Source organism: Gouania willdenowi, chromosome 22 (assembly GCF_900634775.1).
Source record: "Gouania willdenowi chromosome 22, fGouWil2.1, whole genome shotgun sequence".
NCBI classification, from domain to species: Eukaryota; Metazoa; Chordata; class Actinopteri; order Blenniiformes; family Gobiesocidae; genus Gouania; species Gouania willdenowi.
In genome coordinates, this window is record NC_041065.1 from 20761063 (window position 1) to 20831915 (window position 70853).

Here is a 70853-nt window from a genome sequence, read left to right on the forward strand (position 1 = left end):
CCACTTAAATACTGATGCAAAATTATATATATATATATATATATATAGTCCTATTTATTATGTATAATCATATTAATCCAGTGGTTCCCAAACTGGGACACAAGAACAGCCTTGATGAACATTAAGCATAACATATTAGAAAAATAATTTTCTCTTTGCATTCAAATAACTATTATTGCTTTTCTAAAATACGTAATTGAATATTTTGTTTGAAAACAGAAAATGTTTGAGAACCATGGTATTAATTTATAGTATTAATCACTGCGAGGATAAGATCATTTGTAGGAATTTACCAGTGTCTGTAATTATTGTAAATGGCAAAAAATCTGTTCTTAATACCTTAAGAAGACTGATAGAAACATTGAGGTTAAACAAGATAAAGTTGCTCGAAGGCTTATACTGCTTAAATGGAAAGACTAATACTCTCCAATCGTTTTGAATGTGGTTTGTTGATCTTTTGTCTCATCTAACATTGGAGAAGATACGATATTCTTTAGGAGGTAGTGTCAGTAAGTTTTTTATTCTCTGGCAACCCATCTTGGATCAAATTAAACAGGTGGTTCCCTCACTTCTTCTATCAGAATGATGTCGTATTCATATTTTTATTTTATTGGTAAATTTTTATTTTTTTTAATTTATTTATTTATTTTAAGGTGCAACAGGGTGGGAGTGTTCTGTGGGAGGGGGGAGGGGGTTATTAGCAACAAAAAAAAGAAGACCGTTATATTTTCTTCTCTTCTGTTTTGTATCATGTCTACAATAAAAACACTTAACAAAAAAACAAAACAAAAAAGAAAACAAGATAAAGTTAATTAAGATGGTCCACTTATAAATTGTATCTAATGAGTTAAGAAAAAGACTTATGTAATGTTTGGATTTGGCTAATGTTAGTTATCAGTGGAAGTCAAATATGCAGATGTAATCATTTATGTCCAATGGCTCCTGGAAATTAAAAGTAACAGTTAAAGTCAAAGTTTGAATCCATTATCAAGTTGGTGGAGGTTTACCTCTAAAATCAAAATAAGGCAATATGTCTGCAAGATTTTTTTTTTTAACTCCTTGTTTATTCCTCACAGAGCATGAGCGCAGCTAAGGTCAGACCCGGGGGAACATAACAGTGACTGTGGGCATAGAAAACAAAAAAACAAACCAAACACTGAGTGATTCCAACAATCAATCAAGTCGACAGATTGACTCAACTGTGACTTTCACAACATTGTCAAGAAGCCCATGGCAGCGATCTGAGCCAAGAAGGAAACCACAAGAGCTTCCTCTCCAAGAGTGAGTGAAGACCACATGTACATTGATCACTTCATACGGAGGTGAAACCAAATCTTTTATGTGTCTTGTTTTTCAGAAGCAGAACATCAAAGCACCAGGGGCGGGTGCACCAAGAACTGCTTAAAATACTGCAACATTCTCCAAAATAGGTTGGATTTCCTACTCCTTCACTTTGAAACTACGCTCTACTACAGACAGGTTCTCCAGCTGCTCAACAGAGGTGATTGACCGCACAATATCTGAGGAAACGTGGTGGCTGATGCGTCTGTGGTACATTCTTGAAATGCCAAAGAAACAGGTGCACGCAAGGAAAATCTGATTTCCACAGGAACGTAGTGGCGAGCAACTTTTGCATTTACTTTTAATTTAAACTGAGTTTTACCTTTTGAATCAGAAACAAAAGATTGGTGGGCAGTGGCTAAACCAATGGCTTTGTTCAGCTTCTCTTTGTACATGTAACGCTCCAGCGCGCCAACATACAGAAAGGAAATAAAAGTTCATTTTCTTGCTGTCTGACAAGAAGGTGATTGAAAGGATAACAAATGAAGCTGCCCTTGTGTTTTACACCACGATTAAGTTTAGATCCTGATCCCTTCAGGGTTAACCAGATCTTTTGATTCTGCAAGTGCCCTCCTGTCATAAAACAACTTAAGTCACATGTCATCGACTCAAGGCACTGTGCTTGTGACGACTGACAGAATCTGGATGGATGCATGCAGAATGTAAACTTTCCCAATTTGTGTTTTCCAAACAAACTAACAGAATCACACAAAACTGTTTGAAACCATGTTTCTGCACAATTTAACCAAACTCGAGTGATGAGTCTGTGCTATCTTACATTCTTCTGATTGTGCAGATTTTGCCACTTGTTGGGAATCTCAAGAAGAAGAGCATGGATTTTCTTGGATGTAATAATCAAACTCAAATAAACAGGAGCAGGTGATGCCTGTTGGTAGCATTCAATAGAAAAAAACAGCCACCATCAAAGTGAAGATTCAAACCTTCGATCCTGTGAGAATTCACAAGACGCAAAAGAGAAAAATTAAAAGAAAAGAAAATTCAGTGGCTTCCTTGTCAACGCAAGATGTCTGCATTAGGTTTTTTTTTTTGTCTTTTGTTTTAACTACAGCAAATACAGTCACACGATACAACATCCTTCTGACCTGGCAGGGAGAGAACCCAGAGTGAAACCAAATTTAAAATGAAACCACCATTCTCAGCCTGTAGGGGAGATAAAAATGAAGGGAACGGGTTTTTTCACTTTTTTAAGGGCTGGTAAACTGAGGCGTTGGGGTCCAGGCCAGAGGGATTGGTGTCCATGAACTTAGAGGAGTAATGGGGGGCCACGGGGGTCATGCTGCTGGTGTCTGCTGTGTATGAGATGCTGGGCATGACGGCCATCACTTCGGCAATCTTCTGCTTCAGGTCTTTGATCTCCTGGTCCTTCTGCAGGATCTGACCTGAGAACAAAGAGCGACACGTTACCTCATCAGTGACGTGGTGAAATCAGATCAAATCTTTCACTACAGGAATATTCTGCGAACCTTGTGCAATTTCCAGCTGCCTCTTGGCGTCTCCCAGTGCAGAGAAGAGGTCTAGTTTGATCCTGGTCTCTGCGCTCAGGCTGTTCTCCAGGTGCTGGGTTTTATCCTGCATGGCTGACAGCGCTGACATCAGCACCTCTGTGTCTTTTTCATTTTCCTTATATTTATGAAGCTCCTGGAAAACACACCATAACGTCAGACTGCATAATGACTACCAGGTGTTGACTGTTTTACTTGATAGATACAGCTGAAAGAATTCGTACAAACCTGCACTTTTAATTCCAGCTCTCGGATCTGCTCCTCCTTTAGTTTGATGTCCATTGATAATTTCTTGCACTCTGTTTCTAACTCAGTGATACGTCGCCGCAGCGTTTCTGTACACTCCCCTCTAACAGAGAGAAACATTTCCATGTTAGGATAGAGCAGAGAGCGCTAATCAAGGTTGGGATCAATTACAATTACATCTTCAATTATCGATGTTCAATTACAATTACAATCACAAATACTAAGCCTTTAATAAATACACCCATAAAACGTAACCTTTTTATTAGCATCTCTTATGATAATGGACCAGTTTTGACCCGTGTCTTAAATCAGCTGTAAAATACTAAAAAATCTTATCTATCATCTAATTTCTTTCTCATCTCTTGGTTACCTTGTTACGCTTCATTATCCATAGAAACATATTGGTATTAATGTTTTTAGTTTGGGCGTCAGTCTTTTTTCTGTCAGTATACCCATACATTTATATATTTTTGAAATGGTAAAATTAACCTGAAGAGAAGTGAAAGGTAGTGGGAAAAGTTGAACTGAAACACATGTAGTTAATAATTATTAAAATATGTGTAGGTCATAGATCTGTAACATTGTTCACCATGTTTGTGTTTAATTCAATGGTAATTTACAGTTTTTATAGAATTCCATCCCAATTACATCAATTATCTGAACTCAATTACGATTACAAGAGCAACTGATTTTTTCTCATTTCAATTACAATTATAATCACATCATAATTGTAATTCACTATCAATTATGCGTTTAACATGACAATTGACCCCAACCGTGGTGCTAACGTACCTGGACGCGGCCGCTAATGCTACTGCTCGTGCTGCTGTGGCTTCTTCCAGCTTCTTCCTCTTCTTCTCCTCCGACAGCTGCTTCTCGGCAGTGACTCGAGCCTCCTGTTCTGCTTTGAGCTTTTTCTCCAGCTGCCCCACTGCCTGTTTGTCTTTCTGTTTTGCTTGCACAGCATTATGAAGCCTGGAGCAGACGGACACAATCAATCACAGACATTCAGCATCAGAGAGCACATGTGCAACAAAATAAAAAAAAACACATTCTCTCTGCACAAAGTAATAATTCTGCACTGGGATCTGTGTGATATGCTAACATGCTAACAAGGCAGCATAGCTCACTTGTTCTGCAGAAGCTCGTTCTCCTGGCGCAGTTGGCCCAGCTCCGTGCGTATAGAGCGCTCAGCGGTGCCCAGAGAGCCGATCTGACTGCGTAAGTCCTGCTCCACCTGCCGGCTGGCCTGCAGGTCCGCTTTCAGCTTCTTTACGTCCTGTTCCAGTCTGTCCGAGTGGGGGTGCAAACATTACACACACTTCAGCAAATGGTGTCAACATCAAAAGAAACTAGAAAATAGAAAATAAGTGGTACACCAACCAATGGAGCTGACGTACGATGGTGTACAGTCCATTTCAAAAGTATCTTTCTCATCTTTATCAAACATTTTTTGCAAATTATCTTAACTTAATTCAGAATAAAATATAACTTTTTGTTTTCAAGTAAAATGGGTAAATTCAGGCTCAAGCAGAAATTTTATTAGCATTGTGTGAGTTGGTTAAACAGCATGCATGAATAAGAACACATTATAACTATGGCTCAGTAAATAAAACCTCAATTTAGTTTAAAAAAAAAAAATGAAGAAAATCTGACTTTTCTTGAAAACAATTGTAGGAATTGCAAAAGGGATCAAATAAAGTGAACAAAAAGAAAAAAATTAATAAATACTTGTTCGATATGTGTTAAGATAATATTTCATATTCTGTATTTATACTTTATACTGACCCTGTTTGCTGCTTTTTTAATGCTGCTGGAAACCCTAATTTACCTGAGGAAGCCTTCCCAAGGAACCAATATAGTGCTATCTATCCATCTATCTATTGTAAGTAATAACATTTTGTTTTTCTGATATTTTGTTTCACAATCTATGGACGCTGTTCTGTGCACTTTAGTTACCATTTGTATAATCCATTTCTTTAATATGACATCAGTGCTACTGTACCAACATCCAAAAAGGATTACAATGGCTCTTCTTCTGATTATTTTCAACAGCTCACTCGAGTCAACCTTTGTGGTGAGTGTCTAAAATAACAGACAGGAGGGTTCTTTCTTTTGCTTTCTTTGTTTCACGTTTACACCATATGCTCACATGGACATTAAACAGAACATAATATTTAGGAGTCCATGCTGACAGTTGTCCTCAGCATTCTTATGATTCTTTCATTTGAGTTCATGTTAGTTTCATCAGTTTTTATTACTATTAATTGTATTATTATTAAATTGTAAAAGCAGAACCTAATTTTCATGGGTCAAAATTAGGATATTACCAATCAATTTTTACTTTCATTTAGTGTGAGTTTTTGTAGTTTCCATGGTGTGTACACACATGGAAACCTTTGAGTCCACTCCAGCATGGAAATATATAAATAGGTATAAGGAGATTAATTAGGCTGCGGCCTTGGATGTGAGCGTGTGCTTCTTACCTAACAAGTGCTTCTGGCTTGCTCAGCTGATTGTTGGGGATGCAGTTGTCAGTGGGGTCCCTGTGGGATCCCCCAGACGTTCCCTTTCCCACCGGCAACTTGTGCTTCTTCTCATTCTTCCCCGTAGAGGACGGCTGCGCTGAGGAGAGCACGCTGCCGTTGGTGGCGCTGTGTCCTCGGGGTGAGGAGTTGAGCGTGGCGGCGTTGCTGCCGGCGTTTTTGTAATTTTTGGAGGATGAAGAAGACGAGGAGGAAGAGCAGGAGGAATTGTTGTCCTCTTTGGGCAACAGGTTGTCCGTGCTGTCCAGCTCTGTAGTCAGTCTCTTGTTGTTTATATGGTTCTCCATGTATTCTATCTCCTGAAGTTTAGAGTCCACTGATGATGGCATAATGCTGTTGTGTTGTTTTTTACCCTCCCCACCGCCCCTCCCCTCTTTCCCTTTTTCTCTATACTCTAACTCCGGCAGAGGTGCCGACGTCTTTTTATTGGCTGGGGCGCCGTTCTGTGACACCTGGGGTGTTTCGACTTCTGATATTCCTTTAGCTGCTGCTGCTGAAACAAACAGGAGAAGTGTAAACTATGAACTACTGTACATCACATTATACATAAAATGGGAGCAAATGATGGAAGAACAAAAGCTGTACACATGCAAGGCTTTGGGACAAACTTACGCAGTTAAAATTGAATAAGACCACTTTCATCGTCATTTGGAAGGATCACATGTGAGTTAGGACACACAACATGTAGCTATAACAGCTTGATACTGCTCTTTTATTTATATTGTACACTCAACTTTCTAAAACTTTAGATTTGTCACCATGGCCGATCAAAAGCTGCAGCTATATTTACATATAATGGTCCGTAGTAATCATTGTGTGTATTGTTTGCTTAGACTGCTGAGCAGGTGCACCTGTTACCGCAGGCTTTGTTTAGAAAAGCATAAAGCAGCACATGGAATCACAAAGGCTTGTTTTGACAAAGAATCATTATAAACAAACATGAAGTCCACTGAGAGGAAAAAGAAATCGACGCAGCTATATAACTCTTGTTTCAAAGAGTGATTAAGGATTTATCTAAATGTGCCCAAAAGCTAAAAAAAAAAAACCCGCACCGACTTAAAAACTCAGAATTAACAGAGATGAAGAAAAAAAACCCCATGAAAATACATCATCATTAAAAGTATTTACTTGGAAAACAAAGCCACACTCTATCCAAATAATAAACCACACTATTCATATCATGTGATCATGCTGATTCTCAACCAAAAGATCAGGGTTGAAATTTCCCTCACTAGGTCCAAATATATTAATGTTTATTCATCAGTTCTCTAGCTAAAATCAGGCCCTGGCTTCGCTCTCTTTCTGTCCTGTAATAGTCACACATTAACCCCCGCCTGCACCAAGTTCATTTTCTTATGGAACATGTTTTAAATCCAGACTCTACCAGGTAAGCTGTGCAACGCAAACCACATCCTCTGGAAGCTTCTTACCTTCTTCTGCTTCTCGCTCTTGCCTCTGAAGCATCTGTTGCTCTAGAGGCAGAGCCTGCTGTAGGAGCTGCATGTAAAACTCATTCTCCTTCTGCACCTCCTTCTGCTTTCGCAGGCGCATCTTATAGCTCACATAGCTTTTGAAACCGAAGCCCAGCGTGACCACAGGGTAGCCAATGCTGCAGAGAAATGATCCAATGAAAGCATTTCTTTAGGCTCAGCAATAAAAAAAGGCTTAAAAAAAATGGATATCAAATCCTGTATACCACTAGTGTAGCCTAATTAAAACATAATGCCATTTTTACATTTTCAGTCAGCCAAAAGTCAGAGGCATTGATCTAACATGAACAGGAGGATTAGGAAGCTTACCAGTGCGCAGCAAAAGGACGACACAAGTCCACATGGAAGTTCTTCAGGTCTTTGAATCTGATGGCTGCCTCTATGTACACAAAAAGTATCCACAGAGACACAGTGGGTAGACAAACCCCTCGTTCTGAAAGAGAAGTGCACAGGTCGAGGGTGTTAGAATGAGGCAGGCAAACTGGAATAGTTTTCATGAGATGGACGAATGCCAACGTAGGTTCAAATTTAATAAATAAAGAAAGAAATGTTTGTGACATTGTGATAATAATGAGAAACACCATACCTATCAAAAAATAGAAATATGTGACAGTTGAAATGAAATTGGGTAAATTTTTAGATGTTCTAAATCATCGACCAACAGATGAGCAACCATAATGATGAAGGTACTGTAGATATCAACCTATCAGAGTGATTCCATCCAGTTAACAGTTACCTTAATTTAATAACAGAGAATCATTAAATATGGGTTGACCTTTAACAAAGATATTACGCGTGTAAGAAAAAAATCGATTCGGCAATATATTATTGTATCAATCCAAAAAATGTCCAAATTGATTTTTATTTAATCACGTTTTTTAAAGAAAAAAAAAACATTTATTTGAAGGAACATATGCATAGCTCGTAAATGCCCAGTCACTAGGTGTCAGTGAACCACATCTGACCTTGTTAAACTACATCACTCCTCAATGCATTTTAGCTTGGAAGTTGATTGCACTTTATTTTTATAAAACACACCGAGTGAGCACTTATATGTATGTGGAACTTAACAGAATCCGAATCTGTTGTAGAAGCAAAAGTTAAACTTTTTTTTAATTATTATTATACCACTTGTTTTGATATTAGTCGTTGAATTGCAGTTAGTTACCATTTACTTGTTCTCATAAGTTGAATTTTTTTTTTTTGTACTTGTAAAGGTGAAATTTGTAATTATTGATAGTGTGATATATTGCGATGTATATCATATTGTTTAGTATCTGGATATATATGATATCGTGAAATGCAAACTGTGAATTGTATCATTAGATTTGTGGCAATGCACAGCCCTAGTTGACAGTTAATAATAATAATAATAATGCATAGGATTTTATATAGCGCTTTATCATAGGTTACACATGCTACTCTGGTTTGTGACTTGACTCATTGTCTCTGTGCTTATAAAGCGCTCAGACATTTAGCCATGGCCTGCTGACATGCAGGAGGTATTAATAATCTCTGACATCTATGGTTCTCAATGTGACTGGTGAGAAAAGTTTGGAGAGCTCGAGGACAGGGTAGTGGAAAACACTGGGGACCACCATGAGTGTCCCTCCCCCAACCTTACCTCTAGGATTTCAATCTGACATGAGGCCTGTGGCAAACACTGAGGGATACCCTAAATCAGACAATGCAAAGTGCATTGATCACACCTGTTCTTTCCTGAACTATTAATAGTAAACGTTTTATGAAAGAACGCCAACCAGGGCATTAAAAAGATCTGTTCTATCACTGATTTGCATAAAAGATAGACAATTTCAACCTGATGGCACCATTAGGCTTCCTGTATATACATAACAGACAGTTTATTGATATAAGGTGAAAATTATTAGCTCTATGTGCTTTTATTGTTGGTATGTTGAAGGAAGCATTTAGGCCCACTTTGATGACACTTTGAAATCTACTATTAACATGTTTTGAATTGTTTTTTAAATAACATTTTTTTAAATAATAAAAACCATAAAATGAGGGGACTCTAAAGAAACTGTAGAAAGTGCAAATTCTTTGGAAGCAAATGCCAAAAGTTTACACCAGTAAACTTTAAGTTATAATTATCTGCAACCTAATCTTATGAGATAGAATATAAGATATAGATCAATGTGAGTAGAAACAATAGAAGAAACCAATGAGTAATGGCCAAATTTAGACTTTTGCTCATGCAATAAGCGATGATGTATTTTTTTGATACTATTCCAAAGACTTAGATTTAGACTTGGACTTTCTTTATTATCATTCAAATTTGAACTTTACAGTACAGATAAGAAGGAAATGTCTATGTATTGGCTCGTATTGCAGGATTAAAAAAACAGCAAGTATTTACATGAGGTAAGTAGTATTTAAAAAATAAGGTGCAGATATAAATAGATATCAAGAGGAAAAGCCATGTGTAGGATTCCGATACAGATACGTTTATTGCACTTTTTTATATGCATGTTAGATTGTCTATTTTATCAGTCGGGTGAGGTTATATTGTCTTTTTTACAGTTCAATGAGGTAATCCAATATAATCAAATATAATTCATTTAAATCCATGTTGACAGCGAAGAGCAACAGTGTTAGTGCAGCACACATCACTTAGTCCTGACCAGGTTAGGTGTTCAGCTTAAGTTTAAAATATGAATAATTAAAATCCATAATTCAGACCAAAAACAACACTGTTGTTACAGAGAAGTTAGGAATGAAAGAACACAGGCAGGAAGCTGCTGACACTGTTAATGTGTAAAAGCGTGAGATTATTTATGATCTTAATCCATTGGATGATAAACGGACAGCGCTGAGTTTCACTTTATCACAGCACACACGTGTTTCTATTCAAGTAGACCTATTTATAACACACACTGGAATGACAGCACATTGTTTCACAATCTGTAGTAATGTTCCTGCTAATGCTGTCAGCCTCACTATAGCATATGAAGAAATGAATTAATTAATTAATTACTTCACCCGTCCACACATACGAAGCTACAGATCAGTCCATCAAATGTAAATCTATATCTTTCCTAAATTATGTCTTCGGTAAATGAAAGGATTGAATCGATGTCTAAATATTCTCTCTCCTGTCAGATCAGATCCACACAGTGATGTGTTCACACATCACCTTTTATTGGACAGCTCGCATTCTAAGAGAACTGATTGGTCAGGAGGCGCGACTTTAGCACTCGCTCAGATCTTATCCAGAACAAAACCTGGTCCCGACCAGGTTAGTCGTTCAGCCTAAGTTACCATGGTGATTTAGCTCCGTAAGACGTTAGCCAGCTTCGTAGGACCGCACACACTGATTAAATCCCAGAAGTTAGTGCTATAAGAGGCAATCTGGCTTCGTAGCATAGGCCCAAAGAGTCTTACCTGTGTGCCAAACATACTGCACCCATACATAGGTACTGGCAGCAAAGAATAGCCATTGCACTGGGATGAAGAGGAGGCAAATGATGTCCGACGTAAACGCCACACACACAAAAAATACTGAGAAGGCCTGTGGGGTAGAAGAGGGCAAGATTAGATGAGAAGCAAATATAGATCTTATTACGGTGTTGTGAAACATGACACCACTTAAACCTCAACAATATTCTGAAAGCTACAGGTTGACTGATGAGTTGATAATGAAACCTTTAAGTTAGAGACACAAAACAAACAGCATGTTTTAAAGACAAGATTTAACAATATCTCATCCTTTTTTGCCACGCACACTCCTACACAACATGCTTCAACAAAAGCATTCATGATATGCAAATGTAAAAGAGCAACAATAGACCAAGAATAAAGTGATGACACATAGTTGTGAGGCGGAGTGATGAGCAGTAAGCCAGGTCAGAACTATAGTCAGTGCATCAAAGGAGTGCTTTGATGATTAAATTACTTCAACATGACGTTTGGCTTGTAGTGTCACTCAAATAAACCTGGCTAGTAAAATGTTTCACCATCTGAACACTATGAATGATTGTCCAACTCTCACAAGTTATTCCATTCTGTGATTACTTCTCATTTTATGGATGATTTTAAAACTTGTTTATGAACATTTTAATAATTCATTAAAACTTCTTAGCACAGTCCTAAAAATTGGATTTATTTCCAACCTTTAGAAAACAACCACATCTGTTCTACACACACAATATTTTACAAAGTAACTGATTGCAGCTAGATTGTTCTACCTACTCCAGTTTATAGACATTGGGGATTAATCAATTACTTTTCTTAGGGATATTGATTGCATTAGTGCTAATGTACATACTGAATATAACTGGACAATTCACAGGCAAACTATACGTTTATGGTTACAAAAACATCCTCTCTTCAGGCATTAACTTGGCTTGTATGGAATATTTTGGTAATCGAGTATTCTATCAACATTTCTTTTGATTAATCAAGTAATCACAATCAGTTTTGTTTTTTTTTAATCATCCCCGTAGGGCAATTAGTAATTGGATGAAATATACTCTTTGCTTAGTTAAAGCTCAATTTTAAGTATACAACAGGAAAAAATGACTGATCACTAATAACAAATGTGTTTACTTTTTTTTTTAAAGAACAAAATTATATATTATATTATGTAAAGTAGAATTTAAAAAAATTCCAATATATGTGGAGTCAACCCAATACCACAAAAAATAATTATGGTAAACATTTTAACAGTTTTTTAAAAAAAAATATCCGCATACATTTTTTTACTAAAGGAGCCTTCAAGGCAGTGAAAAAAAATCTGTCAATCATTTTTAGTAATGAAGGTGTTTGAGGAACTCGAGGAATCGTTGCAGCCCTATTTGCTTGACTTCTAAATTTGGGCTTTGGAATCTGGCAGAGGGGCCTGAGCTTGTCTTTAGCAACATTGGCTACTGGCTAGCCATTACCACAAGCGTTAATGAGATTTCACAAGTTGAACATGTTCAGACTTTCTTTCCTGGGCTAAATCTTACAGATGATAGATATGTTTTAGTCTTTTATATTCCAACAGGACAAGTAGCACATACAGTCAACAGTTGCTGATTTGGCATCATTTAATTACTTTAAACAACAGTTGATCTGATGCTCTTTCAAAAGAAAAATCTAATTATAGAGATTAAGAGAAATGATATTGGACCACTTCACAATACATATTCTCTCAAAGTTAAAATAATTTTTGTCCCGATCCCCATGACACATGAACAAGTTAAGAACTAGTACTCAGAGTACCTGTGTGTCTCTGCAGGTAATCATAAAATAACAGCAACAGTAATAACACCATTTGTAATTTCTTACCAGCCCCTGGTATCTGAAGGAGTCGTACACACTCCGGATGAAGAGCCAGAACGGCCAAAGGTACTCAAATCTGAACTCAAGCACAAAGTCTGCCAGTAGCACCAGCGCCCAAACCACCAGGAACTTCAGGTAGAGAAAAGTACTGGAAACAGGAAAAAAAAAAAAAAAAAAAAAGGTGTTAGTAGTTCCATTTGCTCGCCAAACCTCATAACATTTCTGTTACAGAATCAGGCAGCTTTAAAAATAAAACACCATAATATTTACTCTAATCTTATTATTGCTGGAGGGCATGAGTCAAGAAAGTAATATATCTCTATTTGGAGATGAATTAATATAGAGTGCTGGTGAACAATTGGACTGCTTGGAGGTAGCTGTATGTTGCATATTTATTTAAAGTAAGCAGTACAACCATTTCTTTTACACATGTAATAATAGGACACAATGACAGCACTAATAGTTTCAGCTTTTACATGAAACTTTCAAGCTTTCTACTTGTTTTACTTCTTTTTACCTAAAAGAAGCTACTAATGCCAAATTCAACTAATTTTCTGGCAAAGATGCTTTGCATTTTTTGGAAAGTCAAAATATGAATAATCTGAAAACCTGTTTACCGTAGTCAAAACTTGCTTTCCATTAGAGGTGTCACGGTCCAATAGTGATATCGGATATGGGTCTGATAACAGCCAGAAAACGAATATCGGATTTTATTGGACTGCATTTAAAATCACCGATATAAGCGCTCCAATAAAATTTTGCGCTCCAGCACTTCTATCAATAGGTGACTCTGGTTCACACTCCAATAAAGTAACCTACTGTTGCTGACTATTGTTCTCTGTTTGAGTAACATCACTTGATCAAGCCTTTTCTAACATTCCACACTACAAAAAACCTAATAAAAGTATGTATGATTCGTGTTGATATCATATCAGATCAATATCGGTAAAGGCTGATATGCACGGCTGCAATATCGGTATCATATCGGAAGTGAAAAAGTTGTATCAGGACATCCCTACTTTAGATAATCTATTACGTGTATTTTATCAATGAGCTCAGCAGCAGTATCTTACCAATGCTGGTCTTGTTTTGGTATTAAACAATATTTTTTTTAATATATTTTTTAAATTAAAGTCTCGGTATTACATGTGTAAATGTACATGTGTGCTATTGCATTGTCAATGGGACAGCTTTAATACTTGCCTTAAACTGCTGTTATTCTGTAGGATTTTACACTTTAAACACGTTCATTACAGACGGCTACAGTAATCACACAGGCCAACAAATGTCAAAGTTTTAGACATTAAAAATGTAAAATAATCATTTCATCTATCATTTGAAAAATGTTTATTGCAGGAACGTTCCTTCAGCAATGTTTTTGCACATTATTAAAGCACTGAGTAGATGAGATGTTTGCGTTAATAAGGAGCCCAGGTCTGTGACACTGACAGAGAACAATGTGTGGACAGTAATGAGTTGAATTTGCTACAACGTGCTTCGAACACTACTGTCTGTGTGTCACAGACCTGGTGACAGCTAACCTGACAGGCTGATATGGGGCCTAGTGCTACAGTTAGCTTCACAGCTAGCCTTTACGGCGCACAACAAAGCTAAGCTATGCCTTGGTTGGCCAGTGGCAGCTTGTTAGCATCAGCAGCTAAGTTTAGGAAGCTGTTGAAGCGTTGAACGTCAATGCCTGCTGCCCCAACACAGGTCGCCTCTGTCCGGTTACCTGCCGTATATGCCCTCGGTGATTCGGTTCCGTTTTAACGGCCGTCGGAGTTTGCTGCAGTCCGCATTGCGCCGCTTCATCCTCCTCCGCTTGGCTTTGGCCTTCGAGTAACCGCTGTTTTCTTATCCAGTTTTCTCGTGTATTCAGACAAATGATGACAAAGTGAAGTGCGTGCGTTTTACGTTGCTGTTATTATTTTCCTCCCGCTAGAAACAAAGAAATAAATAAAGGACTGTGTTCGGGAACCTCCTCTTTTTCAGTCAGCGCAGGCTCAATGAAAGCACACCGCGCTGTGTTTCTCCTACGTTTGTTTGTGAGACGGACACGGCGTCCAATCAGATTGAAGGATGGGCCTCTCGTATTGATAGACACACAAACCAGCCAATCACTGTGAGCTAAGCCCCCATAATTCAGCTCTCCTACACCAATCACAACAGATGTTCTTTGTGGACAAATCGGGCATCACATATTGACCAATTACCTGATTTATGAGGCGGGGCTTCTTCTAATAAGGGTTTTTTCCGCTTTTGGTTTTATTATGAGAGTTGAACATGCGGTATGTGGGAATACTTTCCATTTGTGTCGCATACAAACTGTGGTTATTTATCTATAAGTGTTTGTGTATGTTGGTTATTGACAGGATTGATTCATATTATGGTTTTATCCATTGCTACTTATTGGGTGTTGTGTACATATTTTCTACTGTTTTTACTTCTCATTTGTTTTATTGTTTTGCCCAGTTTATTTTATTGTAAATCACTACTTTGGTCAGCCTTGGCTGGTTAAACTTGATATGGAAATAAAGCTGTCATTGACATTTGCAATGACAGACTTAATAATAATGTGTGTTTTAAAACCTGATTTATGATGAATGCACAGTGTGCACACATCCTGATAGGATAACTTTGTCTATGATTTAAGGTTTGTTCTTCTCACTTACTATTTGCCAAAATAAAAGTTTGCTTTTATAACATGTATTCGTCTTTCATAGGTCTGTATCAATCACATAACAAACACATGCTATTAAATACCAGAAACACAAAATCACCATGCAGCCATTTAGGAAACCAAACACAACTTGTTTTGAGGTGTTGTAGTAAAATTGGAGGATTGAACAAACAAGCTTTGTTTTCCTTATTTTGAGGCAGTAACACCAAGTGGATTCTGGCCTGTAAACTGTAAATACCAGTAAAATTAATCAACCATATTATGCTGTCACTGGGTGTAAAGGTATTTGTGGTTTCCTTTGATATAAAGTATGGTTAACCATTGGCTCATAAGTCTTCTGTTAGGTGTCAAGTGAGTTAAAATTGCTTATTCTTCACAATAAGTCTTCTCTTAAAAGAAATGCCATAAAAAAGTACAAAAAAACCAATGAGATATACAGTGACTCACATAGAACCTTCAAATTAAAATCCAGCATTGGTGCCAGTTACTCTCTAATGGGACAAAACCTCCTCCTCTTTTGGACGGACGTTTGCACACCAAGCAGCTGATAACAAAACAGCACATGTGTCTGGGGTTACACCCATTTCCAAAGCACCAGTGGCAGCAGTGACAGTTGGAGGAGGCTCCAATGGCTCCCCAGTACGCACCAAGTCTTCGCTCCCGCCTGGGGCCTCTGCTGTTTGTCCTGCAAACAGGGTTTATTCTCATTTTTGCTTTCTGTGCAGAAGTCGATAGCAATGTGAACGTGAATGGCAGCACCTTCAAGGACTCCTACACAGGTGAGGTAGTTTGGGTTGTTGGAATGAAACTGAAAATCCAAATGTTGTCTTTTAGGTATATTATCTATTACATCAAATATCTAATGTCTTATAACAGTATTATAAAGGCAGTTAGAACTTCTGAGTATTGATAAGGTTTTTCATCAAACTCAGCCAATATCCATCCATCCATCAGTAAAATGCCTGTATCTGACCAATCTCTGCTCCATTCCTCTGCTTACAGACTTCCAGGACGTGAATGTGATGGTGATGTTTGGGTTTGGCTTCATGTGCACCTTTCTAGTCAGGCATGGCTTCAGTGCTGTAGGCTTCAACCTCCTTGTGGCTACCATGACCACTCAATGGGCCATTATACTGAACAATGTGGAGTCCTGGTACTACAGCGGAAAGATTAGACTTAATATGAGGAGGTGGGTCACATCATTTTAATCTGGGTCTGTTTATCTGTTTGTGAGTGCATATTAAACCATTTGGAGCATATGCACCTTCTATCTGGCACCACTACTTCCTGACTATGGGTATGACTTCCTGTTTAATAAAAAAAAAATAAATGCACTCAAGTCCTTTTTATGAAACTACACATATCTGGATGTGGTACACAAAGAAACCCAACTTCCTTTCCATTCTATCACAATAAAAGCCCTTAATACAGTGGTTCCCAAACTTTTTTATATTACAAATTTCTGGCGACCCCAAATTTTTATTTTTTTTTCTCTAAAATTAATTATTTGATCATGCTTGTTACACTGTTACAAATATAGAGTAGCCATTATTAGTGCACAAAGTGACAATATGTGCCAGTTCAGATATTTTTATACAAAACCTTTTTGGAACGAAATTTATATTTGAGAAAGTAGTATAGCATACAGTTGTTTGACATTGTGGTGTTTTAATTTGAAAAAGAATAATAAATATTTAAGCTCTTTGAATTTTCTGCCTCTTCCTGCACTGTATATCTATTTCTGTGATACTATGTATTTGTGTATATATATATACGTGCAAAATAGATATAGATAAATAAATAAACAAGATAAAACAAACTAAAAATTATAATTTTATGCTGCAATTTGTTTTGTTTCTAAACATTTCAGGCAACCCCATATAATTTCCAGGCAACCCCACATAGGGTTATGACCCCAAGGTTGAAAAACACTTGCTTAATAGATCTATACACTATGCAATTGTTAAAAACTTTAACTTTGGTTAATGTCAAATACTGGATTCAGGTTTTCATTGTGCAGAACTGATTTGTTTCCAACAGTTTGGTTGTTGCTGAAATATGCACAGTTTCTGCCCTCGTCTCCATCGGAGCCGTGCTGGGAAAGACCAACCCTGTGCAGCTCGTCTTCATCGCCCTGCTGGAGGTGTCAGGCTTTGTTTTGAATGAATGGCTCCTCCTGAATCTCCTCAAAGTGAGCAAACATCTTCTTTCATGTTGTCCACAGATTTGTGAGTAGGGCTGAACGATTTTGGAAAATAATCTAATTATTGAGGATTTTTTTTCCTCAATATTGCGATTGCGATTTTTATATGCGAAATATTTTTTTCAAGGGCCTCTTGTCATGTATTTTTCAATGAACACAAGCAATACATCAATCTGTTTCATATTAAACAATTTCAGATTCATTTAAACTTTAAATAAATATAGAATATACGTTTTAAAGCACAGATCACAACAATAAAGCAAACAAATTTGTGGCTTTACCTCTTCAACATATCACTTCACATTTCATGAAACATGTAAACATGTGGACTGCACTTCTTAAACACTCTCTGAACTTAACAGGACAGTACAAGACAGGACAAGAAAAAAAAAACAAAAAACATAAATAATAAATAAATTATAAATAAATAAAATAAAATAAATAATAATAATAATTGCAGCTTTTGCGATTACAAAATCGTGTGATAATATCGCAAATACAGTTAATCGTTCAGCCCTATTTGTAAGTTAAGTTAAGAATTGTTTGTTGACACTCATTTTTCCTCGCTCTAGGTCCGGCCTGGAAACAGTATGATGCTGCTTCACATATTTGGTGCTTTCTTCGGACTCACGGTGACCTGGATCCTTTACAGGAAAGACTCAGAGCAAAGATTTGAAAAGGAAAAAGCTGACCACAAATCAGGACTATTCTCCATGTTAGGTAAACAACTAGACCTATTAGTTCATGTAGTTTTATTGGGATAATACAAAAAAAATTGTATATTTGATAAGTTAGGCTGAGAATTATCGTACATTTCAAGTAAATTTGTATCCTCAAACCTGATATATCCTACTCAAGTAGAAGTACTGTTCCTTGATTTAAATTGTACTCAAGTACAAGTAAGGAATACATAAAATAATCAAGTACAAAAAGTAAAAAGTAGTTAAATTACATAGTACTCAAAGTAAAAGTTACTAGTTACTTTCACCACTCGTGTTTCATTTAGTTAAATGTACATTTTTATTTATTTTTTTAAACAAAATAACAAAAAAAAAATTACATTCAAAATAAAATGCTATGGCTTTGAGTATAGATACATTTATAAACTCTAAAACTGAGAAAATAACCTCATTCAATGCTATTTTGGCGCCGTGTGTTACGTTTAATCTGGTTGGTTGACTATGTAGTAATGGTTGGGTGTAGAAATGTAACAAATTACTTCTTTTAAACATACTTAAGTACATGTAAAAGTACTGATTTAGAAAGTATCCATAAAAGCAACTCAATTACAGTAATGTGAGTGCTCGTAATCTGTTACCTGCACCTCTGTCTTCCATAGCTTGGTAAATCCACAGCCCTTTATGTGTTACTGGTTTTTTCCTCTATGTTTACCAGGGACTGTGTTTCTCTGGGTGTTTTGGCCCAGTTTTAACTCTGCTCTCCTGAGTGGGCGATCTCCTGTGAGGAAGCTGGAGTGTGTGTGCAGCTCCTACCTGGCCCTGGCTGTCAGTGCAGTGACAGCAGCTGCTGTGTCAGTGATCTTCAATCCAAAAGGGAGGTTCAACCTGGTACGATCTGACACATGATATGTGAAAAAAAAAAAACAAGATCCACCATGAGTTAATGTGAAAAGTTTGGACTCATAATGTTAGAAGCCATTACTGATTGTTTTAAACTGTGTGACCAGCTTCACTTGCAGTCATGCATTCTATCTGGTGGTGTGGCTATTGGAGTTTCTATGCCAGTGGTTCTTCAGCCTTGGGAGGCCATGCTTATTGGGTTTGCTGCTGCCATCTTATCAACCTTTGGATTCCACTTGCTTCAGGTTGGAACCACCATAAAACATGGAAATTGTGTACTTTTGTTAATTCATCCAAAAAGGGCTTTGAACTCAAGATCATTTCTGTTTTTCCAGATCCACATGCTGCTTGCATTTCAGTGCCACGACACCAGAGCTATTTTAAGCACACATGGACTCCCTGGTCTGCTGGGATGGCTCGCACACTTCATCCTGCTGATCAGACAGTGTGATGATCACACAACGTAAGAACGCAATGAATGCGCATATGACAGGTGTCAGATATAAAGAAAAGGTGATATGTGGAATTGGCTGCTTATCCCACAGGGCCGTCCGGTTTGCTGTGTTTCACATTTGCACCCTGCTGATCACCATCACTACCAGTTTGTCTATGGGAATCCTGACAGGTACCACTGCACTATGCTGGGACAGTTTAAAATGTGTCACATTCAGGGTTTCAGTTACAATTACCCATGCAAAATTACGATAACAGTTACCAGAATTTTTTCCAATTACAATAGTTTTTTTTTTAACATCAAAAAGTCAATTACAAACACATTCTCAATTAAAATTAATGACCCTGAAATAAATAACCTAATAAAAGTTAAACGGCTCCTAAATCAGCTGTAAATTACACTAAAAACTAATATCTATTATCTAACTTATTTCTTATCTATTAGTTGACTTGTTAGGCTTCCTAATCAATGAAAATATAGGTTTTAATATTACGATTACAACGGCAACAGATTTTTCAAATTATAATTACAATTACACCATCATTTTAATTAATTATCAATTACACAATTACAATATAATATATCTAATATGAACATTTAAACTCAAAGTGTAATTGTTTTTCATTTGCGTACAAAGGGGTTACATAACATACTGTGTATTAATGCTTATGTTACATTTCTAAAGGGTTTCTACTCAAGCTAAAGATCTGGAGGACTCCCCAAAACAAGAAGTGCTTTGATGATCAAGCTTTCTGGGAGGTAAGCAATTCATAGCACCTGCATAAAGCTCAGGTACCAAAGCAGCCCATTACAGGGATTGTTTAGACCCGTAAAATTCATTTTTTGCACATAAAACCCCATAAAATAAATGTCTTCAAATAATATGAAGCATATCTAGACTTGCTCTTCAGTTAAACTACAGCCTATGACAAACATGGAAAATGGCCGCCCCAGAGGACACATGCCACCATGGGTCCCAAAGCAAATGCACAAAAATACTGAAATTTACTTTAAACACTTACAAATAACCACAAAGTAAATTTTGTTTTGCTATTATTTTTGAAAGCCAACTCTTAAATATTGATTAAAGAATTTTTTTTTTCTTCTCTTTTTCAGTTCCCACACCTGGCTGTGCACAAATAACGTATGGAACCCATATGATTCTGGAAGTGCTGATTGTACAATGATGCCGATGTCTGACTTTGTATTGATTTAGTTAAAAAAATAGAACATTTTAAATATCAATAATGCAAAAACAATAAATGTCCACACTTATTTACTGCTTAATATTTTTTTTATTTTGCTAAAATTGTTGGAAACTGTTTGGCTGAATGGAAGCTAAATGGAAAAACATTACCTTAAAACTCAACTTTCAGTTCAATAGTGAAGAACTCGAAGACATCTGGGGTGGAAAAAAAAAGAACAGTACAACAGAAATCTGCATTTCTGTACATACTTTAATAATTTAGGTTATCTTTTTTTAACAGGCAGTTCAAATTGATAGGTTTTATATAAGTAAACCTCCCCAAGGGTTAAACAAACAGTTAAAGTTAGCAAAGCTTATGAAATACACATTTGGATATACACAGTGACCGTTGTAACAACATGGCTATGCAGTATGTGTGCAAACAGGGCCGTTTAAAGATGGGCCGCACTTGAAAACATCCAACCTCCCCTGCGATCTATGAAAACTTGTGCTTCGTTATGATTTAGCTACTTAACAGCAAACTATATAAATTAGAGATGTTATTTTTAAAGCTAAAAAAGTAGACATATATTCATAGAAAGTGAATAATGACTGAAGCACGTTGTCTTTTACAGTAGAAAGAGCCGAGTGTAAACAAGTCTGTCACTGCCAGAGATCCTCTGTGCGTCCAAACTTGAAGACCAAACCCCTGAAATGACAAAAACACACATTTATATTCACAAACTAATCAGAATAGGATAAAGCAACAAGCTAACTGTGGATGGACGTCAGGATTACCCGAAGAAAATGAAAGCATTCTGGAAGAAAATGGCGATACCGGGGTACACAGGCTTTTCTGCAAGGAAGAAAATGTCACATATTTACTCCGTGTTCACTGACGTAATTAAGATCACGTGAGTAATGCTGTTATCTTATTATCATGGCACCAGTTAGTGGGTGGGATGTGCTGGGGTGCGTGTGCCCTCTTCGACACACGTCAATAAGGCAAAAAAATAAATAAAAATGGACCACACCAAAAATGTGTTTTTTAACAAACTATAGGCCTCATCACTGAAGAAATGCATCCACAGTCAATGCATTTGATAAAGTGAAATCAGGCGGCTGGTCATAATATTATGACTAATATTCAACTATTGCATCATGCTGTTCTTGTGCTAGCAGCCGTGCCTCAGTGAAGATGAGCAGGACTTACTGGGCACGACGAACCCTCCAAACAGAATCCACATGGAGGCAATGAGGGAGCCGAAAGCCAGCATGAAGCCAATGAAGAGCCACACTCGAGCGCCTGCAACAGCAGATAAGAAAGTATTCGTTATTGGGCTCTGCCACAGACGCTGTTTGGGTAGCTTTAATGTCACTGCACGTTTACACATAGATACATCTAAATTATGGCTATAAGAAGTGTATGAAACATACAAAACCGTAATTATAATATAAATGTTATTTTAAAAAGTTTTTCAATGGCTTTATAATTGATAAAGTGGGGTTAAAAAAAAAAATTCATAAGAAGTGAATTAGTCAACCTCACCTGTCTGTCCGAGGCAGCCCTCGCTGTAGCTGTCTCCTCTCACTTGGCCATTTGAAACTGCATTTATCCTGGATGGACCGAAAAAATAAATAAAAAACACATCAGCAATGACTAAGCAGGATTTGTTCAAGTCTGTATTTGTCCAAAAACACAAAAATACTGTAAAATGCAGCTGCTCACAGCTTTAAAAATGGAAAAAACTGAAAAGTGTGGCATGCAAAAGTACTCAGACACCCACATCTATAATTTGTTGAGTCATTTTTCGCTGCAATCACAGCAGCAAAGCTTTTAGGATCTATGTCTACAAGCCTAGCACTACTTTGTTCAATAGCTCCAGCTCAGTCAGAATCCCGGTGACATACAATTACATTTATAACGGGACAAAACGTGGAAAACTTCAGTGGGTGTGAGTACTTTGGCAAGCCACTGTAAAAAAAAACATCATAATAATCTTTCAAAACTGTCAGAAAATGATTGCATGCCATCTTAGCATTGGGAATGGAAAACTGTCTCACAGTGAGACACAAGCCTATTGATTTATATATAACGCCCCGTTTTGTTACTATTATTGTTCCAACACTAACACAGTGTGAACATGAAAATAAAAATGTAGGTGATCTTACATGAGAAACGCCAGAGTAGCAATGACGCCGCATGTATGATAGGCATGATGAAACTGTCCCTCATCAGGATACTTCACTGCTGCATCGATGATGATCCACCAACCAGTGAAGAACTGAAAACAAAACATAACTTGTTAAACAACTTCACCACTGGAGTGTTCATGGTCGACTCTACGCAAAGAGATGAAGTCAAGCGAATGTTACCAGAACTCCAGCAGCGACTGAGGCGATGGTGTTTCTTCTCTCGCCCCAGTCCACGTTACACTCACAGTCTCCACACCTGATTCCATCCAGAAACCCCGACATGGCTCTGAAATAAAACGCACCACAATAAAAATGTGTTTTGCCACATGTAATTTTTTATTCAAAAAAGCACAAAAAAAGGTTGTTTTTTTTCACATTTAATAACATTGACAAGGACAACTCATTCTCCACAAAGGCAGAGTGAAATTACTTTTACAGTCACCTCAGTGTAGCTTTAGTCTATTTAATACATTGTACATATAAGTGTATAACTATATATACTACTCAGCCATTGCATGTTGACCACGTCTCCTTCTTTGGAGATGCTTCAAAAGCAATAGAATGAGGAGAAAATTATGCCAGTGTCTAAAAAAGAACTAATTATGCAAAAGAATAGTGAACTGCTGAAGAAGAAGTGAAGGTCAACTTAATTAGTTACCTCCAGGAAAATGAATGAATGAAACCATTTACATATTCAAACAATATTTACACATGTGAACAATCTAAAGTCCATTTTGTAATCTACAGACATATTTTTTTTCCATAATTAAGAAGACATGGATGAGCAAATGACTTAGATAATACATTTTAAATAATATCCCGTTATTATTAACTATCAAATTAAGTCTCTGCAACACTCAGATTCCTATACGTGGCCATTTTTATACCTCAATCATCAACTGACAAAGAAACGTACATATTGCCTGACATCTACAATAATTCAACATGTGGAAACTAAGAGAAAGGATTTCATTGAAGTTATTAGTGGTAATAGTTTTTAGTAAATCCACAACACAATCCCCAAGTCTAATAAATGTTTGTTGTGTGTTTTTTTTAATTGGAAGTGTCCCATAGTGTATATCTATACACCAGCAGTCTATCCGTACAATAGATGAAGTAGCCTGACTCAAGGATTCTTCCTTCCACTGCCGTGTGTTTGAATCCCACTTTCAATTTTTGACATACTGTATATATTTTTTCATTTTAACATATTTAACACGGCAAATTACGCCTTTATAAATACATATACGAAAAGAAAAAAAAGCCCCAAAACATTTTAGGGTATTTCCTGGGTTAGGGCTAAAATAAAAGGGTTAGCGGGGTAGCTAAAAATAAATATGAGTTTAAATAAAACTGACGGAACTTTAAGTCACGTGGTGCACCTAACACGTGACCTAATCTGGCCAATGAGAGGATAGACTGCCGTTCTATTGACACGTATTTCGTACGGATAGCCACTGCGTCATAATTGTATATACAAAACTTGGAAATTGTCCAATTGTATAATAAAAACAATCTAACATATCTAGTATGCAAAATTTAGTATACAAGCACAACCTATGCATGTCCTATTTTTAAGATAGTTTTACTGTCTTTTCCACTGTATGTGTATGACTTTTACAGTTTATTGACTTAGTTAAAAGGCCGGTTACTAACTTCCTTATGTCCTAGCAATAGTTGGATTATTGTCATATATACACACAGATATTTTAAACTTCTAATCATGGGATGAATCCCAATAACCGTGTTCCTTTGCAGTAGCTTTAGCTTGCATTGCGAATGATGCTGAATCCCCTGCCTTGTAAACACACATTCCCAGGACCAAACAACCAATCCGCTAAAAACAACTGAATATTTATAGTCTATTTACCAAATTATTAGATTGTGTATGAGGCTAAAGAGGGCATTGAGAATGTTAAAGGAATAAAAGCAGCGTGTCGTCGTCTTCTTTTGTTCATCCCTTTGGTGCTAGCAAACATTTCCTTGTACGTTTTTCTTCTTGCAACGAAGTACTTCAATATGAAACAAGAACTGAACCATTTAACCCAGTAACTAAAAGAAAGGAGCAGAGAGTCGGTAATATGTGTCTATGGTGACATTTTATGTGTAATTCCTACCTTTTGTTAATGTTTTTGATGTGGCTCCGTTTGATAAAAACGAGTTCACTTCCGACACCGCTGTCACACGCATGCGCAGTGTCCCCGAACTCTTGACGCGAGAATCTCACGTTCCATGATGCGTTCAAGTATCTTTATTTAAAATTGTATTTTTTTTAAGCGTATATCATCCTACAACTGACAACCATGGTGGGCCATTCAGTGTTTTAGCATGTTAACATAAGCATTAATTAAATACTTGAATCAAAGAAATAATAAATAGTATTAATCTTTGTTTATCAAGTCTATCTTGAATTTATGCAGTCACCATTTGCTGTGTTTTTGTCTGTACTGACACCTACATATCCAGTGTATAGTTTGTGAAACATTGCAAATTTAATTGGTATTTCATAATCACTGTTTTGTGTGTTATTTAAATAATAATCAGGACAGTGGGTTAAAAATATGAGATCTTTTCCTTTATTGCCCAACAGATGAAGGATTTTTCTTCCAGCCTTGTGAGTGTCACATGAGTGCCTCAGGGCATTCGTCTTCAAACAGAGGATCATGAGAAACATTTGGTTCTGTAGCATCAGTATCATTAGCTTTATTGATTTTTTTTTTTGGGAAACGACATTCAACGTGTTAGCGTAAAGCATACATTTAGAAAAAACATTGGAAAATTATCTTAGTGGTCCATGAAAATATGTAGAAGTACATATCTGTGTATTAGTCAGTGCAGGCTGTGGAAAGATTTGCTGATTCCTGGACTACAAAGAAGGATTCAACGTGTGTGGTACAGAATGTCATGTTAGCTATCACATTTTAGGCTTTTATTGCAAACAGAGCCATTCTTCTTAGAAGATCCCAAGCAACTGCAGGGCGATGGCTATGGACAGGCCAATGACTCCCAAATATCCAATGTAGCCATAGGCACCATTCATCCTCTTTGCAGGATCTAAAAAAATAATAATAAAAAACAAGAGCGAGCAAACAGTTAGTGTAACAAATAGATTTTTATGAATAAATATAACCTGTAAACTAAAATACACTTAATAAACGATCATCGACTTATATTTCATATATTAGAGGGCACTTACACATTAAGAAAACGTTACGTTAATACGCAAATCAGTAACGTAGAATGTATATATGATAATTATGAACATTGGTTATTTAATATTGGTGCACACGTACACACAATACTGCGATAGCCTCTTATTATACCTGAAGACAAGTTTTATTAATCCTCCCTGTCGCCTAGTCATCTAGCTTTATCAGCTTTTATATTTGCTGAGATGTTGCACACTTTGGCCTTGTGTTCTAAGTCCAGCTTCCTGGCTTTATTGAGTTTGCAAGCTTGTGGTTGAGAAATGTATTTAATGGGCATTGGTCTGAAAGCAGGAATATGGGCACATCTAATCTTTAATTATTAACAACAACAAAAAAAATCACTCAGATCATAAATATTCATAAATGTCGTGTAGAGAGACACTGGCAAAAAAAAAAAAATGTAGGCCTAAAAGTCTCATTTCAGGCACGGTTTATGCAGTTAATGAACAAACGTGAGTAAATGATTGTCTGTGAAACCCCACTCAAGCTAATCTCTGTATTGTGATGTAATGATTAGAAGTGCTAAAAACTTACAGATGTCAAAATCCCAGTAGAAAGAGAGACTAACTAAAGTTATAATATCTTTATAGTGGAACTATTATCGCAAACTTAAAAGGTTTCAAGTTAATGTTTCAATTGAAAGTTAAGTCAATGAAATTACACTTATCACAAATGTTGATAACAGTGCAGCAATATCTGAATGTTACTACTCCTTTATTTTGAAAGGAGGACTAGAGGTTAATAAATAGCCCAATTATCTGTCTACTTTCAAAAGCCTCTATTTGAGCTTAAATGTTTATCTTATTACAAAATCACCATGTCTATTTCAATTTACAGCTTGTTTTGGATCGGTGTGGTCCTGGCATAAGCTGTTAATAATTTCACGGTAATATAGTGTTGACATAATGTTTTAACTATTATTTGCATTACAGCCAGTGATAATTTTGGATTCCAAGTGTCATATTAAATACAAATGACAATATAAAACTTACTTCCAGTGTAGTAGCCCCAAGCATAGGAAAACCTGCTGGTTACCCAAATAAATCCCAGTACGGAGGCAGCAACCTGGGTAAAAAAACACACCATCAAGACCAGTTGAGTTAAACATTAATGGCTTTTTTTTTTTTTTTTTTAATGAAAATATGCTTAATCATTATTACTGTGGTTTTTATCTCGACAGATAAAATAAAATACAGGTCCCTGTGAAGTTAACCAAAACTAAAAAACGAATGCAGCCATTAACCAAAAAAGATTAACCAATGCTAGGAATAATTTTGCCTGTAAAATGTTGTGTACCGGGTAAACAAGAGCTGCAATGGTCTGGAAAACAAGCCACTGAGGATAGACTTCAAGTGTGTTCTGATGAGCCCTCTGAATACAGTTGAAAACGTTTTCCTTGTCGCTGTACATTGTTGGGTACTGAAAGAAAGAAGTGTAACAAACACCAGAAATTAGCAGGAAATCCAACGGTTAAATGCAAATAATGTAAAAGTAATATTTTAATGGTTTTTCTACCTTCACATCGTATTTTTTCCTGGCAGCTCCAACCTTGACGCCTAAGTACGACAGCATTATCCAGCTGTAGACGTAAATCAGGATAACATAGCCGAAGTTAGCTGGCACAAAGGTGAGAAGCTCCATTTTCAGAAGGTTTTTACACAACTGTGCAGTGTGCAACTGGCGCAACAAACGAAGGCGGACTCGCGTGACAAGAAAATCCAGAGAAAAACAGGAAGTTTACGTAAGTATCGCGAGATCTCAGGATTCATTCCGTCCTCTTTTGCCGAGTCACCACACCTCTCTTTTTTTCCCCTTTTTTTTTATACATATCATATCGCAACATTATATACAATAAATAAATAATAAGAATAATAACTTTTAAAAAAAACAAATAATACAGTGACAATTCACATAATCAGATATCACAACAAAAAGGTGCAAATTGTGCTACATCATTGCCTGAGAGGCAAAATGCATGGCCGTAAAATATCCTAAACTTAAAAATACAAGAATTAGCAAGAACAAAAAAAAAAAGGATTCCAGTACATAAGAATAGGAGTTTATATAATATCTAACCACAAGTGGACAAAGAAGTGTTAATAATAAATAAACAAATTAAAAATAAAATAAAAAAACAAGCAAGAAAATGACAAAAATATAATATCGGTAAAAAATAGAGTTCTGAGTTTTTAAACCACAGAAAAAAAATGTAATTCAATTCATGATGAAAAACAATGTTAAGTTTTTTGTTTTTTTTAATATAGGTTAACCATTATAAGTAAAACGTTCGCTTTTATTTAAAAAAATAAAAATAAAAAATTGGATAGAAATCTTTTAAACGCTATAAAAGTTGCAATATATCGAAAACGACAAACGTTTGAATGTTCGGTCGTGTTACGTCACAGGAAGTGCTCAGAACGTTCATAAAAGCCGCTGCTGGGACTTTTGTCTCATTACGAACATAACAGCAGAAGCTTCAGCTCAGTGGAAAGCGCAACAGAACAAACGCCGACAGAACCACTCTTTGATTTATTATTCTGAATGTTTTTCTGATTTGTATTTAGATAGAATTGTCTTGTGGTATATTTTAGGTGACTTTTCGACACATTTGCTTGTTTTCCGTCGACGTTTTCCCATCGAGGTCCTCAAGCTACAGACTGCCTGGTAAGTTTTATTTTACTATTAGTTGTATTGAGTTGTTGGTAATATATTAAAATATTTTTAAATTTATACAATAAATGTTTTTACGGGCTAACTATCGAAGCAATGTAGGGCGTATCGTGTTTTCTATCGAAGCGTTGTTTGATCAATGCTAGCTAGTAGCTTAGCCACGGTCTGCGTGCGTCATGGAAATTTCCAGTAAACTCTGGTTTACAGTATGTAACGTGCGGCTGCTCGCCAGGGGGCAGCACTGAGAAAACGGGTTATGCAACAAAGCAAATAACAATGTTATAAACGTTTATTATTCATTTACACGCGGTTTTTTTTCCAAACAAAGCCACTGTGGCTTATTTAGTTTATTGATTGCTGTTAAAATGTAATAAGCTTGTTTATCGCTTTTAACACCGAGTTGATTTAATCTGGCCTCAGCACACATTTTTAAGATGACCAATTTCATTTATTGTGGATTTAAATTTTCAATATATGTATTAAAAGCATTCTTAACACACATTTGAGCAGTGACAGAATATGGCCAGAACCCGTTGTGTTAAATAGAAATTAAGTTCAAACCTTAGACAAAGTTTTACAGCTCAAGTGAATGTTCTTTACTGGTCTGTCAGTACATGTAATCCCTATTTCTTTTTCATTTTCAGATTTTGGCTTAATCTGAACAATGGCCAAAGAAGCTCAGCTGCATGTGGACATGGCCCATACTCGTCAAAATGAAGGAATCAATGTGATTTTTGACCACAACACCCCTGCCTCTGCCCGCTCTCGCTCCAGAAGCATTGTCAGTTCATCTTACTCAAGTGCTGACAAAAAACGAGTGCGTAAGCAAAGACATTATAGGTCCTCTTCGTCTTCAAGCAGCTCCTCTTGTTCTCGTCCCAGGTCCCGCTCGTATCCTCGCTGCAGGAGACGATCCTCACGCTGCAGATGTGCTGACCACCACAGATATGGCCGCAGTTATTATCGCAGATCCCCATCACGCTACCACTCTCGCTCCTCTAGCCGTTCCCCCTCATCTGATAGGTCATCCTATCGTAGACACCACAGGTCTCACCGCAGATCCACCTCCAGGTCCCAGTCTAGATCTCTCACTCAATGGCGTAGGTACAGGAGATCTGGAAACCAATACAGACATAAAGATTATTCATCGAGATCCCATAGGAGCAGGTCGAGATCCAGGTCTGCTGGGCGTTCCACCAGTCTAACTGTGCAAGGTTAGTTAATATCTATTGTATGGAAAAATATTTAAATCTGGAAATGTGAAGGATAAGGACAATGATTTGTTTTTCTTAATTTTAATCCAGATGAACACATCAGGGTGTTGAATTTGGAACTTCGAGAGAGTGTGAAACCAATTCTGTCCGAGTCCAACGAGTCTTCACCAGAGCCATATACATGGGTGAGGGTGACGCCGAGTCCAGAAAAAGAAGCACTACAGGTGAGCGAGAAAACGTCATTGTTGTGAAAGGAAGTGTATATACACTGCTTTACAACTTAATTCAGAGTAATCACATTACTTATTATGCTAAAGCCTCGATGCTAAGACTAAAGAATCATTCGAACAAATGTGGAATCTCCTCGCACTCGTAATCCATCTTTGCTATTTATTCTTTGATTTGGCCTTTCATCCTAGTTTTTAACATAATTTAATTGACAACTTGAATTATGTGCTCATCATTGTGTTGAATCTGCTTGTTTTGTGTTGATCTTTGGACCTGTGAGGGAACGCACATACTGTCTGTATTTGTTCCTGTCTTCATAGATAACATGACAGTGGTCTCCTTTCTTCGACACCTGGGAATAAAGGGCTGTCATGTGACTTGGTGACGACAATATGTGTTTGCGTGAAAGGTTAAGAGCGCTATCTTGTAATGTTCACAATGTGACATTTACCATATATTGAGTCAAGACATCATTCAGACATGAACAAGTTCCATTAAGATGCTAATAACAAACACACACATACCTATTGATAATCAATAATTCTTTGAATAACTAACATTCACATGGTTAAGAAGTAGGATTTTGACCTCTGGAATGTATTCATGCTTTGCAGTTGAAATGGGTCGTTGTTATTTAGCAGACTCTTCCACTCGCTGATGGAGCACAGGCGTGTGGGCTGCATTATAGTGACTTTTCCTGACAAGAGATCAAAAAAGATGAAGAACTCCTCTGCGTATGCCAAAGATAAGTTGGTACACAAAGCGTGTGCTAAGGTCTGGGAAACCTGCGTTATTTTGAAAATGTACATGGAAGACATCCTGTTTTCTTTTTATTTATTTTTTTTTGGTTGGGATTTTCTTGAAAACTTTTAAGTGGTTGGGAGGGAACGCATGTCATTTCTAGAGCAGTAATATTTTAGCCTCTCCTTATAGTTTGGGGAAAAGTGAGGTCTCACTCTAACATTAGATTCTCACTGGAGGCTAATTATTGTGGTGTTTTGTCTTCGCAGAGCAACGTCGAAGAGTCGGATGATGATTCTTGTCTTAAATTGTCTCCCAAAAGAGGGATAATTTCTTTCAGCATTAATGTAAGTGGAAAATAACTCATTCTCAAATAATGTTTCTGAACTTAAAATGATTCTCCTCTTAATGTCAAAATGTTTTTTCAGAATTCTGTGGCCAAACCAACACTGACCGCACCAACCGGTGCTAAGGTAACTTCTCGCGTGGACACCTATGAAGCCAGGAAGCCCTATGGTCACTGGATTCCAGTTAAATCAGGCCGCAAACGCACTTCAGCCAAGCGCTAGTGCTGCTTGTGTACATGGACTGTTTGTTTTGTACACAAGAGTGATTTAAGTGGAAGAGTTGAACATTTTTCTGAGGTGGGAACATTTCTTTCCTTTACTTTGTATTGTGTGCGCATAAGTTTAATAAATAAATTTTACCTGAAAGCTGACTGTTGTTTATTTGCATTGTTGGTTTGTTATTCAGACATGATGTAATGTTGTTAAAGTAAGTTTTAACTCAGAACGCAAGAGTAAAATGAGTTACTGATACTTATGGTAAATCCATACCAGTGTACATTTTTATTTAGTTTAGTCAATCTTTAACTAAAATGCAGCTTAATTTGTTTTTTTTTTTTAAATTTGTTTTTTTATCAGGTTTTTTTCTGTACATTTAGTTTGAGTTAAGAAATCTGTTGCGCACAGTCGACTAGAATTTAATGCATTTTTAAAGATTCAATTACCATTTATCAACCTGATAAGGGATGGTATTAAGGCTGGTCCCGCCTTCAAGACAAAAGTAGTTTTGATTGGACACCTTCCCAAAAAATGTGGTCATGATTGTATTTTGTCCAAAGTGAACATTATAATTTAATTAGTCGACAAAAATAACCATGTTGTCGCTATGACAAAACATTTGTTACATACATGGGATTGTAGTAACCAGAAAAATGGATGAGAATCAAGGATTTGAAGCCCCAGTGCACCATTAACCTTATGTAAACCTTTATTTTTATTGGAAAATTAGGTCAATGAGTGAATAAATCCTTAATGATGGAACTAAAATGTGATTTTATTTTTTATTTTTTATTTTTTTAAGAATAAATCAAAACAAATGTGAGGAAAGGCCATTCAGGAAGTGAAATCAGCAAATCTATGTGAGTTTGGTTTATATACAGCATTTAATGTAATGTTCACATGCGAAGCCACAGACATGAATAGTATAACTATGATGAAAGCTGCCAACATCTTCACTAAAGACTTTTTTCAGAAAATTTGATCTGCCATGTTTCGACTGCCAACTGTCAGTCTTCCTCAGAGGCATCAAGTAATTGCTTTGATGTGTCCTTATGGGTTTGTTCTAGGCGTGGCCAATCTAACAATATGTTAACCTTAACATATTAAGATCACCTAAGGGTTCAGCTAATTGTCAAAAAACATTGCAGGGTCTTACACATTAGATTCATACACATTCATGTTCGTCTTTCACATAATTACATTTATTTACCAAACTTGTTATAAATGTTAAAGCATAAATCTTATTTTATCCTCATAACTCTTTGGTTAAATATGAATAGTACACTTACTGGACTGGAATTAGTGTCATGAACTTTAAGGCTACATAACTGTATAAAAAGGGCATTGGTATGTATTTTAAACTGCCTTTTAACAGGTGTGAGTGACTCATTTGTTACAGTAAAATGGTCCTTGCTTGGCCTACATCAGATCAAGCTTTTAACAGTTTAACACCACTGCTAAAGTAGAATTATTGTTAGAGTGAAATTTTCCCAAATATCTGAAGTTCTCTGGTGAACCACAGGATGGCAGCATCTCCATTCAACATTGCACAAAGTGACTTAATAGTACTATTTAATATTTGTTTGGTCATTTATGTAATACGTAGAAATAAAACAGTGGCTAATTTAAACACATTTAATTTATATGCTATCAGTGATAATTTATCACATTTAAGCATTTGTGATATGTTGAGGTTTGATTTATTCACAAAACTGTTCTCAGGAAAATTTACTTTGATCTCTTGACATGTTTCAACTGTCAATCTTCAAAAGGCTTCTGCTGATTGTTTTGATGTTTGCTTGACTTAAGTTCTGCATAATAATTCCAGCAAGTTGTTTTTTTCTTCTTTTTTTATATTGTAAAGACTGAAAAAGACTGTTGGCAGTTGTCATTCTAAACATGTCAGGAGATCAAAGTAAATTACATTTCCAGAAAAAACAGTTGTCTGAAAAAATGAAACCATAAACACATTATTTAAAAAAAAAGAAAGAACTTGCTTGGATTGAGCATGTGTGGATTATTTTAATGCATTCAGCTATTATTAAGCTGAATGGTGCTTCAGACTTCAGATTTATTATGTACCTCCATGTAATTAATTCTGGGCTAATATCTATTTTTGTGCTGTACTAAAAAGTCAAACCTTTATGGTGAATGTATTCTTGCCAGACTGCATGTCTCCTGATGTAAAATCAACTATAATTCTGATTCATTACCTTGATGGAGATCTCACATGAACAAATCTCCACAAAGCAGGTATTTTCCTAATTATTATCCACATTAGCTGCTCCTAATGCACACACACACACACACAGAGCAAGTCTTCATGTTTACTAAGATCCAAATCAAAGGTTTACACGGAAGGCTTTAACCGGTAGTTGGCTGGACAAGAATCAAAGATGTCAAACTATCTTTATGCAGTGTTATTTTCTACAGGTCTGTGCCAACATCCTCAGGCCCATCAGATAAGAATAGAAAAAACATCACACAATCACTAACCTGAGGTGCTGGTCCAAGCCAAGACCTCCCAAACCCTCAGCCAACATAAACATCACATTGTCTGCACTTTAAACCATGTTTCTCAAATGGGGGTACGCGATGGCAGTGGAAAATGAACAAACGAAAGCATTAAAAACATGGGGTTTATAATAATGATGGAAATGATCTTGATTATAACATTAATTAAAAATACAAGGAATGTGGCAGGAGTTGACTGTAAATGATACAAAACTATAGAAATAATTAGTGATGCACCAAAAATAGCCCAAAAGGGTATTTTTTGGTTCTTGGCCAAAACACTTTATTTCACAGAAAACAACCAACTGGAACAGGATATTTCAAACACCGCGGTCAGCCTGGATGATTGTCATAGGGACAGACAGAACTAAGGTGCATTAGGAATTGAGTGTTTACAAGTTTCAAGAGGATTTGTCTTTTATTCTGAATGAAAGCTCCCATGTAAACCATCCATGAAAAAGCTTCTAAACCTCCCATTTTGCTATAACTAAACATACTTCCTACGGGCACTGCACTATTTAATATTAATAGATACAATTGCAATGCTTTGGTTTTAGTGAGGTTAGTACACGCATAGACGCCATAAATGCAATGGTACTAATTTATTTCAGTGCATACCTAGAAATAATTCTATTTAAGAGGCACTAAATACGATCCCTCCACTTATTTACAAAATAAAATTCTTTAAAATGAGTGTTTTCACTCATTCATTCCACCATGCACAGTTTGTAGTTGGTTTTTTTTATAGAATTCTAAGCAAAATGTTGTAGGACAAAGGAGGTACTCGAGTCAAAAAAGTTTGACAACTATTAAACCTCTGAGTCTGGACGCTGGAAAAGATCTAGAAATCCACGTCGTGCTCCTCTCTGGCCTCTAGGGGGCACACTGAGACCCCCACACACAGCGTATTAAAGAACTTTCATGGGAACCTGTTTGCATGTCTGCTCCAGTCACAAGGCCTTCCTAGCAGTTTCTCAGCCTGGGGCCAGTCAGTGCTGAGATGAAGACGATAGATAAACGAATAAATTGAATCAGTGAAATGTTGGCGCTTATCGCTGCGTGCACACTAAACACATTCTTTCAGCTGATATCTCCTGCTCAAACACGCCAACAGGCTTCTCATGCTCGTTAATTAGCCGTTTGTCCTTATGCTTAAAAAGGACGCCGTCATGAGACCACACGCATCCAAGGCCACAGGAAAAACCCAACAAGTGTGCAAGATGAGCATAGAATTGGAAGTGGTTTATTAAAAAAAAAAAAATGAAGATTAAGTTCTTTTTAAAGATGCAGCAAAAAGAAAAGAAAACGGTTTAAAAGATGGTGAACTGAGACACAAATCTACACAGCATATGAACGTGTTGGACACTACACAGCTGTGCCTCTCTCCAGGTTCTGTTTGATCTCCGCTGTGTATTTGCCATAGAAACGCTCCGCCTTCTGGTTGAACTTGGCGTTCCTCTCGTTGATGTAGTCGATGTCGGCGTCGTCGTTGTAGGCCCTTCTCCGGCTGTACTTGGACCGCTTCTCGATTCTGACCGTAGCAAAGAGAAGCAGTTTAGTGAGCATTTCGTCAACCAGTATGGCAACCAGTATGGCCACCTTCCACACTAATTGACCACAGGGAATAATTCAGCATGAATGGTGGCAATGGAAAATCTAACACACACTGAGGAAAATATAGTCAATTTGTGAGTCCTGCGTCTTCAAGGCATTGCATCATCCTTTGGCTACTGAGTCCCTGCCTAATGCCACACAGTTGCATTTTCAAGCACAAACACGAGCATCAGGCTCTGAAACACTTAAGGTTAATGAAAAAAAGTGAATAAATAAAAGGACCATGTCTGAATAAACAAAACCTCAACTTAACAAGTGGATTTATTATTATATTTATATTCACAATTATGTTATCTATAGGGATCGGAGGTGGAACCTGGAATGTGAGAGGAATGAACTGATATGTTTGAGTGAGAGTGAAGGAGACAAAAGCAGTTAAAGATGGATGTCTTTAAATTTCCTAAAAAAAAAATATCGACGAGCAAAACAAGCGTCAAAGAGGAGAAAAAAGCTGTTATCATAATTAAGCAGATTAAACTAGAACTAAATATCACTTGGTTTCTTTTCTAAATTAAAAAACAAAAGTCTGTGCATCTTAGGAGCATTAGCTAATACAACCACTTTTCTTTCCATTATTAGGATTTAAATGTTTTTAGGCATTTCTTGTTTGTATATGCGTATTTATGGTGTCTATTACGTTTGTATTTTACTTGTAAACCTTTAACACAAATGCCTAAACAGACACAGGGATCGCAAATTAGCCTCGGCAACAAACCCAGATGCCTAACATCTGTTTCATATGAAATAAATACTGTTTAATGTGTTTGTCCCTGTTCAATAAACATCTAAATTAAATGAATAAATAAAAGCGCCTCCGTGCAGAAATATGAAGTTGAAAAATACAACTGCTGAAATAAAAAAAAAAAAAAAAAATCAGTGTCAGGTTCAGAAGTCAGGATTAACTAAACCATAAGGCAATTTTAAAAAAAAAAATGTGTAAAAAAAAAAAAAAATACAAATAAAATATTTTGTTTTGCTCCATCAGTTAACATTGAAACAACTTTGCTTAACGGAAAATGAAGTGCTTCATGTCAAGCGTGATAGTACAAAACAAATCCCCTTTCAAAGTAAAAGCACCATTTTTGCCCAGGAAAAATATATGAATCATTGAAAACTAGTTAATGTTGTACAAGATTCAAAAACATGCTTTTAGATATTTTTAGGATGTGTTATTTTTAACTTCTTGAGGAAAACTGCAACATTAAATGAACAAAAATTATATAAACATGTGACCTCAAATAACTCAATCTGCACCAATTTAAAGCTGTTTCATGTGCACTGAGACTTACTGCTTCTCTACATCCTCCACCATGCGGTCAATGCCTTCTTTTGTGGGGACGTGGGTGCCATGGATCAGAGTGTTGGACGTGGGGTAGAAGTCCTCACCGCTGTGAAACGCCCAGCAAACAATTAGAAATAGATAACAACAAATGATCAGCATTCTACCATCCTTTAAATCCACTCTCTATTCCCTCACTGTGATGATGGTGATCATGGCTGCGGGGCTAATGGTGACGGCGCATCCTTTACGGTTCAGCATGTTCAGACACTGAATTAGTCTTTGGGGCTGCCATGTGTTTACGTTTGAAACCTTCCCAACTATTTTTGGTCTGTGCATTGACTGGACCTGAGGGCATGTTGGGGGGTACATGACTTTACTTATAAAAAAATGCTTTGTGCACATGTGATCTGGGAGTTCTTGGCTCATAATGCCCAGTTATTAGTCACAATTCACTTTACTTGACTGGGAATTTCACAGTTACGGTGTGAAAAGCAGAGCCGTCTAAATGCAGAGGGAGAATGATTCACTAAACTTTAGCAAAACCAAAATGTTGTTTTTAAATGATGCAAAACAGGGGAAAAAAACAGGAATTCTTGAATAAATGTTACCTCTCTTCTCTCTGCTTATCGTAGGCCTCCATGTTTGGTTTGATTTGCTTGGTGAGTCTCTGGTACTGTCGTAACTGGGCCTCAGCATAACCTGTAGTTCAACGAGAGAGTAAAACAGTCTCAGTCAAAAAATAATCACTAAACAATTCACAAAACTCCTCCTCTCCTCACTTTTTAAAAAAAAGAAAAATTTTTGTTGTGTTTTTAGAAGAAAGAAAAAGGAAAATGGATGTTTTTCATAGCGTGCAATTTGACAGAGGTCCATCAGACTTATTCAATTTGTCTTTTTATTAGTTTTCACAGAAAACCACGAAACTAAATTAAGATTAAGATATTGATTTCTCCATCCCATGTTTTACAAATATAATAAAGTATTTCATGTTTTAGTTTGGAGAACAAAGTCATTTCTGTTTAGGCCACAACTCTAAAATATCCTCCAACCACTTTCCACAATGACACAGGCTTGTCAAAGTTTGAAAGAAGGCTTCGTAGGGCTGCTCGATTATAGAAAAAAAATGAATTACCATTATTTTAGTCATAATTGAAATCACGATTATTTGCAAACCAAAAAGTTATTTATTTTTGGTACAAAACAATGTAAAATATATTCTTTAAACATAAATAAAAACCTTCACTAAAATTAAGTATGTTCACTTTTCAAAAAGCAAAACACTTCCTGCACGTGATGCTCTAGGTCTTCATCATCAAACATTAACCTTAGCAGGGCCCTATAAAATTCACGTTAACGAAATCGTGGACAGAATCACAGAATCGACCAATGAAAACTGTTGAACGGGGAAAAGGACAGGATGTGGATGAAACGTTGTCACCGTGAGGCAAGGAACGTTTTTTTTTTAATGGGGAAATGTTTTTGGGAACTGCTCATTAGGTGCACCGCCAGTCCTGGCTGCTTCAAACATTGCCTAAACCGCACTAAACACTGTCTAAACTGCAAAAAAAACTATGCAACTCATCATTCACTAAAATACGGAGCCACCAGTGCCCGCTTAACTTTAATGTGTCTGTGAAACTCCACCTGTTTCTCATGAAGCGCTGAGCGGCGTTCCGTGAAAACATGATCAGTTTCACCTGCTCAGAGAGTTTGAAAAACACAGGTTGTTCTGGATGAGACCATTGATGTCAGGGATCATAGAGTCTGAAACAACGTAGGTAAATGATGACCTCTAATACTGGCCCCTAGTGGTGAAATAACGGCTGCATCCTTGCCTCCATTTATTTTTGTTTAATCATTACAGTCTGGCTTGATGCCATCAGGATCATTTTCATTAGGTTAATTTAAATTAAGCTGATCACAATTTTATAAATAAACCTGCTCAGATTCAGTCAACCATTGATCCCTGAGGGTAAATTAGGTGACATTAATGCTGTTCTGATACATATTTAGGAGACATATAAATAATTAAAAACCAGTCAGAATACTCCATGTCAGTACAACTTATCTTATCTTCTAATTGTACTTTACTCATTATTGTATTTGACAATTGAAAATTGGCAAATACATTGTTCTTGTAGAGTTCTTATTAATATTTTTTTTCTTCCACAACTCCTACTAGGCTATTAATGCAGCACTAATGACATGTATGTCATCTCATAGGGGCAATGTCAAGGATGTGCAGTCGACCTTTTTTGGAGCCAAAAAGTCAAGACCAAGGTCACATCAAGTGCCAAACTAAATTGTGGAAATTTGTTTTATTTAGCAAATACAACCTGTATATTTGACAAAACCCCAAAAACATTTCCCTCAAAGTAACAATTTTTTTCTCGATTGTTATTTTTGTAATCGTTGAGTGTAATAATTCAAAATCATAACCAAATTTCGATTAATTGCACAGTCTTAGGGCTTCGTATATAAATCACCAACCTGCAAAGCCGGTGTCTGGATTCTTCTTCTTCTTCTTCCTCTGCCATCGTTCGGCGTCACTAGCAGTGACTTCCAGCAGCTTCACTCGGTCATAATCTTCCCCTCGGGCAGCACATTCCTGAGGGCCACATAGAGATCTTTATTAGCCACACAGCCGAGGAAAAAAGGGACAAAGCTGCACTGAAACATCACAACCTGTTTTATTATGAAGTGTGACTCTAAAACACAGTCATAAAACGCTTTTTAGGCATGTATAGAGTACAGGAACAAAATGCTCTGATATCTTAGAAACATGAATAAGACGTGATGCATTTGAAGATAATCATTCATCCATATATGAACTAGGATGAATTAAGGATGCTCTGTAGAGTGAAGATAATGACAGTTCTTATGTGTGAGTGCATTTAGTGACCGTTTCTGTTTATTTGCTGAGCGAAACAAGGTGAATTTGGATCAAGAGCCATGGTTTGAGTAAATACTTAAACTCAGACCTTTTTCTTTTCATTTTCTTCAAGCTCCCACTGGAGTCGAGCTTTCTTTGCCTCCCAGTTCGACGGCAGTTTCAGTTTTTTGTCCTCCTCCGCGACCTCCTGGTGATTCAGTCTATGAGCTTCATTCTACAAAGGCAAAAACACAAAAGATGACACGAGAGCAGTTGGATAAAAATTAGCCCGTTTTCCAAGTGTCTAGTGCAGACGTGCAACTGGCGGCCCCCAAAGTAAACACAAAATGACAGTAAAATACACAAAAAAAACCCCAGACTAAAATAATCAAAACCACTCCAAAAAATACCACACAAGATGACGACAAAAATAGAAAGAAACCTATAAAACAACAAAAATACAAAAAATAAAAACTGTGTTGAAAAACCATTAAGAGAAATCGTTGTTGGACAGGCAATTTTCGAGTACCGCTGCAACCACATCACTGTTTTGTAGTAAAAAAATAAAATAATGTTCCCATTTATTTTGAAATGTGAGACAAATCATAATCATACAATCATACTTATGTTAAAATTTAAGACTTTTTAAACATTGATTTAAGACATTTTAATGACAATTAAGGCCTTACATTTCTGTATCTTTTTTGACCTAGAGACTGTAACATCTGTTCTCCCTACTTCGGTGTGTTTAAAGAAAAGGTACATAAATGACAACACAAGTGCACAGTTTATGGAAGCCATAGCGATGACACCAACATTGAGTGGTGAGACAGTTGATGATCTTTTGGATGAGTTTAATACAAAAGTCTGTAATGTCATAGATGTGGTGGCTCCAATCAAAACTAAGAGAAAACCAAACACACAGAAAACACCTTGGAGGAGGACTGAGATAATGCAGAATTTAAAATCTGACTGTAGAAGAGCTGAGCGTAAATGGAGAACAACAGAACTCCAAATTCATCTAGAACTATACAAAATAAGTCTGTGAAAATTCAATGATGGCTTGTTCAAAGCAAGACAGCAATATTTTTCTGAAATTATTGCCAAAAATGTCAACAACTCTCGCACGTTGTTTTCTGTAATTGAAAATCTCACAACCCCCCCAGATCAGATAGCCCCTGAATTACTGTCAGCTTGAAAATGCAATGAATTTGCTGTATATTTCAATGAAAAAATACAATCAATAAGGTCAAACATCAGAACAAACCAGCAAAATAACAAAAAGCTTGAACAGCTTCAACCACTGAGGGATGAGTCAACTACAATGTTAGAGTTTATTACAGTGAACCCAAAAACAATAGAGGAAACTGTTCAGCAGCTGAATCCATCAATGTGTTGCCTTGACACAATACCCTCAAACTTGTTTAAAACTGTTGTAAAGTCAATTATCACTAATTTGTGTCAGATAATTAACTGCTCATTCCAATCAGGCACCGTACCAAAATCCCTGTAAGTAGCTACTGTGAAACCTCTGTTAAAAGGCTAACTATAGATCAATCAGCAACCTTCCATTCATGGTCAAGATCATTGAGAAGGTGGTCTTCAACCAACTGAGTCAATTCTTAACATTCAACAAAATATTTGATAAATTTCCGTCAGGTTTTCGTTCTCATCACAGCACTGAAACTGCTCTTATCAAAGTGATCAATGACATAAGGTTGAACACTGATTCCGGAAAAGTATCTGTTCTCATTCTATTGGATCTCAGTGCTGCATTTGACACTGTAGATCATACAATTTTGTTGCACAGATTGCAAACATGGGTTGGACTAAATGGAAAAGTAATGCAATGGTTTAAGTCGTACTTGGACGAGCGAAGTTATTTTGTAAGCATTGGAAACTTTGAATCTGACAGATTACCAATGTTCTGTGGGGTTCCTCAGGGCTCTGTTCTTGGACCCCTTCTGTTTAGCCTTTATATGCTTCCTTTAGGACAAATTTTACAGAACTGTAAAGTTGATTATCAGAGCTACGCAGATGACACAACTATATCTATCACTGAACCCAGATGACTATGGTCCCATTGAGGTGTTTTGTGACTGCTTAGAAAAAGTAAACTGCTGGATGAGTGAAAACTTCCTTCAACTAAACCATGACAAGATGGAGGTGATTGTCTTTGGTAACAAGGAAAAGAGGACTGCTGTCAGCAATTATCTTGAGTCTCGATCTTTAAAAGCTAAAGGCCAAGTCAAAAACCTTGGTGTTCTGATTGACTCAGATCTTACATTCAGCAGTCAGATCAAATCTATCACAAAAACAGCCTTCTACCACCTAAAGAACATCTCCAGAGTGAAAGGTTTAATGACTCAGAAAGATCAGGAGAAACTGGTCCATGCTTTTATCTCCAGCAGACTGGACTATTGTAATGGTCTTCTGACAGGAATCCTCCATAAAAGCATCAAACAGCTACAGCTGGTTCAGAACGCTGCAGCTCGGGTCTTAACCGGAACAAAGAGGTTAGAGCACATTACTCCAGTTTTAAAGTCTTTACACTGGCTCCCAGTCAGCTTCAGAATAGACTTTAAAGTTCTGCTGCTGGTGTATAAATTTGTGAATGGGTTTGGTCCAGAATACGTCAGTGACATGTTAGTCAGGTATGAACCCAGCAGGTCTCTCAGATCTATGGACAGATAGTGGAGACCAGAGCTCACAGTAAACATGGTGATGCTGCTTTTAGTTGTTATGCTGCAAAGAAGTGGAACAAAACTGCCAGCAGAGCTGAAGTCAGCATCTAATGTGAACATTTTTAAATCAAAGTTAAAGGCACTTTTTAAATGTTCTTATTGATTTTAGACAATTGAATGTTTTATCATGTAAAGCACATTGAGTTGCCTTGTGTATGGAATGCGCTATATAATTAAAATTTGCCTTGCCTTATTTTTAGATTCATCAATTTAATGCCTTTTAAGACTTTTTAAGGATCTGCAGAAACTCTGCTGGATATATTCATGTTTATTCTCTGCCTTTGGGAGCTGGGGTGATTGAGACTGGAAATGTATTACTTGGGATAACTCAGATCAGGGATTTTAAACTCATCGTAGCTCAGATGTTACATATGGCTGTATTTATTCCAGTGTGACAGATTGGAAAATCTTAGCTACTTTTTATTGAGTTAAAAAAAAAAATTCTATAGAAATGTCATATTGCCAGACAACAAAGATGCAAAGCAACATTTGTCAACGAAGCGTTTACCTTAATGATATACATCTCTATATCATGTGGCTGACAGAATGGCTTTTATTAGTATTATAATTATAAAAACAAGTGTTATTTTCAGTATTGTGCGCATTGCTTATTCCTCTTATTGCTGTACTGAAACTAAACCCTCCGTGAGATGAAAAAGGGGATGAATTAATTATCATAGAAGGACATTTCTTAGTGAGAGCAGTACAACAAAAAAGTGTAAATGTTATCTTATTGTAATTCACATTTACCCGTTTTAAGTGAAGCTCTTTGAACTTTCGAAGTCTTGCTTCTCTTTTCTGGGAGGCGAGTGTTTCAACCGGTTCCACATCAGTAACAGCAGATTCCTGCTAACGATACAAAAACAACAGTTGTTTTAGTGATTTAGAAAATGAAGTCGACGGGTCGGACGAGGCTAGCCTGTTAGCTAATGCTAACAGGCTAGCCTCGTCCGACTGCCGACGAGTGTAAACAGTGGTTTTAGCAAGCAGCTAAACAAAGAGCTATGAGTTCAACTGTTCAACTCATACAACCGAATACATTATGAAAAGGGCATTTATTTCACAAAAAACACCAGAGACAAACCTCACTAACGGACGCCATTACCGCTCTCCGACAAAAACAGGAAATGATGTAATTAATAGTCACGCGTCACGGTGTTACGTCACAAGGGAAAAGTTCTAAGAAATAAAAATATAGAAATAAAATGAAAAATAAAATGAAAAATAAATTGAAATATAATAATAATAATAATAATAATAATAATAATAATAATAATAATAATAATAATAATAATAATAATAATAATAATAATAATAATAATAATAATAATAATAAAAAAGGCGCTTTGCTATCTTTACTGGCTTTGTTTACTTGAACGTTACCATTGTTTTTACTCGATACACTTGTCAACATTTTTAATAAAATGTTCAACAAAAGTTATTTCTGTAAAGTCAATACTAAATGAAACAATTGACCATTTCAATTCTATGAAAATAAATGAATTTATCCTGAGCTGGAGGGTTTCTTTATGTAGTTTGCATAAACTCAATTAGTACTAAATGTATCAAGCTATTTTAAGCAATAGGAAAGAAATGCTTTTTATTTTTAAAATTGATATCAAACTTTTTTTTATTATTATTAACCCTCTTAGTTTGTTAGGTAAGTTTAGTAACCCTCAAATAATTTTAGTGACTCAAAGCTAAATTTTTAGGAAGTATAAAATAAGCACTTCCAATTCTGTATTTATTTATTTGTAATCCATTTATAATATTTATATTACTATGTATCTACACTGAATATAAATATAAACACAACACTGTTGTTTGTGCTCCCATTTCTCATAAGCTGAACTCAATGATCTAAAAAAAATTTCTATATACACAAAAAACCTATTTCTCTCAAATATTGTTCACAAATGTGTCTAAATCTGTGTTTGTGAGCACTTCTCCTTTGGAGAGATAATCCATCCCACCTGTGTGTGGCCCATAACTTAAACCAGTAGGACAATTTTGGTCTAAAGGATAAGCTGTAAACATTGAAGACTAGAAAAAAAGAGTAATTATTATTGTTTTCAAGTACATAAACTAGTTGATTATGTCTTGACTTACTCTCATAAAGGAAAAGAAAATACGCATTTATCTGTGGTTCCTGAAAAAGACCCTGATCTTACGTACCCTTAGTTCCCAAGGACCCTCACTGAACAGTCAACTCAGCAGTCCTTTAAACATGGATCGACCAACACACTTTTTCACTGCTGTCAATGTAAAGACAACTGTCAAAAACACTCAGTTTGAGATCATTTGTTTTAGAAAATGCGAGCATGGCTTTGGGAGAATATGAACTACTTTGCTCAGAATGTCTTGCATCACTGTCACCATTTTAGGGAAGTGATCATAATGTTTCAAAACATGTTCACAAAGGCTCCTATATGGGTTAAATTAATAAAGAAAGTTAACTACAGGGATGGTGAGAGATGGTGAGACAATGTCATTGTTACAGTCTGAATATTAAATCATAAGAATTTTAAAAATCATCTAATGGAAAAATATTGCAAAAATATTTCATTACTTCACGAGCCATAGACTTTTCATTGTTTGGAAAAAAAAAAACATAATGCAATCTTCATTTATTTCCAAGAAAGTGATTTAAGTTTGTCAAGGTTTAAGGCTTTTGGGGGAAAAATAATCACAAATGTGTCATGTTGATGATTTGTGGTAAAGTTATATCTGCTGTGTGCAAGTCCGATCTTTTCTTTTTTAACATGCCACCATGGCAGTTGTAATTGTCAGTAATTTTTATGGTCACGCCATTTTGTATCATTTTAAACTAACCCATGCTGCTTCCTTTTGAGGTTTGAATACATTGAAAATCCCTTCCCCTGCTAATGGAGACCAGGATGAGAAATGCACACTCGGAAATATGACTGGAGGTTATACAGTAACAGGCGTAAAAGGTCAAGTACAAAGTCAGTGTACCACAAGAGAGTCCATTTAGACTCTCCTAAACCCAATTGTTCTGCTCATTTATGCAACAGAGGAAGAGAATCTCAGACGTGTTACCGGTGAAACCCACAAAAACACAAAAATGAAACAAACCCCAGAGTTTAGGAGCTCTATGATCATATCAGAACACCAAAGAATCCCTTATGGGAGCCGCCTGGGCCTGTTTGACTCACATGGTTTAGATGGATACTCCCTGTTTGATTGGATTGTACTAATACAGCTCTTTCAGAGGATGTAATTAAGTGGAGTTTATAGTCACAGATTAAAGCATCCTCTAGATCATAGGCAGCAATGTTAATGGAGTGATGCATTCTGACTGCAAACCAGATGGGAAAACATTATAACAGCGGAAATCTTCATCGGCTGCAGAAAAAAAGCGGAGTCCAATTATTGCTATGAAAGAGACAAAAAAAAAAAGAAAAGAAAAGGGCAACAACATTTCATCTGCAATGCAAAACAAACCTGTGTGATGAAGATAGAGGAAAGATGGACAGAAAATTAGAAAAGGCAAAAACCAAATTCAAACTCAGTGTCTGAATATGAAAACTACGCTGAGTATGTGTTTTACTGCTGTGGCTCACAATATGAATTTACAATATTCTCTAAATGCAGCCTGAATTCTTAAGCTTCAGGTTTATTCTACACATTATTAAAGTACACAATAAATATGATCAGGCAAATGTCACCTTTTTCATTGCACAGCTTGGAAAAATGAAGAATGAATTAACCCGTTCACACACATTGTTTCACAGTTGTGGAAAATCTTTGGTCCTCAGGTGAATATAAAAAAGAGGAAACTGGAGGAAACAGAATGAGAATGTGCAACCTCCACAAACCCAGAACAAGGAAACATCATCTACACTTTATGCACCTTATCTTTGGAGATCTGATCACAAGTACTGTATACCGGCATATCCCTGTATGATAGAAGAGATTTGAATAGAGAAGTTTGCAAGTTGTGAACAAAAAAAGTTATTATCTCCAGCAGGAAGATATTAGTTCACCAGTCTTTATTTATTTGTTTGCTGGTTTGTTAGTGTCAGCAGCTTAACTTTAAAAATACTCAAAGGATTTTGACAAAATCTTAACCAAAAATAGACTTTACACAGTGGAAGATTCCATTACATTTTGGAGGGGATCCGGATCAATGTACTGATTCTGGATCAGTTTAAATGATCAACAAATCTCTTTCTCTCATCATTGGCAAAACTTCAAAAACTCACATCTTGGCTCATAATTGACCAATCTTTATAAATTTTGACTCCGTTATGTCAGATTAGATCCTCAATTTCCCCACCGAGTTTCATCCGGATCTGGATTGCACAATTTATCGCACTTTTTCGAAAATTGGGGGGTGCCTGCCTATACATTTGGACTTACTGTATTGGTATTAATGGGGATATAGATTTCTGTCAAGTCTTTAAAGTGTTAATGATCATAGTCCCACGATCAGAATCATTGAAGGAAGTTGCACCTATATTCAGGACATTGGAGGTAGAAATGTAACAGAATTAAAGCCACACAGTCATTTACAGAAACATTTTAACATTTTCAAGATTAAGTTTTAAGCATTTTACTATTCAACAACTCCAGCCACAGTCAGGAAACAAAACAAAACCTTCTGGCCTTAAAGGATAAATTCATCTTAACAATCATTTGGAAACTGAATCACAATCTCATTTTGCACATTTTTGGAGACAAAGCTTTTAATAAATCTAAGTGAAACCATATATTTTATTTCTTACTTGTTTATCCTCCCTTTGCATAACTTTAATAGCTTTGTGTCTTTTTTCCCCAAAACCCTTTCTCTGAACGAAGCTTAATGGAAAATTAACTAGATGGTTGGATTTATAATGCCAAACACAAATAGTCGGTGTTGGTATTTCTACTCCATTGAATAATATTTTTTACAAGATAAAAATGTAGGATTTCATTAGCCGTGATCAGAGCTAAATGTATTTGTGATACAGCTGGTTTTGTTAAAAAAAAAACAACCCACATCTTTCCATTCTTATGTCTATGCTTGTGACAAGCTAACGGCAGCTCCTGGAGTCGTGGGCGGGACTGGCTTAGACTTGATTTGTAATGCAAACTGATTGTTTGACGGGCAAAATGAGGATCTTAGCAATGCTGTCACGGCAGTTTTAAAGGATAGTGAATTGTAGCGCAGCGTGGTGTGGATCGCACATGTGTTCGGACCACCCAAATATGCTGAACAGTCACTCTTTAATATTAACTTTTCCAGTCATGCAAATCAAGGCTGAAAGGAAGAAACATTATATCTGCAAATAAATTGCACTTTGGGGGCACATTTATAAATGTGGAGCAGACCTCATGGTGCTTTACGGCCATCTCTCCTTAATTGAAACAGACATTATTTCAGCTCCGTTTGTTTCCTGCTGTGAATAGGAAAACATAGTTTTGTCAACAAACATGTATTTAAATGCGTCTCTTATCTGCCTCTTAATAAGAGCTCTCCAAGATAGCACGTGGGGGGCAAGGCCTCTCAGCGAGCAGGCAGCTGCTTCACATCTGGAACTTAATATAAACATCATGGCCAATAAAATCATTCCATTTCCTTAATTACTATTCCTGTCATTTCCGCACTAAATGAAAAGTTATGAATCCGGGGCCAACACAAACATGCTTGTCCAATACGACGAGCTGCTCCTGAAGCATCGCCACCCGGGCTTTGGGCCGCTGTCACTGGACTGGAACCACAAGCTCCTGCCAGTGTGTGTGTGTGTGTGTATAAAACCAAAAGGTACTACACATATTAGAGGAACACAAGATGCCGTCTTGTTTTCCGTCCCATCTAATTGGTGCCGTGTGATGGTGACAGGCACAGCCGCCCGCCTCCTGCTGCCCTTTAATGTGTCCCAGTAAAACCAGGAAGGATTTATCTATAACAAAAATAAAGAGTTAAAATACTGATAGCAGCTTTTCAAAGTACACCTTCATTGGTGTTTGCCTGATAAAATAAAAATAAAAGGACAGGCCTAAATCTTCTCCACATAGTTTGGTCCCTGATATCTGGAAGGGAATGCTTTACACATTAGGAAACTTCAAGTCATTTATTCACACCAGTTTACACGTGGAAGTGTTAAAACTAGGGCAGAATAATTTAATTGCAGAACTTTTTTCCTTAAAACATGCCAACATTTTTCTGGTTCAGCCTACTTGATATCAAACTGAGCTGTGTGAAGCCCCTGCAGTAATATGAGTTTGTTTTCATCCTGCTAATATTATATTTGATTTTTTCCAAACTTCCATGATACCATTCATCATAATTAATTTGACCCATTTGTTGATTGATCCATCCATCCATGATTTCATCCAAAGATCTATTAATGCACACATCTATTCATCCATTCATAAACCCTTTAATCTATCTATCCATGATTTCATCCATCCATCTATTCATCCAGCCTTCTATTTATCCATTCATTCATCCATCCATCCATCCATCTAGCCATCGGCCTAAGTGACATTTTATTGTATTTGTACCATATTTATCAAAATCGATGTTAGTTGCATCCAAATTTAGCTTTGGTTTTTCACTACTTAACGATTACTAAACAAGAGCACTCAGAGAGTGCAAGCCTCTGCCAAATGCCAAATGTCTGTTTTGTCAGATATTGGCAGTGATCATGGTCCCATGATCATTCATGCTTTAGAAGCTTCTAAGACATTTCTATCCCCATTAATTAATGATACGGTAGGTCCAAATATATGGACACTCCAATTTAAAAAAAAAAAAAAAAATTGAAATACTGTTGATTCTGCAATCTGGATCCAATTTGGATGAAACTTGATGGTGTAATTGATGAACCAACCCAAGATAATTTCATAAAGTTCAGTTATATACAAACTGAGATATGATTTTTTCAATTTATGCTAATAATGAGAGATAGGGATTTTTTTATTATTCAAAGTGATACAGAATATGCATATTCATCCGGATCCCTTCCAAAATTTGATGCAGTCATTCACGGCCCAAGTCAAAATCCATTACATACTTTTGACGCAATCATGCTAACAGCAGACAAACATAAATAAATGCTGGTAAAAATATAAACTCCTTAGTAGAGATAAAAAATTTTTTTATATATACAGAATCTCAAAAACCTTTTCAGGCACTTCTAATCATGCACAGCTTCCTTCAGAGAAATTAAATGCACACAGGTCAGGGAGACAAATATTTTATTGTCTGTTATGTTTAGTAAAAGTAGCCTTCTATTTTAAGGAGCTGAAATGAGCCGTACAAGTCCATTCATGTCCAAAGTGAGAGCATGAAGTTTGTCATGGGGTCAGATGTCGTCAAGCAACTTTACAGCTGTGACATTTCTCACATCACGTCATTATCAGCCATTGGAAGCAGCCAAATGGTCCCCATTGATTCGATAGCCATTGCCATCATTAGATATATATCCAAAGGGCATTGGATGAATGGAGCAAACATTGGTCGTTTTGCAGGAGAGTCTTTGTAAATGTTCGCACACCAAATGCATCTTTGTGTCAGCACAAGTGGCAGAGTATATGTGTCCTTTAAGAGCAAGACTCACCAATTACCATCTTCCCCTGTGGGCAAAATGGTGCTAATATTATATATGTTGTGATGTATAGGAAGATTTGAGATGCTCCACCATAAATTAAAGTTGTTTGCTGGCCAAAGATGAAGGAAGATTTGGTGAGGGACACATAGACTTACCAAATGCTGCACTCAAATACCACTAGTATGGTAGTCAATGCTTTTCTCCACCACACATAATTAAAATCCCAATTAAAGGCCATTATGGGTTTTCCACTAGCAGCAACCACAAAGAAGGCAGCACTACAGCTTGCACATTGTGGGCGCACATATGTCTCCTCTGTTGTCATCCAAAGGAACTCAGACTCATCCAAACTTTATGATCATAATTACTGATCAGAATCAAAGTGCAACACATCTGAGGACAGCAATAAAAAAAAAAGTTGGAGTGATTCTGGTAAGCGGGGCCAAATGGGAATATCAGAGAAGTGTTTGAGAAATGAATGACTTAGTTCCTTCTTGAAGGCTTTAGCCACAAGAGGGACCCGTTTCCCTGATAGTTGTTTTAAAGCTGAGTGATAATATTAAGTTAAAAAGACCACATTTATATAGTCTCACTATTCTCGCTTAAGCCATTGTGTTCCGTTTTCTCACAGACCGAGTTCTCACCCCAGATTAAAGTGGTGATCTCCATAACTACTGGAAAGGCATCCATTCACCAATATTCCCACACACAAGTTCAGTGCAAGTGTCTTCCCTTGAGCGTGGTTTAGATGCATCACGGGTTTCCATTTCTGGGTTCCTATCCTCCCACACAGTGACCTTAATGAAAGAGTGAAGTTCTCACTTGGCCTATCAATACACTGTGTTGATAAGAGCTGGCAGGTCAACTGCCTCTGGAAATACAGCTGTGAAGGCAAACAGTCTCCTCTGTCTGCCCCCAGTGTGACACGCAAAATCAACAGCAAGATCAAATAGCTTCACACAGTCACACATACACGTGTCAGAACGCACGTGGCTGCACAAACACACACAAGAATACACGCATTCACACAACGTGAAACCCATTCTTGCCCAATTTAGTTTTCTCTGACAACAATTTGTCCAAAACAAATAAAGCTGTTGTTGCTCCTTTAATCTTAGGTTCAAGGCGCCGATGATCTAATTTCAAATTGAATGATGAGAAAATCAATGCAGAACAACTGAACAAAACCTGGACTGTGGACAGCTGAGAATTGAATATCTTTTCATTGTGAATTTTACATTATATTTGTTACAGTACTTGAGGTTCAAAAGAGATCTATTACCAGCAAAACAATTTTTGTTTCTTTGAATTTTGCCTTTGATGTGAACAGCCTTTGGCTCTGGTAATTAGATAAATAGACTTTATACTCTGAGACAGAATGTTAGGGGGCTTTCGCACATATAGTCCGGTGGACTCGGTGCGGTTCAGGCAGTTACCTTGGGACATTCTATTTGCCAAGTGCACCAAATTTTCTGAGCAACATCATGCAGGCATGGTTGCCTATTGGACAGAATACTTCAGCCTCCATAGACTTCTGTCAGAAAAATGCATTTTCCAAAGGAAATCCTCAAACAAACCCCCCAGAAACGCAATTAATAATGATTAAAAATGACATATAAACACAATCAGTGTGTAAATGATTGTGACATGTATGTCTGTGTGCAAAACAGAGGAGCACTGGGTGTGTTTGTGTGTGTGCTCGTTGCCGTGATGATGTGCCGCTGTCACTGACTTTTGCACCATCACGTCCTATATTTGGTCTCTCTTCCTATGTTTTCCAAAGGAAATCCTAAAACAAATCCCCGCAGAAATGTAATTAATAATAATTCAAAATAACCCATAATCCCACAACCTGCACTAATGTGTTACATAAACACGGCTGATGCTGCTCCGTCTCGCACCTGTCTGCGCTCAGAGGCATCATGGCACTGGTAACTTACTGGTAAGGATGTATCGTGTGTGAAAATGTGAGAGTATATGAGCAGGTGAAACATAGAGCTGTCAGGTGTGCAGCCATCACTGACCATGTAAACAGTTTGTGGAAGAGAGAGAAATGAAATAAATGAATGATGTGGGAGTAAATATGGAAGAGAGTGAGGAAATGTTTGTGATGTGTTTGTTTGTGTGCTGACAAAGCAGACTGAAAAAAGATGGTTGGATGGATGGATAAACAGAGAGATAGACAGATGGATGGATATTTGTGTGTGTGCTGCCTGCTGGAGTGCTGGGTTGTGTGTGTGTGCCGCCGCTGCCTTGTCCCTGATGGAGTTGCTCCATCACAATTGCGCTTCAATGTAAAGTCCTATATTTGGTCCTGTTTGCTTTTTCACATGGTTACAAACCGCACCATGCTTCGCTTGATCCCAACCGAGACCCACATTTTCTAGAGGACCAGAGTTTGCTTGTTTGCTTCGCACCAGAGTTCAAGTGAGCTTTCACATATTGCAAAAACACCGGATAATCAGAGGAAGTGAAACATGGTGTGGATCAAAGAGGCATGGGTGAAAGCACCCTTAGAATTACTTCATAATGGCTATAACCATTAGTCCAGAAGATCAACCAAGCTAATTATCAATCAAACCATCCATCCCACCAATTGACCAATCAACTGACCAACAGACTAATTACTACCAAAATTAGCCAACCAACCCATTTAACTGTCCGACTGACAACCAACAAAGTGAACGACCAACTGTCCAACTAACCAACCAAAGAACCAAAGAACCCACCCACCCAACCAAACAAACAAAGAACTAACCAACCAACCAACTGAAGAACCAACCTACCAACCAAAGAACTAACCAATCAACCAATCAACCAACCAACCAACCAACCAACCAATCAACCAATCAACCAAACAACCAACCAACCAACCAACCAAATGACTAACCAATCAACAAACTAATCAACCAGGCGGCCAACCAACCAACTATCCTCAAGTCCTTCAACTTTACCTCTTAGGTCAGGATGCAGAAATAGGTTTGGCTGCAGCAAACAAGTAAAATGGACTCAAACGGATACACATATAAACAACAACAAACTTGCACAACTCTGAACACAAACAACAGTGAAATACTAAACATATTTACTGTATCTTACAAAAAGCTAAAAAGACACAGCTGATGAAGAGGAAATAAAAAGGTCTGGAATGACTGATCTGGATTTCACAATATTTAACACAATAACACAAATGGAAATTACAAGCAGAGGAGGAAACAGGAGCAGACGTGGCCATGGAAAGAAACCAAACCGGGACAACCAAACATAATTAATGACAAAAGCAATTGCTGCTGTTTCAGAACATTTTTAAAGTGTAATAATTTCCAGTGTGGTATTGGCACTACTTGATCTATCTTCCTACAATGGGTCTGTGGGTGAGTTGAGCTCATTAAAACCAGACGCACACGTGGGAGTGCTGGACAGACGAGGGAAAACAATGACAGATATTCTAGAGTCAATGAACTGTCTGAGCAAGACAATCTGCAGTGATGCAGGGTTATGTGTGTGAATGAATGAGGTGTTTCCCCTAATGTAGCCCATAATCTGACTCTCCTGGGAGAAACAGGCAGAGGGCTGTGGAAAATATTCAGTGTAAAGCTGAACTGAAGGTCCGTTTTCACATTCTTAAACATGCAGGGGGAAAGACAGGAATGTTTGTAGGAATGGAGAAATGAAAAAGGAAAAGGTGGAGCATTAGGATGAACAAGGTCGAGCTATGTTTAAACAGAGTGTATAGAAACCAGATAGGGACAAAACTTAAAGGTAATATTCCCATAGAATGAGTTTAGCAGAGTCCATTATGTCGAAAAGCCTCAGAGGGAACACTTCAGAGGCAGACACCGGACTCTGATACATAGAACTCAGACACTCTATCACAGATTAACTTCCCTTTCTGAATGATGGACCAGAGGTGTTTTCAGACTCCCCAAAGAGCATCACTGAGTCTACATGATGAAGTTAGAGAGGGAGAGCAAGAGTGCTACAGCCCAGGCTGAGTCTGCCTTTGGATGCTGTCGAAGGTAATTTTGTATTGTGTTGCAGCGGAGGTACGTCTGACAGAGGAGGAAATCTATCGAATTCAGCTCAGACATCACAACAATATTGGGTCTTGTTTATAAACACACATTCAGGATGCTGCGGGAGTATCATTTGTTTCAGATCATCTGCTGCATGAAATTGAAGTTGTGCAATTGAATAAAGCTCAGGCTTAAAATTTGTGCATGTGGTAATTACTGCATGCTCATACCAGGTCTAGGTTGCATCTGTTAAACTTTTTTTTAACAATTGCATGACCAAATTTGTCTTTAAATGCAAGTCTCTGTGATATAATAACCAATCTGAGCCTTTTTGTGTGTTTTTTTTTTTGTGTTTTTCAAATTATTTGTTTCTTTTTCTGCCAATTTGGAAACTTTTGTTCTCATTTTGTGTATTTTTCTTGTCATTTGTTTTTTTTTTTTTTTTTTTTTTTTTTTGTCGATTTGTGTGTTTTTTGGTCATTTTCTGTATTTCTGCTGTTTTGAGTGCATGATCCATTGTCATTTTGTGTGTTTCATGAGAATCTTTTCTGTGTGTTTTTGTTTTTACTTTGTATGCTTTTGGTGACATTTTGTGCATTTTGCTGTCATTTTGTGTGTTTTTTAAAGTACATTTTTGTACAAGTTGGGCTTCATATTCCTTCCAACGTCTTTAATTACAACTATAGTTTTTTTCAAAAAAGTTTTTTCATAGTGTCAAAAACTCTTTACCCGCCTAAAGACATTAAAGCTACTTTCCTCTCTTTTCATACATCTTGCCCTCATGTCTTCCTCCGTGGTTAACCAGCACTTGGCTCACTCCTCCAGTGCAATGCCATCTTTATTATAGTGCCTTCGTGTTGTCTGCCAAGCCATGCACAGTGATGTCACTTCCACCTTTGGTTATGGTGGTAAAGCCACTGGTACATGTGACAATTTGAGCCCTACCAGTAAAGCCAGTAGCCTTCAGCTCAGTGAGCAGCCACCTGGATTTATAGCAGCCACACCCACAGATGCATCCAGATGTTTTACTTTGCAACTTTGTTTTTATTGGACCTCTTTGCTAGTGTCATGTTATTAACTAATTCCTTCCTGTTCTTGCACTTCTCCTGCCATGCATATGCATATTCACTTTAGTTTAGTTCAACTTGAAACTGTGTCGCCGTGTTGTAAGGGAATAAAAAGAGCTGGGCAGGATGGATGCATGGTTTCAGAGCAGGAAACAGCACAAGTGATGAGAAAAGATGGACATTTTGGTGCCCTGCCCACCTAGATTGATTTTGGAGGCACTTTTACTTCACAAATAATAGACACGGTCTAAGTTTTTCGCTATTTTTGTGGCATTTTGGACCATTTGCCTAATTCTATGTCTTGTGGTTTGTTTCTTCTGAAATAGGCCACATAATGAAAAACACAATTTAAGTTCAAATAGATTCTGCACTGTTAGGTCTTCAGTGAAATGGGCCGACCGAAATTAGGAAAAGCAGTTGCCAATGTGAGGTATTCTTGTTCCACTCATGCTTTGAATTGCCACTCCATATGTATTTGCTAAGCCTATTCTCTCATTTTTCCTCCAGCACCATGACAGATGTCTATAATTTGCCAGTCACCAGCCTCACTGTCCAAACTCTGAATCTGCATTCTGTGTTTGAGGTTGGGAATTTCACATACATTTTTTTGCTATCTGACCAAGAGCTGGGGCAGCGGCCTTTTTGTTGTTCCTGCATTGTTTTATCATCCCGTCCTTTCCAGCTCGGGCTTGTGGGTTCACCACAGGGAACCCCAGCCCAGAGTGTGGTTGTGAGGATGGGAGAAAGCAACCACAACTCACAGCCTCTGGTCAGATTGGGGGAAGGGAGCGGGACAATACTCATCATTTGGAGGTTTGAGTCTCATTTCTTCCTCTGGCTAAAGGACCTAACTGTCCCGGCTTGGAATGTGGTCTCTCTTTGCACCCACACTTTGAAAAATACAGGAAGAAGCACAGAAATATAAACCAAGGGTATATTGACTTGAGACACTAAGAGATGTGAGATAGGTGAAATATACCCATGTGTATTTAGAGATGTAATAAATATGGCCGGATTTCTTCAAAAATCCTTGTTCTGCTGCCCTGTCATGTACCCCCTTTTTCTTGTTTCTGAATCCAAGTACCCCCTTTGTCCTTATAACATTTGGCTTAGAATTCTGTGAAAAAACAAACTACAGAGCATAATTATGGAATGGATTACACACATTTTATTTTGTAAATAAGTGAAATGACACTGTATTTAGTGCCTCCTAAATAGAATTATTTCTAGGGATATCATTGCATTTATGGCTAAGTGTGTACTAACCTCACTAAAATCAAAGCATTGCAATTGTATCAATTAATAATAAAAATAATAATAATAATAATGTACATCCATTTTATATAGCGCTTTTTTTAGACACTCAAAGACGTTTTACAGAATCAAGGGATTATTCTTTCACTCCACACTTAGTGGTGGTAAGCTACTATTGTAGCCACAGCTGCCCTGGGGCAGACTAAAAATGTGGATTTTATAGTCTGAAATGTTCCCCGTATAGCATGTAAATTGAGGGGGTTTTCGGGGAATTACATTCTTCTGTGACAGACTTGTTAGTGTAAGTCAAGTGATCGAAACCAGACATTTTTGAGTTGATTTCTGAGCATAAGCCTGAAATTCAATCGTGTTTGAAAGCTGCTTTTCATGGAGAAATCCATACGTTTGAATGAATAATCAATGTAATTTTTGTCTTACTCCGCTATGTTGCCCGTATAGCTTTTCTGCCTGCTTGCCATTGTTTACAGCTGAATGCAATCGCTTTATTGGCTCAGTCGTTCCTCATTCTCAAACTAATCACTTCAACTTTTTGTATCTTATTTCACTCATTTACTTTAATCACAGTGCACGGGAGGCGCCAATGATTCCCTGCGTGCAGCTTCTGCTCAGAAAGGAGAACTTTTGAGTGGACTGATTTCAGCTGGCACCGAGGGAAGAGACATCCATACTACTGTATTTAATGACTGCACTGCAGTTCAAGCACTTACAGCTCATCTTAGAAGAGCATGCGAGACCTTTTGATCTCTGAATCCTGCAAATGAAGTCAAGAGGAGAGATGGAGACAAATGACCTGAGGTTTTGGAAATCATTTACAATAGACTGGCGTTTCATGCAGATAGGGGTGAAAAAGGCTTGATCATTGCTTCACAATCATCTTATTTCTGCGAGTGAGTGTGGGAGGTTAATGGTAAGGACAGTGAGGGATTGCTTTTGGGTCTCTCAGAGGACTTTTACACACGTGCGCTCAAACAATGCAAGCGAAAGGTCCATCGGTGCATGCACGACTGTGATCACTGCACTGCCTGGCACTGTGGCAGTCTCGAGGCCAGAGAAGAGTTATGGCCTTCGTCTGCTCCATTAATTAACAGCCATTCAACAGGAAACCAGAGCCAGCACTCCTGCCAGCTTTCATGTCTCATCCCATTTGCCTGCAGAAACCTCATATTTCATTATTTACTGTATCAATTCCAGACACAAAATCTTCAATTGTGTGGAAATAAAGGAGGTGGGTTAAGCATATCTGGGGGGGATGCAGTGCATGAGTTGGCTGTTGAAATATTGGCCTGTACGGGGTGTTGTTGGCCAAGGCCTTTGTGCGCTGTCACAGTGTGACATTGAAATGGCGGCCTCGTACAGCCACACGTCCAGACGTAGCAGTAATGAACCTCTGGGACTTTGAGGGCCACAGCAAAGCAGACACAAGTGTTTTATGATCTGGTGGACAAAGCAAATAATCGCCAGACACAGAGGAGCAGGTAGTTTCACTTAACCTCTGCCCAGAGCGGAGCGCCGGCTTAACTGAAAGCACATGGCTGTGGAGAACATTAGAAAGAGCGAGGGAGACCCAGAAGAGGATTATTCCTCCTGTCTGACCCACCAGTTAAACATCATTCACAGTGAAAAGGTGTCATAAAGCCACCAAGCTGACGACACAATTATTCCACAGTGGCTGGAACCATTTGTTCACGTACACCAGTGGTTCTCAAACTTTTTTTGCTCAAGTACCCCTTTCTCTTACTTTTTAATCTAATTCCCCTTTTTGTCCGACAACATTTTACCCAGAATACTATGAAAAAACAGCTGTAGAGCATAATGATGGAGTGTCAACACACATTTGAAAGAATCTCATTTTGTGGAATGAAACAGTATGTAGTGCCCCCTGAATAGATTTATTTCTCTCTCTCTCTCTATATATATATATATATATATTTTATCATTTGCGGTCATCTCCCTCCTCATGTGGGACCAAGACTGACCCTTGTATTTTCAGTTCATGTAGCCACGATCATTTCTATCATCATTCTGTGTTTTAGTGTCATTTTGTGTATTCTTGGTGTCATTTTGTGTATTTTGTTGTTGTTTGTCTGTTCTTTTTATTAGTCAGTATATTTTTCTTCTATTTTGTGTGTTTTTGTTGTAATTTTGTGTGTTGGTATTAATTTGGTGTATTTTGTAGTGATTTTGTGTATTTTTTTCCTCTCATTTAGTGTGTCTTTGTTGTTTTGTGTGTTATAATAATATTTTTCTCTCTTAGTGTGTGTGTGTTTGGTGTCATCTGTGTATTTTGTTGTTGTTTGTCTGTTCTTTTTATTATTCAGTATAATCTTCTCTTATTTTGTGTGTTTTTGTTGTGTTGTTGGTATTATTTGAATTATTTTGTCAGTGTGTGTGTTTTTAGTGTAATATGGTCTTTTCTCTGTTATTTTTGTGTATTTTGTAGTGATCTTGTGCATTTTTCTTTCATTTAGTGTGTCTTTGTTGTCTTGTGTGTTGCTGGTAATAATATTTTTCTCTCTTAGTGTGTGTGTTTGGTGTCATCTTGTGTATTTTGTTGTTGTTTGTCTGTTCTTTTAGTATTATTCAGTATATTTAGTATTATTTTGTGTGTTTTTGACTTCGTTTTGTGAGTTGCTGATAATTTTTAGTACGATTATCATTTTTAACTCAAAATAAACATAGTAAATCTTCATATTTTAATGCTTTCATTTGTTAATTTTACTCTCTCTCTCAAGTAACCCGTGTAGTACCATCATGTGCCCCCATTTGAGGAACACTGGCGTACACAATCCTACAATGGGCATTTGTGGAGTTTCCCCATTCACAGAGCAAACAGTGAAACACACAGCCGTCATTGGTGTACCTGCGTAGTCAAATGGAGATGAGAGCCTACATCTTGTGAACTGTGGTATGCTGTTTACTGGATGTTTGTGGCCTGTGGATTTGTCTCCCTCCCATTAGTGTGTATTATGTTGTTCGCATGCCAACTCCCCTCCGGTAAAAGTTCCTTGTTGGTTGGCCACAATCGAGGGCATTTTCAGCCACAAAAAGCCCTTGGGGGTTGTAGGATGGGTGAGGAGTGTAAGGGCAAATGAGGGGAAGACTGTCCTGCTTCCAATACTTTTGTTATTGCAGAATATAACAATGTCTTTATGGTTTTATAGAACAAAATACAATAACAAATACATTAAAAAAGAGTGTTCCTGTCAATCTCAGGGTTGAAATTATGAATGGTGTTACAGGTTAATTTTATTTATTTAGTTTTCAACAGATAATCTAGAGAAAAGTGGAATTGTAGGCACATTTAGAAGAACATACAAAATAGAAATATTAGATAAATGTATGGATGCAAAGCAGCAGTTTAACAAAGGCCAATAATATAATGGTTAAAAAAATACAGTATGTATATGCTGCCTTTTTTTTCTAATGCATTTTTCTGTGTGAGTTGGGGTATTATACATATAGAAATTGAACATTATATACATGAGTAATATTTTGTGTGTATTTGCCTATATCAATAGCTTATAGTTTACTATAGTTAATATTAATTCTATTGGTGCATGAATAGATGGCAATTGATGTAAATATTATAATGGAGAAATTATAATTTTTTATTGTTATAACACATGGGTGACTGTATATTGTTTATGACAATGATCTCTGTTGTTGGTGGTGGTGTTAATTTTTTTTTTACTTGTTCGAGAAAAATGTATTAAAATACATTTTTTTAAAAAAACTGTATCACCTACTTGTAATTCTGAGATCAAAAGCAGTGTGAAACGACAACTTCCATGGTTCATAATTGTTTTCCATCCAATGAATTTACCTCAGTGAAATGTTTCATTCACTAGAACTTTCATAAAATTTTACTTGGAACTTACTCTTACTCATCCATTCCTCATTTCTTGACTACGTTATGTTTCTTTTTTTTTTTTTTTTTCATGTTTCTTCATCTATACCTTTCCCAACAGGCAAAGGGAGGGCAGCCTTTGATTTGCTATTACCTACCGATGTAAAACTCTAACTGTGTCTAATACAATAGAAAGCAAAAGCCCTTAATGCATTACTCTCATGTGTTACTTTTGTATTCATCTTCTGTTTTTCAGCTCTGACTTGTTTGCTTGAGGTCACCAGCAACCGAGACTTGGGATTTCCGTAGAGAAACAGAGCCAGAACAAATTGTAGCCTACTTAACGACAGTTTTAATACCACAATTCTGTAATTTTGTGTTGCAGTAGTCAATACAGCATCTGTATATTTTGTTTTGTTTCTTTGGATATTGGATCTTATCCAACACTCTGGCATGCATTCATTTTTTATATGAAGATGTAGAACAGCAGTGTATTTTTAAAGAAATAGAAATAAATATTGTGTATTAATTTTAACACCTCAGCATGTAAAACAGTCAGTTCTACAGTATCTAATTAGCAATTTTAACAGAGGAAAATTTACTCTTGGGCCATTTTAATGCTTTAGTGGGCCATATTACTGTCTATTCTCAGCAAATATCTGGATATTACCACAAGTATGGATCCCAGTCTGACCCCCAATTTCCACTGGATGCGGCTCCGCTGCATTACGTCACCGCCGCGCCACCGGAGCTGATAGGTCTCCACTTCAAAGTCTATGTGTTCATTTCCACCGGGTCCACTGCGGTGCGTGTCTGCTCCTTCTTAGCTGCGGTAGTCCGGTGCCCTCCGCCAGATATACACAAGACTTCTATTTTTGGTGGACACCGGAACACGACACATCAATCAGCACAGAGCAAATGAAGCTAAACAGGAAATTAAGCACGTATTCCGCAATAAAATATTGGGTTACTTTTCAAAATAAAACACTTCAGATTATATTTCAAGTAACTACATCACCAAAACATCATAATGTGTAAAAACAAAATCGCATTCACTATATTGTTTCCTCTCATACTGTAACTGCACTGTAAACTGCATCAACTTTGATTTAGTTCATGTTTTACTGGTGCAATTTTATCACTTCTCTGTTGGCTGTTGCTCAAAAATGTGGCTATGACAAATCCAGAGTCCAACATTCTTTTACTCCTTCGTTAGGAACACTGACCTGTTTATTGTTGCGTTTATTACACATACTTTTAACTTCGTTACCGCGCGATTATATAAATATCGTGGGAACACCTCTGTCTCGTGACGTCCAACCGGAGTGCGCCGTGGAGCACTCAAAACGCAACCGGTGGGGATTACCGGACGGCGGACAGCGGGGAGAAACCGGATCGGTGGCGTGGCGCAGCGGAGACGTATCCAGTGGAAACCCCCAGTTAGACTTGACTAAGGGCGGGCATACACTGCAATTTTTGGCCCATTTTGAGCCGATTTTTCACTCGTGCGTCTATTTTTGGGATCGGGCCGAGTTTCTGCTAAATCGTGTGTCATGCATTGTGTAGTATACATGGGGTCGCAAGAAGCGATTAACACCTCACGACCAGCTCTCGATCAGCTATCGTATGGTCGTAAGAAAATCAAACATGTTTGAAATCCTGGTCGCTCCTTGTGAGGGTATCGCACTGTTGAAGCAGTGCCACGGACCGGCTTACCTCAAACTCACACTGCGCATGCGCAACACCGTAGGGCTGCTGTAGAACTGACAGACCGTACTGTCCACATCCATCCAGCCAGTTCCTTGTCCATCACATCGCCGCCTTTTATTTTTTAAAGCAATTTTTGCTGAGGTTTGCGAGTGTCTCTCTACTTCCGGGTTCCTCTTCTTCTTCTGTTTTAATGGCGACGCTTCAGAAGTCTTCTTCCTCTTCATCTAATTTGTTCTTTGCATTTCCGGAAACAAGACCCCGACGTGTCGTGTATGGACGTACGGTTTGAGCAGTCAGATCATGTCAGAGCGTCGGTCCGTACAGTGTGAGAACATAAATAGTGAGCTGCGCACATTCAGACTCTGCATCTGAGTCGCACAGTTAAAGCTGGAGCTGAGTACAACGATTGAAAGAATTGCACAGTGTATGCCCACATTTAGGAAAATAACAAACAGACAAAATTGGCACATTGAAGCTTTACAGCAGCTCATCTTTACAAACCTGATATATTAAGCTACTCTCTTCCTGGATTGTATTGTAAAATAACAGATTATTACTGGTACTTTAGAGATAGGTTCAGATTTATATACTGTATGTACTGGAACCAACATAGGTTCTTTCAAGTGAAAGAGCTACCAGGGCCTTTAGGACAGACAAAAACTTCCAATTATCATCATTGTGATGTCATCAAACCTGAAGTGAAGTATAAAGTTTTATAAAACATGTAAAAGTATCTAAAATATTGAGCTATAATCAATCTTGTACGACTTCTTCATCCCATCTAGGGTTGTTGGGGTTTTGGGAAAAAATGGCAGTCCATCAGAGCACAAATCCCCAAAAGCAGGCACAAGCACACAACAAGCTTATACACAGAGTCTCTGCTTAGCTTAACATGCATGTGATTTCTGACAGAGGAGAGAACCCGTATTCGAGAAAAGGGTTTTAAAGCACAACAATGGCTAAAGAAATACAGCTTCCTATTCTCCAAAAGCATTTGTTCTCCAAAGCTAAATCAGCGTTAACCACAGACCCTTTAAACAGACCGGCTTATTTATTCTTAAAAAATCATTTGAATTTATAAGCTGAACGTCAGTACCAGCAGTGCTGCTCATCCATCTCTCAGGCCTGGCTCTGTCTGCCATGCTGCCCAGGTTAACTTCTCCTCAAGCCAAGTGCTGCTATCAGTTTCCTCCATGTGGTTCCACTTAGACCGCCAGCGGCTCCAGCTAGAGTCTGCAGACAGCCACTCAGGCCACAGGTTGTGAGCAACACAAGGGAAGCTACCACTGACAGGGGACTCAGTGTGCCACATCGCTTCATCGCTAACAGCTGGATCCAACGTGTTACCATCCAGGGATCTGCCCTGAGCTTCTTTGGTTCCAACACAAACTGGTATCTGAAGGGTTATCTGCGTCAAAAATTGAAGTCCAGATAAAAAATGAAGAGATTCAGGGGAGTTTTGTCAGAGTTATATAGTATGATTTATGAGCTGATCCACTGTTTAATGGTAAAATTACAGGTTTATGAAGACACACCCATCCTGATAAGTATCCTGCTTCAGCAAAAAGCCAAAGACTGCTCCCTGGTCTCAGTCGCCCATCATGCCTCCTTGTCCCCCCTCCACCACTTACAGTTTATCACTGTATATTTTTATTGATGAGGCCTGACAGCACCCAAACTCCAATATAGCTCAGGACATTTGATACTCTCACCCCACCCTTGAAAATGAAGGAAAAAAGGACAAGAAAAAACTACCCCGGACTCCATCTCTTAGTGCAGAGACTCCACTCTAAAACAGCGGACCCTAATTTCTCTTTCCAGTCATGGAATATGATAATTTTCTTATTTGCAAGAAATATCAATTGCTCAAGGCGGACACATAATCATTGGGGAGGAAAGGAGAAGCTACCTGTGTAATGTGCTTAACAGGCTAACCCATTTAGCCACAGGCACTGTTTGAAAATGAGAAAGTGCTGATGGTCAAAATCAATTTTTCCTGTGTCCAAATTACTCCCTGCCCGGCTTAGAATTTCACATAAATGGCCAAACCTTAAAACACTGATACTAATTCAATCATATTAGAGGCTGGTCATATAGTTGAAGTTATTGCTAATGCTATTTTGCTGTATTTATTGATGTAATGAGATGCCTCGAAGGCCAGGGAGCACAGAGGTCTCTTACTGCCTTTGTGTGTTTGCAGATGCATATCAGTCCATTTCAATACATTGCAGTCATCAGGGCTTAACTGTGTTTGAGAAGGCTGTGAAGCCTTTGGCTTCAAATAAACTATTTTAAATACAAGTTTGGCTTTCAGCAATGTGATGTAATGAAAATTTCCTGGAAAGTTGTTTGTGTAGTTTTCTCCAACTGAAGTTAATCAATTTAGAGGCTTTTCTGAGATTCTGTGCCTTGTACATGCGGTGTCTTTGCTAGATTAACTGTAAAAATGTTGGAATTTGAATGACTTACTATGTGTAAATGAAAAGGTCTTGTGGGTAACACTTTCACTTCACAGAAAAAAGGCCTTGGGTTTGATTTACATGCATAAGGTGTTCCTCCCTTTTCTCCCAGGTGGGCTAATCAGATCTGCGCTCCGTCCAAAAAACATGAATATGGATGTGATTCTGTTTTGGCAACAAAATCAAGCAGTCGATTCAAATTGTTATTGTATCGCCTTATGTCCACATTTTAGGCCTAAGTGAGTTAAGCTTAGATAAATGTTATGACCTTATGATCCAACCATCAATATTCACATGAATCAGTTCAGCTGCCACAATGTTTGTGCAAAGGTGTAGCTTTGTTTACTTAGCTAAGCTAAGCTAATAAGACTCCCTGACAGTCCTACCTTAAAATCCCTTTTAGTAACTGAAACTGTTGTCTTTGTGAATCACTGTACAGTACAAAATGTTCCAGCATTGACTGTTAGCAGTTATTATTAATTTGACCTTTGTTGTTCAGTTTGCAAACAGAGCTAAGGCAAGCTAAGCTAACCAGTGCTAAAACTTTTGTGCCACTTTATCAAAAGCGCAATACTGAAGTAGTGTTGCAGGGGCACTATAGGTCAAAAATTTGTGACAGTGCTCCACTTCTTCACCATTTTCAGCCGCTCTGGGTTTCGGTTGACAAGGAGCCCATGAGCAACCAGGAGGCCCTCTTGTCATCAGAGCCCACTGGTACTGTCGGTGCCGAATCCTTTCACGGGCCTGATCCTTTTGGATCCTTTCAACACAAGCGCGAAATGTGTCTCTATTTTACGCCTATTTTACGGCAGTTCGTGTACTATTTAAAAGGTTGAAACCCTGCTATTTAAAAAGAATTAGACATTTATGTTGAGTGAATTCCAATTTATTTGGGTTTTTGTTTTATTTTATGTTTGGTTTTTGTTGTGTATTGTGTTTTGATCCATTTTTTTATATACCATCTTGCGTTGGTTTTTCCTTTTTCTTTTTTAAATTAACAATTAAAAACACTACAAAACAGTCACATATTTACACGTGTGCTATGAAAATATTTAACAAACATTGTATAGTCGGTTTATATTCAAATATCAAGTCCTAGGAGCTCTGTTGTAAAGATTGCGGGAAGTGACGTAAACGAAAGGATCAGGCCCGTGAAAGGACTGGGCACTGATATGGCCTACCACTTCAAGGAGTGGTGCATTGTGGGAGTTGGATGCATAATGTCGCCTCTAATGGATGTCGGTAATTGTAGTTCTTCTGGTTATGTCGGCAATGGAGTAACTAAGGTTTTTTTTTTTTTTTTAACTCTGCATAACCAGAATGAACCCAATGAGCCAGTGCTGGGTAACAGAACCCAGCCCTGTTAGGAGTTATAACCAGCTACGATGCCTTTAATAATCTCAAAATGCACCTTGAAGTCTGGAGTGGTAAAAGCCTAAAGCCTGAACAGTATTGTAAAATTTGAAAATTATGTTTTGGTGATGCACTAAATTATTAAAATGGCACATTACCAAAACAAAAGTTTTTAGAAAAGCAACACCCCTTGCTCTGCATTTCTCGTTGGTTAGTCTCAAGAGAAAAGAAGAAATGCCATTCGACAGCATTTCAGTGTTACTCTTCAAAGATGTGCTAAAGTCGTTACATCACCGTCACTTCCACACTTGAGTTGCTCAGTGAAAGAATCCAGTGTCCTGTCAACTTTTTCCAGGAAAATACTTTATTTTAAGATATATAGACGTGAACAATTTCTTGTGACTTCAAACAAATGGACCCCTTTTATTTACATGTCAAATGTCCACTCTATTATTACTGGACCTTTTCTTAGAAACTTATACAAACAATCTTTGCTGGGCTCTGCAAAGTGCCAGTCAAGTTTAATTTCAGTAAAATGAATCCATAAAATGGTTCCAGGAAACTTGTCATTAAATTACTCATTACATATAAACTACTTTCCTGAAATTATTCGGTAACAGACTCTGGAAACAGAACATTGGCCTGATTTTGTAATGTGAAGTCAGTATGTCTGTCTGAATAAGAGAAATGGGCAGCTTTCATGCCCTTATAGTAGGGTCATTTATCTTTATATAAACACACAGCCGACTGGATTAGCATGAATGTGTGTGCACGCTGACATCTCAAAAGTAATGGAGTTTTTAAATTTAAAGGATTTTTCACCCCCACAGCTGAATTTATAGCAATTTGATAATTAAAAAAACAAACAGACCTTGTATTAGCAGTCCAGTAGTGTAAACATTGATGATAAAGCACAGAGAGCCGTGTCGTATGTTGCTGCCTTTGACTTTCACTGCTGTGTTTTCCTTGTGAAACGCCTGCGCTGCTTCTAATTTATCAACTTTGCAGACCAAATGTTAACTTGATGCCTCATACATCATACAGAATACCCCACAGACTAATAGTAACTATAATAAAGAGATTGTCTAAACGTTTTTCCCCCCATCTACAGTTTTTCTTCCTGACTAGATGTTGGCTTAAATTCTGGATGTGCTTCATTCTTTCTGATTTTCAGATCCTAAACATTTTGTGTCTTCAGTTATAAGAGGAGGTTTTTAACCATTGTCACATTACCAACGTGATGAGCATTTGTTGTATCCATAACTGGTGGGTTATTGTCTCTGATTTTCATATATTGTTCAATCAGAGCCGTTTCTGGCTATATGCAGACTATGCAATTGCAAAGTGCCGTATAAGCCACTAGGCGTCACAGCTTTTGTATTGGCAACTATTGTTGCCTGTTCGAGTGACATCAAGCTTTTTCTAACATTCCACACTACAAAATAAGTAACAGAAGTGTGTATGACTCGTACTGATATGGGATTGGATTGACATCGGTATCGGCCAACACTCAAGTCAGCAATATCGGTATCGCATTGGAAGTGAAAAAGTTGTATTGGGACATCCCTAATATAGAGCAGTGTTGTTTCCCTTGTATTCACTAATTTTGCTTGATAAGCTCAACTTAAGGTTTAAGAAGTTGTAATGACTGGTAAAGTGGAAGATTGTATCAGTTTGTGGATCATGGATAAGGAATCTGTCCGAGAAGTTTGTCGAACTGAAGGATACCAATCAATCTCTTGCATTGGGCCCCCACAATCCACAGTGTAGTTGGGTATTTACAGCTTCAAATTAAAGTAGGTTTGTTGTTGGGTTAATTAGTGAAAAAAAATCTCACCAGTGTGTGGAGGAAAGGTTACCCCGTATAAAGAGAGGGCTCAAGATGATTTGACCCTTTTAAATTGCTTGGCTGGCTCCCAGTCAGCCTCAGAATAGACTTTAAAGTTCTGCTGCTGGTGTATAAATCTGTGAATGGGTTTGGTCCAGAATACATCAGTGACATGTTAGTCAGGTATGAACCCAACAGGTCTCTCAGATCTATGGACACAGATCAGATAGTGGAGCCCAGAGTTCACAGTAAACATGGTGATGCTGCTTTTAGTTGTTATGCTGCAAAGAAGTGGAACAAACTGCCAGCGGAGCTGAAGTTAACATCCAATGTGAACATTTTTAAATCAAAGTTAAAGGCACTTTTTTTCTCTACTGCATATGATTGAGAGAGAGACTTTTTGTCATGTTGTTGATGTAATGATGATTTTACTGATGATTTTAATTGATTTTACTGATTTTACTGATGATTTTAAATGTTCTTATTGATTTTAAACAATTGAATGTTTTATCATGTAAAGCACATTGAGTTGCCTTGAGTATGAAATGCGCTATATAAATAAATTTGCCTTGCCTTGCCTTGGATCCAACTTCAAATTTGCAAAAATATGTAAAGATTGAGAACGAAAATGCTTCAGGCTCTTCTCTTTTTTCAGATAAAGAGCTTTATATGTTTTGCCGAGAGGATAGTAAAAAGGGCATAATGGATTGTTCCTCAGAGGCCGGATTTATGAAACATAAGGAAAAGGGTTTAAGACTGAAAGTCTTTCAAAAGGACTAAGAATACTCAATGTAAAATTCATGAATGGCAGAAATTGAGGGTTTCTTTGGCCTGCTCTGATTTCACTGCTCCAAAGCACACTTGGTCAGGACTATAGATCTGTGGATTGGAGGTTTGGTTGGCCTGTGGCCGTGGCCTTTCCACCTGGGCTGGCCACATCATAAACAACAGCTGTGTGTTGGGTCTGATTCTGCATCAACATCACCACACTGGCCACCAGCTGGAGCCACACATAGGTATTATATCCCTGAGGTTTTCCACTGTGGAACAGTCCTCTAAACACCAAGGCCACTGTCCAGGAGGTCGTGAACCCAACTCTGAAGATGGAATATGAAAGAGATGATCCAACTTGTGGGAGGTAATGTAAGCTACAATGGATTTTTAGGCGGTTTCAATTGCAGCTCTATAATAATTAATGCGCGTCGATATGGGCCCTCACACTTTAATTCGCAAGGCAAATTCCCTGAGCTTAAGATTATGTATCAGTTTCCGCTATGATTTATCAGTTAGGCCCTTTCCGCTCCTCAGAACGCGGGTGAGCCTAACAAGCTTTGTCAGCTCTTTAGGCGTGAAGAAGGTATATTGTAACCATTTGGGCAGAAACGGGCAGGCTTTCCCGATATTGACTCAAACAAACTGAAAGAGAAGGAGGGGAGGTGCAGAATAAAGTGACACTAATGGAGCATTGATGACAAAACAAGGTGCGCACAGGGACCACTTTCTGCCGTTTTTAATTCTTAATGCCATCGCCTCGGGTTTCATCGTGTCTTGGGCCGAGGCAGCAGCGAGTGGCTGGATGAATCTGGATGGAGGATTAGGATTTCTTTTGCGAGGAAATGATCACGTGATTTACTGTTGCTAGAAAAGCGCTACAGGTGTCAGCGCGCGAGGACGGAGGGATAGGATGACTGAAAACTGGCCTCTTAAGAACTGCACCACTCTCCTCTCCCCTCTCTGGAATCAGCTCTGTTGTGACTTGGCTCAGAGAACCGCTCGTCACCCTATACTTTGAAAACACACTTTGATGACAATTAAATATTAATATGGGAAATCATAGCCCGTGAGCGGTATCCACATTACATAGAGCATGCAAATCGCTTCAAATCAGAAAGCCAAATGAAACAGCATCTGGAGAGTTGTATAAATACAACCATTGTTATCTTTGATATCATTAAACCAATAGAGGAAGGGAAAAATAACACCAAGACGGGAAGAAATTACTTTATGATTATTTTTGCATGAACACACTGTGATGTAGGTATTTTAGTAGCAACATGTTAGGAGTGACAAATGTTTGGCTGCAAAGAGAAAAGGGTGTAGAAGGATGTGATTCCTTTCAATCCACCAAAAGACATTCAAAGCCCGTCATCTGCCTTTTCTCTTTCTCTCGCTCCTCCATAATCAGTCCTGGTTTCCACCGCTCAAAAGAAAAACATCCCTTTTCTCCTCAGTGTCTGTTTCTGTCAGCGATTCTGTGTGGGCCTGGACTCACTTCAGCCTGCAGGCAAAAATATCCCCGCACGGCTTTTCCGATTGGGACAAACCCTATAGCTACAGACGCGCTGCCTCAGTCTGCCACATCGCTCCTCGATAATTCATTAGCAATGTGCAGGAAAGGAAAAAAAAATTTAATGGCTGAGCAGATCATATCGTGCAGTGGTGAGCAATAAATCAACTGTAGATATGGATCAGTACAATTCCAACAAAGTTATTGTCAACATCTTTTCACTTGATGAATGATGAGTCTAAATGCAAACACATGATGATGAACACGATTACATTGATTCACATTTTCTTTGACTTTGAAAACCAGTCATAAATGTTCACAAAGACTAATATTGGGCCTCATGCAAGAAGAAAAATCGTTCTCATCTGGGATTTCGTCAGTAGTCGTTGATTTTTGGGATTCACCAATGTTTTCTTATCTTAGGTAAGAGAGAATTCAATAAGTGGTCATGAGCACTTGTAGAGAAAACATCACAGCCTATGAAATGTTTGTCCAATGCACAATAACACATTTTGAATTTAAGAAAAAAATTATCTACATAATATGGTCGAACTTGCATTATTTTAAACATATACTGAACCCAGTCAAGACTATAAAAGTCCATGGGATTATTTATTTATCTAAACAATGCCTTAGCTGCTGCTTCTATATGCGTTGGAAAACCAGGCTTAATTGAGATCAAGTAGAGACTGGCTTTTGAGTCGATATAGATCACCACGAGCAATACACATAATACACTTCAGCAACTGTTTTCACTTCAACATTTAATCTATTTTTTCCAAATGAAATTTAAGAAATAGAAAATACTCTGTCAATGGCGCCTCACCAATTACTTCCTGACTCTACTTTTTTGTTTCCTTCTTCTTATCAAATTATTATTTGTATAGAACTGCAACTGTGCATCCCATCGCATATGCTTTGATAGTGCTCTAATTTTGCCGTGCCTGTAACACCAGTAATGGAGCTCTGAATTATGACATTTGTTCTGTGTTTGATTTGATTCCAAAGTATTTCAATTTCACTTCTGCTAAAGCTCTTTTTTTTTACTTCCCTTTTTTGGTGGCATATCGTCT

At 37.5% G+C, this 70853-nt stretch overlaps 6 protein-coding genes across 8 annotated transcripts; 2 read left to right on the forward strand and 4 right to left on the reverse strand.

Moving 5' to 3' along the window:
- Positions 1–774: 774 nt before the first annotated feature.
- Positions 775–14457, reverse strand: maco1b (macoilin 1b). Of its 2 annotated transcripts, none has more exons than XM_028438638.1 (11): positions 14162–14241; positions 12436–12577; positions 10549–10675; positions 7456–7579; positions 7087–7265; positions 5597–6149; positions 4241–4399; positions 3903–4085; positions 3093–3213; positions 2826–3000; positions 775–2741 (listed from the first exon to the last, which is right to left on the reverse strand). In XM_028438638.1, exons 1-11 carry the CDS (start codon positions 14239–14241, stop codon positions 2539–2541), a joined length of 2046 nt encoding a protein of 681 aa, XP_028294439.1. In that variant the 3' UTR covers positions 775–2538. The 2 variants fall into 2 exon arrangements, with proteins under 2 accessions (XP_028294439.1, XP_028294440.1); XM_028438639.1 differs by having other exon boundaries at positions 2539–2741; positions 5597–6146; positions 14162–14457.
- A 1246-nt stretch (positions 14458–15703) lies between these two features.
- On the forward strand, positions 15704–20601 carry rhd (Rh blood group, D antigen). The gene is made up of 10 exons (XM_028438783.1): positions 15704–15888; positions 16112–16298; positions 17150–17300; positions 17885–18032; positions 18708–18880; positions 19000–19137; positions 19228–19355; positions 19438–19517; positions 20032–20105; positions 20463–20601. The coding sequence occupies exons 1-10, from the start codon at positions 15738–15740 to the stop codon at positions 20487–20489; spliced, it is 1257 nt and encodes a 418-aa protein (XP_028294584.1). The 5' UTR covers positions 15704–15737; the 3' UTR covers positions 20490–20601.
- Positions 20602–20785: 184 nt separating this feature from the next.
- On the reverse strand, positions 20786–24987 carry tmem50a (transmembrane protein 50A). The gene is made up of 7 exons (XM_028438784.1): positions 24846–24987; positions 22909–23014; positions 22705–22817; positions 22082–22149; positions 21746–21838; positions 21331–21388; positions 20786–21241 (listed from the first exon to the last, which is right to left on the reverse strand). Exons 2-7 carry the CDS (start codon positions 23008–23010, stop codon positions 21196–21198), a joined length of 480 nt encoding a protein of 159 aa, XP_028294585.1. The 5' UTR covers positions 23011–23014; positions 24846–24987; the 3' UTR covers positions 20786–21195.
- A 301-nt stretch (positions 24988–25288) lies between these two features.
- mgst3b (microsomal glutathione S-transferase 3b) lies at positions 25289–27665 on the reverse strand. Its single transcript, XM_028438160.1, has 4 exons — positions 27453–27665; positions 27234–27356; positions 26930–27002; positions 25289–25782 (listed from the first exon to the last, which is right to left on the reverse strand). Exons 1-4 carry the CDS (start codon positions 27576–27578, stop codon positions 25682–25684), a joined length of 423 nt encoding a protein of 140 aa, XP_028293961.1. The 5' UTR covers positions 27579–27665; the 3' UTR covers positions 25289–25681.
- A 716-nt stretch (positions 27666–28381) lies between these two features.
- Positions 28382–31508, forward strand: rsrp1 (arginine/serine-rich protein 1). The gene is made up of 5 exons (XM_028438937.1): positions 28382–28601; positions 29252–29821; positions 29912–30045; positions 31060–31137; positions 31219–31508. The coding sequence occupies exons 2-5, from the start codon at positions 29272–29274 to the stop codon at positions 31357–31359; spliced, it is 903 nt and encodes a 300-aa protein (XP_028294738.1). The 5' UTR covers positions 28382–28601; positions 29252–29271; the 3' UTR covers positions 31360–31508.
- Positions 31509–35081: 3573 nt separating this feature from the next.
- On the reverse strand, positions 35082–43523 carry syf2 (SYF2 pre-mRNA-splicing factor). 2 transcript variants are annotated; one of them, XM_028437865.1, is made up of 7 exons: positions 43464–43523; positions 43130–43225; positions 39745–39870; positions 39254–39371; positions 37372–37462; positions 36771–36869; positions 35082–35398 (listed from the first exon to the last, which is right to left on the reverse strand). In XM_028437865.1, the coding sequence occupies exons 1-7, from the start codon at positions 43479–43481 to the stop codon at positions 35233–35235; spliced, it is 714 nt and encodes a 237-aa protein (XP_028293666.1). In that variant the 5' UTR covers positions 43482–43523; the 3' UTR covers positions 35082–35232. The 2 variants fall into 2 exon arrangements, with proteins under 2 accessions (XP_028293666.1, XP_028293665.1); XM_028437864.1 differs by having other exon boundaries at positions 43130–43228; positions 43464–43521.
- Positions 43524–70853: the final 27330 nt, after the last annotated feature.

Excerpts from the sequence above, each read along its gene's own strand:
- rhd (XM_028438783.1), top strand. The coding sequence starts at position 15,738 with ATGGCTCCCCAGTACGCACCAAGTCTTCGCTCCCGCCTGGGGCCTCTG. Across the intron at positions 16,299-17,149 it reads ATTAGACTTAATATGAGGAG|TTTGGTTGTTGCTGAAATAT; the intron begins GTGGGTCACATC and ends TGTTTCCAACAG. Across the intron at positions 17,301-17,884 it reads TCCTCCTGAATCTCCTCAAA|GTCCGGCCTGGAAACAGTAT; the intron begins GTGAGCAAACAT and ends TCCTCGCTCTAG.
- maco1b (XM_028438638.1), bottom strand. The coding sequence starts at position 14,241 with ATGAAGCGGCGCAATGCGGACTGCAGCAAACTCCGACGGCCGTTAAAA. Across the intron at positions 7,580-10,548 it reads GCAGTATGTTTGGCACACAG|AACGAGGGGTTTGTCTACCC; the intron begins GTAAGACTCTTT and ends CTTCTCTTTCAG. Across the intron at positions 3,001-3,092 it reads AGCTGGAATTAAAAGTGCAG|GAGCTTCATAAATATAAGGA; the intron begins GTTTGTACGAAT and ends TGTGTTTTCCAG.
- rsrp1 (XM_028438937.1), top strand. The coding sequence starts at position 29,272 with ATGGCCAAAGAAGCTCAGCTGCATGTGGACATGGCCCATACTCGTCAA. Across the intron at positions 29,822-29,911 it reads CACCAGTCTAACTGTGCAAG|ATGAACACATCAGGGTGTTG; the intron begins GTTAGTTAATAT and ends ATTTTAATCCAG. Across the intron at positions 31,138-31,218 it reads TAATTTCTTTCAGCATTAAT|AATTCTGTGGCCAAACCAAC; the intron begins GTAAGTGGAAAA and ends ATGTTTTTTCAG.
- tmem50a (XM_028438784.1), bottom strand. The coding sequence starts at position 23,010 with ATGTCGGGGTTTCTGGATGGAATCAGGTGTGGAGACTGTGAGTGTAAC. Across the intron at positions 22,818-22,908 it reads CAGTCGCTGCTGGAGTTCTG|TTCTTCACTGGTTGGTGGAT; the intron begins GTAACATTCGCT and ends TTTTGTTTTCAG. Across the intron at positions 21,389-21,745 it reads TGGAGGGTTCGTCGTGCCCA|AAAAGCCTGTGTACCCCGGT; the intron begins GTAAGTCCTGCT and ends TCTTCCTTGCAG.
- syf2 (XM_028437864.1), bottom strand. Across the intron at positions 36,870-37,371 it reads GATAAGCAGAGAGAAGAGAG|CGGTGAGGACTTCTACCCCA; the intron begins GTAACATTTATT and ends GGCGTTTCACAG. Across the intron at positions 35,399-36,770 it reads GTGGAGGATGTAGAGAAGCA|AATCGAGAAGCGGTCCAAGT; the intron begins GTAAGTCTCAGT and ends TGCTACGGTCAG.
- mgst3b (XM_028438160.1), bottom strand. The coding sequence starts at position 27,578 with ATGGAGCTTCTCACCTTTGTGCCAGCTAACTTCGGCTATGTTATCCTG. Across the intron at positions 27,357-27,452 it reads GGAAAAAATACGATGTGAAG|TACCCAACAATGTACAGCGA; the intron begins GTAGAAAAACCA and ends TCTTTCTTTCAG. Across the intron at positions 25,783-26,929 it reads TTGGGGCTACTACACTGGAA|ATCCTGCAAAGAGGATGAAT; the intron begins GTAAGTTTTATA and ends TTATTTTTTTAG.